Raw genomic sequence first — 72,089 nt, forward strand, 5'->3', positions numbered from 1 at the left:
CTTACATGTTTAAAAACAGTTCCATGTCATGTTGGATTAGACTATGGTAGAGGTACATGCTGTCCACTTACATGTTTAAAACAGTTCCATGTCATGTTGGATTAGACTATGGTAGAGGTACATGTTGTCCACTTACATGTTTAAAACAGTTCCATGTCATGTTGGATTTGACTATGGTAGAGGTACATGTTGTCCACTTACATGTTTAAAACAGTTCCATGTCATGTTGGATTAGACAATGACAGAAGTACATATGCTGGCCACTTACATGTTTAAAACAGTTCCATGTCATGTTGGATTTGACTATGGTAGAGGTACATGTTGTCCACTTACATGTTTAAAACAGTTCCATGTCATGCTGGATTAGACTATGGTAGAGGTACATGTTGTCCACTTACATGTTTAAAACAGTTCCATGTCATGTTGGATTAGACTATGGTAGAGGTACATGTTGTCCACTTAAATGTTTAAAACAGTTCCATGTCATGTTGGATTAGACTATGGTAGAGGTACATGCTGTCCACTTACATGTTTAAAACAGTTCCATGTCATGTTGGATTAGACTATGGTAGAGGTACATGTTGTCCACTTACATGTTTAAAACAGTTCCATGTCATGTTGGATTAGACTATAGTAGAGGTACATGTTGTCCACTTACATGTTTAAAACAGTTCCATGTCATGTTGGATTAGACTATGGTAGAGGTACATGTTGTCCACTTACATGTTTAAAACAGTTCCATGTCATGCTGGATTAGACTATAGTAGAGGTACATGTTGTCCACTTACATGTTTAAAACAGTTCCATGTCATGTTGGATTAGACTATGGTAGAGGTACATGTTGTCCACTTACATGTTTAAAACAGTTCCATGTCATGTTGGATTAGACTATGGTAGAGGTACATGTTGTCCACTTACATGTTTAAAACAGTTCCATGTCATGCTGGATTAGACTATAGTAGAGGTACATGTTGTCCACTTACATGTTTAAAACAGTTCCATGTCATGTTGGATTAGACTATAGTAGAGGTACATGTTGTCCACTTACATGTTTAAAACAGTTCCATGTCATGTTGGATTAGACTATAGTAGAGGTACATGTTGTCCACTTACATGTTTAAAACAGTTCCATGTCATGTTGGATTAGACTATAGTAGAGGTACATGCTGTCCACTTACATGTTTAAAACAGTTCCATGTCATGTTGGATTAGACTATGGTAGAGGTACATGTTGTCGACTTACATGTTTAAAACAGTTCCATGTCATGTTGGATTAGACTATAGTAGAGGTACATGTTGTCCACTTACATGTTTAAAACAGTTCCATGTCATGCTGGATTAGACTATAGTAGAGGTACATGTTGTCCACTTACATGTTTAAAACAGTTCCATGTCATGTTGGATTAGACTATAGTAGAGGTACATGTTGTCCACTTACATGTTTAAAACAGTTCCATGTCATGTTGGATTAGACTATGGTAGAGGTACATGTTGTCCACTTACATGTTTAAAACAGTTCCATGTCATGTTGGATTAGACTATAGTAGAGGTACATGTTGTCCACTTACATGTTTAAAACAGTTCCATGTCATGTTGGATTAGACTATAGTAGAGGTACATGTTGTCCACTTACATGTTTAAAACAGTTCCATGTCATGTTGGATTAGACTATAGTAGAGGTACATGTTGTCCACTGAAATGTTCAAAACAGTTCCATGTCATGTTGGATTAGACTATAGTAGAGGTACATGCTGTCCACTTACATGTTTAAAACAGTTCCATGTCATGTTGGATTAGACTATAGTAGAGGTACATGTTGTCCACTTACATGTTTAAAACAGTTCCATGTCATGTTGGATTAGACTATGAGTAGAAGTACATATGCTGTCCACTTACATGTTTAAAACAGTTCCATGTCATGTTGGATTAGACTATGGTAGAGGTACATGTTGTCCACTTACATGTTTAAAACAGTTCCATGTCATGTTGGATTAGACTATGGTAGAGGTACATGCTGTCCACTTACATGTTTAAAACAGTTCCATGTCATGTTGGATTAGACTATGGTAGAGGTACATGTTGTCCACTTACATGTTTAAAACAGTTCCATGTCATGCTGGATTAGACTATAGTAGAGGTACATGTTGTCCACTTACATGTTTAAAACAGTTCCATGTCATGTTGGATTAGACTATGGTAGAGGTACATGTTGTCCACTTACATGTTTAAAACAGTTCCATGTCATGTTGGATTAGACTATAGTAGAGGTACATGTTGTCCACTTACATGTTTAAAACAGTTCCATGTCATGCTGGATTAGACTATGGTAGAGGTATATGTTGTCCACTTACATGTTTAAAACAGTTCCATGTCATGTTGGATTAGACTATGGTAGAGGTACATGTTGTCCACTTACATGTTTAAAACAGTTCCATGTCATGTTGGATTAGACTATAGTAGAGGTACATGCTGTCCACTTACATGTTTAAAACAGTTCCATGTCATGTTGGATTAGACTATGGTAGAGGTACATGTTGTCCACTTACATGTTTAAAACAGTTCCATGTCATGTTGGATTAGACTATGGTAGAGGTACATGTTGTCCACTTACATGTTTAAAACAGTTCCATGTCATGCTGGATTAGACTATAGTAGAGGTACATGTTGTCCACTTACATGTTTAAAACAGTTCCATGTCATGTTGGATTAGACTATGGTAGAGGTACATGTTGTCCACTTACATGTTTAAAACAGTTCCATGTCATGCTGGATTAGACTATAGTAGAGGTATATGTTGTCCACTTACATGTTTAAAACAGTTCCATGTCATGTTGGATTAGACTATGGTAGAGGTACATGTTGTCCACTTACATGTTTAAAACAGTTCCATGCCATGTTGGATTAGACAATGACAGAAGTACATATGCTGGCCACTTACATGTTTAAAACAGTTCCATGTCATGTTGGATTTGACTATGGTAGAGGTACATGTTGTCCACTTACATGTTTAAAACAGTTCCATGTCATCATGCTGGATTAGACTATGGTAGAGGTACATGTTGTCCACTTACATGTTTAAAACAGTTCCATGTCATGTTGGATTAGACTATGGTAGAGGTACATGTTGTCCACTTACATGTTTAAAACAGTTCCATGTCATGTTGGATTAGACTATAGTAGAGGTACATGCTGTCCACTTACATGTTTAAAACAGTTCCATGTCATGTTGGATTAGACTATGGTAGAGGTACATGTTGTCCACTTACATGTTTAAAACAGTTCCATGTCATGCTGGATTAGACTATAGTAGAGGTACATGTTGTCCACTTACATGTTTAAAACAGTTCCATGTCATGTTGGATTAGACTATGGTAGAGGTACATGTTGTCCACTTACATGTTTAAAACAGTTCCATGTCATGTTGGATTAGACTATGGTAGAGGTACATGTTGTCCACTTACATGTTTAAAACAGTTCCATGTCATGCTGGATTAGACTATAGTAGAGGTATATGTTGTCCACTTACATGTTTAAAACAGTTCCATGTCATGTTGGATTAGACTATAGTAGAGGTACATGTTGTCCACTTACATGTTTAAAACAGTTCCATGTCATGTTGGATTAGACTATAGTAGAGGTACATGCTGTCCACTTACATGTTTAAAACAGTTCCATGTCATGTTGGATTAGACTATGGTAGAGGTACATGTTGTCCACTTACATGTTTAAAACAGTTCCATGTCATGTTGGATTAGACTATAGTAGAGGTACATGTTGTCCACTTACATGTTTAAAACAGTTCCATGTCATGCTGGATTAGACTATAGTAGAGGTATATGTTGTCCACTTACATGTTTAAAACAGTTCCATGTCATGTTGGATTAGACTATGGTAGAGGTACATGTTGTCCACTTACATGTTTAAAACAGTTCCATGTCATGTTGGATTAGACTATAGTAGAGGTACATGTTGTCCACTTACATGTTTAAAACAGTTCCATGTCATGTTGGATTAGACTATGGTAGAGGTACATGTTGTCGACTTACATGTTTAAAACAGTTCCATGCCATGCCGGATTAGACAATGACAGAAGTACATATGCTGTCCACTTACATGTTTAAAACAGTTCCATGTCATGTTGGATTAGACTATGGTAGAGGTACATGTTGTCCACTTACATGTTTAAAACAGTTCCATGTCATGTTGGATTAGACTATGGTAGAGGTACATGCTGTCCACTTACATGTTTAAAACAGTTCCATGTCATGCTGGATTAGACTATGGTAGAGGTACATGTTGTCCACTTACATGTTTAAAACAGTTCCATGTCATGCTGGATTAGACTATGGTAGAGGTACATGTTGTCCACTTACATGTTTAAAACAGTTCCATGTCATGTTGGATTAGACTATAGTAGAGGTACATGTTGTCCACTTACATGTTTAAAACAGTTCCATGTCATGTTGGATTAGACTATAGTAGAGGTACATGTTGTCCACTTACATGTTTAAAACAGTTCCATGTCATGCTGGATTAGACTATAGTAGAGGTATAAGTTGTCCACTGAAGTGTTTAAAACAGTTCCATGTCATGTTGGATTAGACTATGGTAGAGGTACATGTTGTCCACTTACATGTTTAAAACAGTTCCATGCCATGTTGGATTAGACTATGGTAGAGGTACATGTTGTCCACTTACATGTTTAAAACAGTTCCATGTCATGCTGGATTAGACTATGGTAGAGGTACATGTTGTCCACTTACATGTTTAAAACAGTTCCATGTCATGTTGGATTAGACTATGGTAGAGGTACATGTTGTCCACACTTACATGTTTAAAACAGTTCCATGTCATGTTGGATTAGACTATAGTAGAGGTACATGCTGTCCACTTACATGTTTAAAACAGTTCCATGTCATGTTGGATTAGACTATGGTAGAGGTACATGTTGTCCACTTACATGTTTAAAACAGTTCCATGTCATGTTGGATTAGACTATGGTAGAGGTACATGTTGTCCACTTACATGTTTAAAACAGTTCCATGTCATGCTGGATTAGACTATAGTAGAGGTACATGTTGTCCACTTACATGTTTAAAACAGTTCCATGTCATGTTGGATTAGACTATAGTAGAGGTACATGTTGTCCACTTACATGTTTAAAACAGTTCCATGTCATGTTGGATTAGACTATGGTAGAGGTACATGTTGTCCACTGTTTAAAACAGTTGTTTAAAACAGTTCCATGTCATGTTGGATTAGACTATGGTAGAGGTACATGTTGTCCACTTACATGTTTAAAACAGTTCCATGTCATGTTGGATTAGACTATGGTAGAGGTACATGCTGTCCACTTACATGTTTAAAACAGTTCCATGTCATGTTGGATTTGACTATGGTAGAGGTACATGTTGTCCACTGAACATGTTTAAAACAGTTCCATGTCATGCTGGATTAGACTATGGTAGAGGTACATGTTGTCCACTTACATGTTTAAAACAGTTCCATGTCATGTTGGATTAGACTATGGTAGAGGTACATGTTGTCCACTTACATGTTTAAAACAGTTCCATGTCATGTTGGATTAGACTATAGTAGAGGTACATGCTGTCCACTTACATGTTTAAAACAGTTCCATGTCATGTTGGATTAGACTATGGTAGAGGTACATGTTGTCCACTTACATGTTTAAAACAGTTCCATGTCATGCTGGATTAGACTATGGTAGAGGTACATGTTGTCCACTTACATGTTTAAAACAGTTCCATGTCATGTTGGATTAGACTATAGTAGAGGTACATGTTGTCCACTTACATGTTTAAAACAGTTCCATGTCATGTTGGATTTGACTATGGTAGAGGTACATGTTGTCCACTTACATGTTTAAAACAGTTCCATGTCATGCTGGATTAGACTATAGTAGAGGTACATATGTTGTCCACTTACATGTTTAAAACAGTTCCATGTCATGTTGGATTAGACTATGGTAGAGGTACATGTTGTCCACTACATGTTTAAAACAGTTCCATGTCATGTTGGATTAGACTATGGTAGAGGTACATGCTGTCCACTTACATGTTTAAAACAGTTCCATGTCATGTTGGATTAGACTATAGTAGAGGTACATGTTGTCCACTGAACATGTTTAAAACAGTTCCATGTCATGTTGGATTAGACTATGGTAGAGGTACATGTTGTCCACTTACATGTTTAAAACAGTTCCATGTCATGTTGGATTAGACTATAGTAGAGGTACATGCTGTCCACTTACATGTTTAAAACAGTTCCATGTCATGTTGGATTAGACTATGGTAGAGGTACATGTTGTCCACTTACATGTTTAAAACAGTTCCATGTCATGTTGGATTAGACTATGGTAGAGGTACATGTTGTCCACTTACATGTTTAAAACAGTTCCATGTCATGCTGGATTAGACTATAGTAGAGGTACATGTTGTCCACTTACATGTTTAAAACAGTTCCATGTCATGTTGGATTAGACTATAGTAGAGGTACATGTTGTCCACTTACATGTTTAAAACAGTTCCATGTCATGTTGGATTAGACTATGGTAGAGGTACATGTTGTCCACTTACATGTTTAAAACAGTTCCATGTCATGCTGGATTAGACTATGGTAGAGGTACATGTTGTCCACTTACATGTTTAAAACAGTTCCATGTCATGTTGGATTAGACTATGGTAGAGGTACATGTTGTCCACTTACATGTTTAAAACAGTTCCATGTCATGTTGGATTTGACTATGGTAGAGGTACATGCTGTCCACTTACATGTTTAAAACAGTTCCATGTCATGTTGGATTAGACTATGGTAGAGGTACATGTTGTCGACTTACATGTTTAAAACAGTTCCATGCCATGCCGGATTAGACAATGACAGAAGTACATATGCTGGCCACTTACATGTTTAAAACAGTTCCATGTCATGTTGGATTTGACTATGGTAGAGGTACATGCTGTCCACTTACATGTTTAAAACAGTTCCATGTCATGTTGGATTAGACTATAGTAGAGGTACATGTTGTCCACTTACATGTTTAAAACAGTTCCATGTCATGTTGGATTAGACTATGGTAGAGGTACATGTTGTCCACTTACATGTTTAAAACAGTTCCATGTCATGCTGGATTAGACTATAGTAGAGGTACATGTTGTCCACTTACATGTTTAAAACAGTTCCATGTCATGTTGGATTAGACTATGGTAGAGGTACATGTTGTCCACTTACATGTTTAAAACAGTTCCATGTCATGTTGGATTAGACTATGGTAGAGGTACATGTTGTCCACTTACATGTTTAAAACAGTTCCATGTCATGCTGGATTAGACTATGGTAGAGGTACATGTTGTCCACTTACATGTTTAAAACAGTTCCATGTCATGTTGGATTAGACTATAGTAGAGGTACATGTTGTCCACTTACATGTTTAAAACAGTTCCATGTCATGTTGGATTAGACTATGGTAGAGGTACATGCTGTCCACTTACATGTTTAAAACAGTTCCATGTCATGTTGGATTAGACTATGGTAGAGGTACATGTTGTCCACTTACATGTTTAAAACAGTTCCATGTCATGTTGGATTAGACTATGGTAGAGGTACATGTTGTCCACTTACATGTTTAAAACAGTTCCATGTCATGTTGGATTAGACTATGGTAGAGGTACATGTTGTCCACTTACATGTTTAAAACAGTTCCATGTCATGTTGGATTAGACTATGGTAGAGGTACATGTTGTCCACTTACATGTTTAAAACAGTTCCATGTCATGTTGGATTAGACTATAGTAGAGGTACATGTTGTCCACTTACATGTTTAAAACAGTTCCATGTCATGTTGGATTAGACTATGGTAGAGGTACATGTTGTCCACTTACATGTTTAAAACAGTTCCATGTCATGTTGGATTAGACTATGGTAGAGGTACATGTTGTCCACTTACATGTTTAAAACAGTTCCATGTCATGCTGGATTTAGACTATGGTAGAGGTACATGCTGTCCACTTACATGTTTAAAACAGTTCCATGTCATGTTGGATTAGACTATGGTAGAGGTACATGCTGTCCACTTACATGTTTAAAACAGTTCCATGTCATGTTGGATTAGACTATGGTAGAGGTACATGTTGTCCACTTACATGTTTAAAACAGTTCCATGTCATGTTGGATTAGACTATGGTAGAGGTACATGTTGTCCACTTACATGTTTAAAACAGTTCCATGTCATGTTGGATTTGACTATGGTAGAGGTACATGTTGTCCACTTACATGTTTAAAACAGTTCCATGTCATGCTGGATTAGACTATAGTAGAGGTACATGCTGTCCACTTACATGTTTAAAACAGTTCCATGTCATGTTGGATTAGACTATGGTAGAGGTACATGTTGTCCACTTACATGTTTAAAACAGTTCCATGTCATGTTGGATTAGACTATGGTAGAGGTACATGCTGTCCACTTACATGTTTAAAACAGTTCCATGTCATGCTGGATTAGACTATAGTAGAGGTACATGTTGTCCACTTACATGTTTAAAACAGTTCCATGTCATGTTGGATTAGACTATGGTAGAGGTACATGTTGTCCACTTACATGTTTAAAACAGTTCCATGTCATGTTGGATTTGACTATGGTAGAGGTACATGCTGTCCACTTACATGTTTAAAACAGTTCCATGTCATGTTGGATTTGACTATGGTAGAGGTACATGCTGTCCACTTACATGTTTAAAACAGTTCCATGTCATGCTGGATTTGACTATGGTAGAGGTACATGCTGTCCACTTACATGTTTAAAACAGTTCCATGTCATGCTGGATTTGACTATGGTAGAGGTACATGTTGTCCACTTACATGTTTAAAACAGTTCCATGTCATGTTGGATTAGACTATGGTAGAGGTACATGCTGTCCACTTACATGGTTAAAACAGTTCCATGTCATGTTGGATTTGACTATGGTAGAGGTACATGCTGTCCACTTACATGGTTAAAACAGTTCCATGTCATGTTGGATTTGACTATGGTAGAGGTACATGCTGTCCACTTACATGTTTAAAACAGTTCCATGTCATGTTGGATTAGACTATGGTAGAAGTACATGCTGTCCACTTACATGGTTAAAACAGTTCCATGTCATGTTGGATTTGACTATGGTAGAGGTACATGCTGTCCACTTACATGTTTAAAACAGTTCCATGTCATGCCGGATTAGACAATGACAGAAGTACATATGCTGGCCACTTACATGGTTAAAACAGTTCCATGTCATGTTGGATTTGACTATGGTAGAGGTACATGCTGTCCACTTACATGTTTAAAACAGTTCCATGTCATGTTGGATTAGACTATAGTAGAGGTACATGTTGTCCACTTACATGTTTAAAACAGTTCCATGTCATGTTGGATTTGACTATGGTAGAGGTACATGTTGTCGACTTACATGTTTAAAACAGTTCCATGTCATGTTGGATTAGACTATGGTAGAGGTACATGTTGTCCACTTACATGTTTAAAACAGTTCCATGTCATGTTGGATTAGACTATGGTAGAGGTACATGTTGTCCACTTACATGTTTAAAACAGTTCCATGTCATGCTGGATTAGACTATGGTAGAGGTACATGTTGTCCACTTACATGTTTAAAACAGTTCCATGTCATGTTGGATTAGACTATGGTAGAGGTACATGTTGTCCACTTACATGTTTAAAACAGTTCCATGTCATGTTGGATTAGACTATGGTAGAGGTACATGTTGTCCACTTACATGTTTAAAACAGTTCCATGTCATGCTGGATTAGACTATGGTAGAGGTACATGTTGTCCACTTACATGTTTAAAACAGTTCCATGTCATGCTGGATTAGACTATGGTAGAGGTACATGTTGTCCACTTACATGTTTAAAACAGTTCCATGTCATGTTGGATTTGACTATGGTAGAGGTACATGCTGTCCACTTACATGTTTAAAACAGTTCCATGTCATGTTGGATTTGACTATGGTAGAGGTACATGCTGTCCACTTACATGTTTAAAACAGTTCCATGTCATGCTGGATTTGACTATGGTAGAGGTACATGCTGTCCACTTACATGTTTAAAACAGTTCCATGTCATGCTGGATTTGACTATGGTAGAGGTACATGTTGTCCACTTACATGTTTAAAACAGTTCCATGTCATGCCGGATTAGACTATGGTAGAGGTACATGCTGTCCACTTACATGTTTAAAACAGTTCCATGTCATGTTGGATTTGACTATGGTAGAGGTACATGCTGTCCACTTACATGTTTAAAACAGTTCCATGTCATGTTGGATTTGACTATGGTAGAGGTACATGCTGTCCACTTACATGTTTAAAACAGTTCCATGTCATGCCGGATTAGACAATGACAGAAGTACATATGCTGGCCACTTACATGGTTAAAACAGTTCCATGTCATGTTGGATTTGACTATGGTAGAGGTACATGCTGTCCACTTACATGTTTAAAACAGTTCCATGTCATGCCGGATTAGACAATGACAGAAGTACATATGCTGGCCACTTACATGGTTAAAACAGTTCCATGTCATGTTGGATTTGACTATGGTAGAGGTACATGCTGTCCACTTACATGTTTAAAACAGTTCCATGTCATGTTGGATTAGACTATAGTAGAGGTACATGCTGTCCACTTACATGGTTAAAACAGTTCCATGTCATGTTGGATTTGACTATGGTAGAGGTACATGTTGTCCACTTACATGTTTAAAACAGTTCCATGTCATGTTGGATTAGACTATAGTAGAGGTACATGCTGTCCACTTACATGTTTAAAACAGTTCCATGTCATGTTGGATTTGACTATGGTAGAGGTACATGTTGTCCACTTACATGTTTAAAACAGTTCCATGTCATGCTGGATTAGACTATGGTAGAGGTACATGCTGTCCACTTACATGTTTAAAACAGTTCCATGTCATGTTGGATTTGACTATGGTAGAGGTACATGTTGTCCACTTACATGTTTAAAACACAGTTCCATGTCATGCTGGATTAGACTATAGTAGAGGTACATGCTGTCCACTGAAATGTTTAAAACAGTTCCATGTCATGCTGGATTAGACTATGGTAGAGGTACATGTTGTCCACTTACATGTTTAAAACAGTTCCATGTCATGCTGGATTAGACTATGGTAGAGGTACATGTTGTCCACTTACATGTTTAAAACAGTTCCATGTCATGTTGGATTTGACTATGGTAGAAGTACATGCTGTCCACTTACATGTTTAAAACAGTTCCATGTCATGTTGGATTTGACTATGGTAGAGGTACATGCTGTCCACTTACATGTTTAAAACAGTTCCATGTCATGCTGGATTTGACTATGGTAGAGGTACATGCTGTCCACTTACATGTTTAAAACAGTTCCATGTCATGCTGGATTTGACTATGGTAGAGGTACATGTTGTCCACTTACATGTTTAAAACAGTTCCATGTCATGCCGGATTAGACTATGGTAGAGGTACATGCTGTCCACTTACATGGTTAAAACAGTTCCATGTCATGTTAGATTTGACTATGGTAGAGGTACATGCTGTCCACTTACATGTTTAAAACAGTTCCATGTCATGTTGGATTTGACTATGGTAGAGGTACATGCTGTCCACTTACATGTTTAAAACAGTTCCATGTCATGCCGGATTAGACAATGACAGAAGTACATATGCTGGCCACTTACATGGTTAAAACAGTTCCATGTCATGTTGGATTTGACTATGGTAGAGGTACATGCTGTCCACTTACATGTTTAAAACAGTTCCATGTCATGTTGGATTAGACTATAGTAGAGGTACATGCTGTTCACTAACATGGTTAAAACAGTTCCATGTCATGTTGGATTTGACTATGGTAGAGGTACATGTTGTCCACTTACATGTTTAAAACAGTTCCATGCCATGCTGGATTAGACAATGACAGAAGTACATATGCTGGCCACTTACATGGTTAAAACAGTTCCATGTCATGTTGGATTTGACTATGGTAGAGGTACATGCTGTCCACTTACATGTTTAAAACAGTTCCATGTCATGTTGGATTTGACTATGGTAGAGGTACATGCTGTCCACTTACATGTTTAAAACAGTTCCATGTCATGTTGGATTAGACTATGGTAGAGGTACATGCTGTCCACTTACATGTTTAAAACAGTTCCATGTCATGTTGGATTTGACTATGGTAGAGGTACATGTTGTCCACTTACATGTTTAAAACAGTTCCATGTCATGCTGGATTAGACTATGGTAGAGGTACATGTTGTCCACTTACATGTTTAAAACAGTTCCATGTCATGCTGGATTAGACTATAGGAGAGGTACATGCTGTCCACTGAAAGTTTAAAACAGTTCCATGTCATGTTGGATTTGACTATGGTAGAGGTACATGTTGTCCACTTACATGTTTAAAACAGTTCCATGTCATGCTGGATTAGACTATAGTAGAGGTACATGCTGTCCACTGAAATGTTTAAAACAGTTCCATGTCATGCTGGATTAGACTATGGTAGAGGTACATGTTGTCCACTTACATGTTTAAAACAGTTCCATGTCATGTTGGATTAGACTATGGTAGAAGTACATGCTGTCCACTTACATGTTTAAAACAGTTCCATGTCATGTTGGATTTGACTATGGTAGAGGTACATGCTGTCCACTTACATGTTTAAAACAGTTCCATGTCATGTTGGATTTGACTATGGTAGAGGTACATGCTGTCCACTTACATGTTTAAAACAGTTCCATGTCATGCTGGATTAGACTATGGTAGAGGTACATGCTGTCCACTTACATGTTTAAAACAGTTCCATGTCATGTTGGATTTGACTATGGTAGAGGTACATGCTGTCCACTTACATGGTTAAAACAGTTCCATGTCATGTTGGATTTGACTATGGTAGAGGTACATGCTGTCCACTTACATGTTTAAAACAGTTCCATGCCATGCCGGATTAGACAATGACAGAAGTACATATGCTGGCCACTTACATGGTTAAAACAGTTCCATGTCATGTTGGATTTGACTATGGTAGAGGTACATGCTGTCCACTTACATGTTTAAAACAGTTCCATGTCATGCCGGATTAGACAATGACAGAAGTACATATGCTGGCCACTTACATGGTTAAAACAGTTCCATGTCATGTTGGATTTGACTATGGTAGAGGTACATGCTGTCCACTTACATGTTTAAAACAGTTCCATGTCATGTTGGATTAGACTATAGTAGAGGTACATGCTGTTCACTAACATGGTTAAAACAGTTCCATGTCATGTTGGATTTGACTATGGTAGAGGTACATGTTGTCGACTTACATGTTTAAAAGAGTTCCATGTCATGTTGGATTAGACTATAGTAGAGGTACATGCTGTTCACTAACATGGTTAAAACAGTTCCATGTCATGTTGGATTTGACTATGGTAGAGGTACATGTTGTCCACTTACATGTTTAAAACAGTTCCATGTCATGCTGGATTAGACTATGGTAGAGGTACATGTTGTCCACTTACAAGTTTAAAACAGTTCCATGTCATGTTGGATTTGACTATGGTAGAGGTACATGTTGTCCACTTACATGTTTAAAACAGTTCCATGTCATGCTGGATTAGACTATAGGAGAGGTACATGTTGTCCACTGAAATGTTTAAAACAGTTCCATGTCATGCTGGATTAGACTATGGTAGAGGTACATGTTGTCCACTTACATGTTTAAAACAGTTCCATGTCATGCTGGATTAGACTATGGTAGAGGTACATGTTGTCCACTTACATGTTTAAAACAGTTCCATGTCATGTTGGATTTGACTATGGTAGAAGTACATGCTGTCCACTTACATGTTTAAAACAGTTCCATGTCATGTTGGATTTGACTATGGTAGAGGTACATGCTGTCCACTTACATGTTTAAAACAGTTCCATGTCATGCTGGATTTGACTATGGTAGAGGTACATGCTGTCCACTTACATGTTTAAAACAGTTCCATGTCATGCTGGATTAGACTATGGTAGAGGTACATGTTGTCCACTTACATGGTTAAAACAGTTCCATGTCATGCCGGATTAGACTATGGTAGAGGTACATGCTGTCCACTTACATGGTTAAAACAGTTCCATGTCATGTTGGATTAGACTATGGTAGAGGTACATGCTGTCCACTTACATGGTTGTCCCACTTACATGTTTAAAACAGTTCCATGCCATGCCGGATTAGACAATGACAGAAGTACATATGCTGGCCACTTACATGGTTAAAACAGTTCCATGTCATGTTGGATTTGACTATGGTAGAGGTACATGCTGTCCACTTACATGTTTAAAACAGTTCCATGTCATGCCGGATTAGACAATGACAGAAGTACATATGCTGGCCACTTACATGGTTAAAACAGTTCCATGTCATGTTGGATTTGACTATGGTAGAGGTACATGCTGTCCACTTACATGTTTAAAACAGTTCCATGTCATGCCGGATTAGACAATGACAGAAGTACATATGCTGGCCACTTACATGGTTAAACCAGTCCCATACTGTTATAACCGGTTCGGTTTAGGGTTAGGTTTAGGAAATTGAAAGTGTTGCCTCCCGTTTTATTGCAGATGACTAGCACAGCCTGGAGCACTGTCAGTAAAAGGGGTGGCAACTCTTTCAATTTCCTGTTCACATTTGGATTAAACATGGGGATTTTATGTTCCTGCAAGTAAATAAAATATTGACAAGAGTTACATGACCCTGCTATGATAATTTCGATATGAATATGAAGACAAACTGCAGGATTTTTTACAAATAGGTGTTGTGATGCTATTTTTAGCAGGGGTGGCCTATCGAAGATGAATTGCACAATATAAAATGTTCAATATAATGTACGAATTTATTCAACATGGTGACATTTATAAAATATCTCAATAATCTTAAAAACCAAAAATTCTGCAACTCTCAATTATATTGTAAAATATACAAAACATATAATAAAACTACCGAGCAAAAGAAAGTTATTGTTGAAGTAATTGTATTTTTTTAAAAACAACACTTTTACAGGTTTGAACTCAAGCAGAAAACGTACGCAAAAATGGAGCATTGTCCCGATAGCAACGCAGCTTCGTACAAATCGTCCACTTGCAAAACATAATTTTGGACATTGGTCCAAATGCACGGGCATCATTTTTGGACAGAGGAAGCATGCAGTCGCCAAAAAAACACCCCGAATATGCCAAGACTAAGGCAAACGCATCGAGACAGGGCGATTGGTATGGCCAATATGGTGTTTCACAATGTCAGTTGGCAAGAACCTTCAGGGTTAGAGCCAGTCCACCGTCAGCACAATGACAAGACCATGCCTAAGACCGCCCAAGATCAGGAAGACCAAGAGTCACGGCACCGGCCCAAGACTATATCCGGCAGATCCATCTTTGGAACAGGTTTGTGACGGTGACAACACTATAACACGCCATCAGCAGACGAACTGCCTTCTGAAGACAATCTTACCGCTCCTTATGTGGATGTCAATATGATATGTACTGTCAGTATGACGTGTTCTGTCAATATGACGTGTACTGCCAATATCACGTGTTCTGTCAGTATGACTTGTACTGTCAGTATGATGTGTTCTGTCAATATGATGTGTACTGCCAATATCACGTGTTCTTTCAGTATGACTTGTACTGTCAGTATGACGTGTTCTGTCAATATGACGTGTACTGTCAGTATGACGTGTTCTGTCAATATGACGTGTACTGCCAATATCACGTGTTCTGTCAATATGACGTGTACTGCCAATATCACGTGTTCTGTCAGTATGACTTTTACTGCCAATATGACGTGTACTGTCAATATGACGTGTTCTATCAATATGACATGTACTGTCAATATGACGTGTACTGTCAATATGACGTGTACTGCCAATATGACGTGTTCAGTCAATATGACGTGTTTTGTCAATATGACATGTACTGTCTACATGGCAACATGTCTGATATGGCGTCATATTCACTGAAATACCGTTGTCATAATTGCCACCTATAACCTGTAGCCTGGTTGTGCTTTCTTCTCATACATCACAGTAGTTTAGCATGACACCACACAGTTAGGACTTGTTACACACGTAATAGGAAAATATACAAGTGTCATAAAATATTTCATCTTGGGCAAGCGGAGGATGCACAGATGACGAAACCTCTCGATACTGTTATTATTACGAATGTATTTCAAAACACATCCGACGTCCGTTAACGAAATGTGAAATAGATACGTTTTGAAATACACTCAGTGGAAAATACGAACAGTATCTACTGGAGCTGAATGTAGTCGGGTATCCATTACCAACTTATTAAACATATTATACACATTCAACGTTGAATCGATACGTTGTTGCTATACGTGAACACAAAAATCTTAGTCTGTGATAGGCACATTCTTGTAGAAGACAACCATATGTGATATACAGGGTATATGTGCCAATGTACATTTTCCACGCATACACAAGGCAGTCGTGTGTGTGTGTGAGAGAGAGAGAGAGAGAATGGCAATGATATATACAATGCGCGCATGTTAGTCATCAAGTCAATGAGTTAATCCGAGGACTACAACATGGAGGTCAGTACAAGTTTCATACCACAGCTAGGATATTCACATTGGAAGAATATTTGATCTGATTGCGATAGCCAAGGTAAGATGTTTTTAACAAGAAAAATGTCGCTGTGCTCCCGACTTTTATTTTGCAACTTACCCAATATCGATGAATGATACCACATTATACATATACCTAGCACAGGTGCCATCATGACACACCATACCTAGCACAGGTGTCATGAGGAGACACCATACCTAGCACAGGTGTCATGAGGAGACACCATACCTAGCACAGGTGTCATGAGGAGACACCATACCTAGCACAGGTGTCATGAGGAGACACCATACCTAGCACAGGTGTCATGAGGAGACACCATACCTAGCAAGGTGTCATGATGACACACCATACCTAGCACAGGTGTCATGATGACACACCATACCTAGCACGGGTGTCATAACGCACCATACCTAGCACGGGTGTCATAACGCACCATACCTAGCACAGGTGTCATGATAACGCATCATACCTATCACAGGCTTCCTGATGAGACAACATACCAAGCACAGTTGTCATGATGAGACAATATACCTAGTTCAAATGTCATGAGGAGACAACGTACCAGATAGAAGTGTCATGGGGTGGCCCAACATACCTGGATGAACGAATGATGACACAAAAGGCCTTTCCCGGCTTAAACGATGAAACACAAAGCTCAAAGTGATGACGTAATGTTGTTTTGTGTGGAGACTGTACATTCTCACACATATGAGCATCTTGACGTTGTGTTCCTTTACTGGGGTATTCAACACACTTCCGACACACAGAGTTAATAAGCCATAAACAAACAAAAATAACATTATTAAACCATAAACAAAAACAAACATATTGTTACTGTATAAGTAAGAAATTGAAGTAAACGCTATGTAGAATAAAGAAAATATATCACAACGTAGATGAAACACAAAAAATACGTCAGTTCACAGTGCTGCTGTCTCTGTATCACAAAGAAAGGTAATAGCATTTCTGGACTTGTACGTTATGTCAGATTATTGACGTGTATTTCTTCAACACTGAACAACCTCCTGGAATAATATGTTAGTAAACAAATGAGTATTAACAGCACAGATTGCTACGTTAGACTTGCAATCACCATAAGATGAAGCCTGCAGTATTTCCATGGTATGTATTCCGGTCATTTCGGGGCTTTGTGCCTATGCACAATAGCTGTGCTGTCACAGTTAAATACCCTAGTGTACCGACAACAGTTTGCAAGGTACTTGATCAATCAGACTCGAGATATTCTGGAATCATGTGCAAGTGGTTGCATCTGAATGTTCTCACCAGCAGGGTTACGCATTGGCGATACTTGGTGGCGGGATCGTCCACTGGATCTCAAGGAGTCCACACTTCCATGATGCGATCTACTAGAAAGTGGGGCCATGTGCTGGGGGTTGGTTCTCGGACGGGGTCTGTCTCTTGGCTGGTCCTCCGGACTAAGGTGTTGTTGATCTGGCAAAGGTGGCAGGGGAGGTCTTGTCTCGGCAGCTGACAGTTGGATGTAGGGGTTGGAGGGAGGCTGAGCACTGTGTTGCTGAAGGAGGTGTAGTCTTTGCACTTCAAGGGCGGTTAGTGCTGCTTGCTGTTCAAGAAGAGCCTGTTGATTGGCAAGACTTTGCAAGATGGATGGATTGGACGCCATTGCAGGCGAAGTGTGATGACTGAGCGGCCCCTGCGAAAAGGACGAGTTTGTGTCAATGACTGAATCACTCACTGGCGACAATGAGGACAAAGGCGAACCCATGAAGGTTTCAGGCAGATGGTGTAAGTCTGGATGATTCAGAACGGGACTCGTACTGTGTGGAGGCACATTTGAAGTCTGTCTGTTATCAATCATTTCTCGTTGAGTGTCAGTAAATCTGGGATTCTGATGAAACTGTAAGGTTGAAGGTCGTTGTTGCAGTACCTTTGGTAAAACTCCATTGGTGATATGTCCGTTTGCATGCACTCCATGTACACCTGGTAAGACTCTGTTTCGGATATCCGTCATCTCGACCTGATCACTGTGAGATGGAGATAAGGAAGTGCTTCTCTGGCGGGTGTCTGGGGTTTCAACTGGTCGCGACTGGCTAGAGCTGCTCGTGGAGTTCATGATCCCGGCGCTTGTGGAGGTTCCTCCACTGGCATTTCGCTGGGACGAGGTGTCGTCTGCTCGAAATGCTTGGTTCACGTGTCCTCCAGGCTCATTCAGACTGTCATGGCTGCCATTCACGAAATAGATATGGTTGGGAGTTGTTGGTGTCCTGCGATGTGGACTTGCGGCTGGGTTCTGGTACACTCTCCTCTCGGAAACCGTCTGGTAGATATGATCGTTGTTCACCGCTGCATATCTCTGTATATCTTTGCTCAAGCCTGGCAACATAGATGGGTATTTATAGAGCACACGAGATAGGACATTATTATATAGAAGACGTGAGTCAATGCATACTCTGAAATAGAACACATCAGTAAGACTCACACTATACAGGATACTAGAGTAAAGACATCACATAGAACACATCAGTAAGATCCACACTATACAGGATATTAGAGTAAAGACATCAGATAGAACACATCAGTAAGACCCACACTATACAGGATATTAGAGTGAAGACATCACATAGAACACATCAGTAAGACCCACACTATACAGGATATTAGAGTGAAGACATCACATAGAACACATCAGTAAGACCCACACTATACAGGATATTAGAGTGAAGACATCACATAGAACACATCAGTAAGACCCACACTATACAGGATACTAGAGTGAAGAAGACATCACATAGAACACATCAGTAAGACCCACACTATACAGGATATTAGAGTGAAGACATCACATAGAACACATCAGTAAGACCCACACTATACAGGATACTAGAGTGAAGACATCACATAGAACACATCAGTAAGACCCACACTATACAGGATATTAGAGTGAAGACATCACACAGAACACATCAGTAAGACCCACACTATACAGGATACTAGAGTAAAGACATCACATAGAACACATCAGTAAGACCCACACTATACAGGATACTAGAGTAAAGACATCACATAGAACACATCAGTAAGACCCACACTATACAGGATATTAGAGTGAAGACATCACATAGAACACATCAGTAAGACCCACACTATACAGGATATTAGAGTGAAGACATCACATAGAACACATCAGTAAGACCCACACTATACAGGATATTGAAGAGAACACATCAGAAGACATCAGATAGAACACATCAGTAAGATCCACACTATACAGGATATTAGAGTGAAGACATCACATAGAACACATCAGTAAGACCCACACTATACAGGATACTAGAGTGAAGACATCACATAGAACACATCAGTAAGACCCACACTATACAGGATATTAGAGTGAAGACATCAGATAGAACACATCAGTAAGACCCACACTATACAGGATATTAGAGTGAAGACATCACATAGAACACATCAGTAAGACCCACACTATACAGGATATTAGAGTGAAGACATCAGATAGAACACATCAGTAAGACCCACACTATACAGGATATTAGAGTGAAGACATCACATAGAACACATCAGTAAGACCCACACTATACAGGATATTAGAGTGAAGACATCACATAGAACACATCAGTAAGACCCACACTATACAGGATATTAGAGTGAAGACATCACATAGAACACATCAGTAAGACCCACACTATACAGGATACTAGAGTGAAGACATCACATAGAACACATCAGTAAGACCCACACTATACAGGATATTAGAGTGAAGACATCACATAGAACACATCAGTAAGACCCACACTATACAGGATATTAGAGTGAAGACATCACATAGAACACATCAGTAAGACCCACACTATACAGGATATTAGAGTGAAGACATCACATAGAACACATCAGTAAGACCCACACTATACAGGATATTAGAGTGAAGACATCACATAGAACACATCAGTAAGACCCACACTATACAGGATACTAGAGTGAAGACATCAGATAGAACACATCAGTAAGACCCACACTATACAGGATACTAGAGTAAAGACATCAGATAGAACACATCAGTAAGACCCACACTATACAGGATATGTATTTGTGACACTGATTGCAAATATTTACCTGTAACCTTGACCCTGAGGTATCTGTAAGCAATCAGCAGGGCAACCAGCAGGAGGATCAGAAACAACGCAAAAATGACAATGATGATTATGTCAGCCACCCTGAAAGTCGTGTCTGGACCATTTTGTGATTGCGGTACGAGCGTTGGTCCTGCAGTTGTCGGCCGCACACACGCTGAACACACACTCCCACTGCATTTAGCACTGATGACTGTGGGGTAACCGAGATGGTCGTAGAACTTTATCTTGTCTTTCTCGAGTCGCAGCCCACTCCCTCCATAAGATCCGACCTGGTGAGTATCACAAATTATAACGGCAATGGTCAAATTAACAAATGCTATTTTGGTCCTTAATATATTCATAGCTTTCGGTCGAGGGAGCCATGCCACAATCAATGGGGTAAACAAAGTCTCGACTAATGAAACACGAATACACATGTAGCATACACACATCATATCACACAACTTACATATGGATGACCAGTAAACCCACTTTATACAAGACAACTAAGTGTGTATATAAAGTGTGTATATTGGTCAGCTCTTTATAAGTCTTACAAAGAGCTGACCAATATACACACTTTATATCACACAACTTACATATAGCTGACCAGTAAACCCACTTTATACAAGACAACTTATAAAGAGCTGACCAATATACACACTTTATATCACACAACTTACATAGAGCTGACCAATATACACACTGTATATCACACAACTTACATAGAGCTGACCAATATACACACTTTATAATTAGGGTTAGTTTTAAGAGTTTCGGCTTCCGTCACATGAAGGGGTACAGCAGCGTTAGAACCCCGTGTTGTACTCGCCGTTTTCAGAACGTAACCAAAGCCAAAAGAACTAACTGATTCACAGCCAAAGATATCTCACGGTAGATGGGACGGAAGATGATCGATCGCTGATCGGAGACGCGACGTTTGGACGTGTCCAACTTCAATTACTATACTAAATATACAATGTTCCTTTGTATGATAATGAAATCATTACTGGATGACAATATACTGTATGCACATCCCATCTTTAATCTTTATAGTCCTAGTAACTAAGCTGAAACCTAACTGCATCATATGTTCCAAATATAAGTGTTTACATAAACAGCCGCTAGCTACAAAATCGAAAATTAGCTTCCACGGCCAAACGCTACTAGGACTACGTCTACAATGCCATGTAGGAAGTGGTCAAATGTAACCTATATTATACATGGAATGACACTGTCAGGCAGGGGGCGGTGGGGTAGCCTAGAGACTTCACGCAGAATACCCGTTTGTCGATTCCCCACATGGGTACAATGTGTGAAGCCTATGTCTGGTGTCCTCCGCCGTGATATTGCTGGAAAATTGCGTAAAACTCACTCACTGTCGGGCAGGAATCCGCTATGTTAAACATCATTCTTTTAACCAGCTTTGTCCAGTTTCTAAGTATGGTTTTTAGCTCGTTGGAAAATGTTCAGCTGTCGAAATGTTTCATTCCTCCTTGCAAATTTTAAAACGTGCCATACAAATGAGGGATTACTCTAAGCTGACACTTGACTCCTAAATTCTGACTTCCAAATCTAAATAGTACTTCCGCATCACTACTGGCATTAGAAAATAACATAGTCGTGACACCAAACTATTATCAAAACTCGAACCTCGACAGAATCTTCCCAGAAAGAATGTTTTACAACGCACAAATGTGACATATGAAACAACTAGGGCTAGGACGGGTCCAAGTTTTCTACCCGGGTACCCCATCCCCTATTACCCTATCCTACCCGAATACCCGTAATGTTAATTCCGGACATCAAATTTGCAAGAAATGGCAATATATTTTTCAGCTCGGAGGCTAAAATTTCGAAATTTCAATATCGTAATCATGTATTATATTTAAAAGAAGCGACTGTAAATTTTGTCTAAATCCTCAAAGACAATACAACCTTTTAATCATGAAATAATAACATATTACATAGTATAATCTATTAGTCACATGATCATAGTGAGTGAGTGAGTGAGTGAGTGAGTATGGTTTTACCCCGCTGTTAGCAATATTCCAGCAATATCACGGAGGGGGACACCAGAAATGGGCTTCACACATTGTACCCATGTGAGGAATCGAACACGGGTTTTCGGCGTGACGAGCGAACGCTTTAACCACTAGGCTACCCCACCGCTCCCACATGATCATAACTGGTCCGGGTACTGAGTCTGGTACCCGGGTTCAACTCATTACCCACCCGTCCTTGGTATCCGGGTTACCCGCACCACCCCTTGAAACAACCTGAATCTGCAATATATTAAGACAATAAAACTCCATGCATTTATTTACCTCAACATATGTCTGTTCACTGTCGTCCGCTTGTACATTGTAAATGGTGAACCCAATGACCCCATTCCCGTCTTTGTCAAACAACGGCTGCAGTTGTGACTGTGGGTTTTTCACTTCTCTGATTGTCTCCCAAACTCTAGTTCTGTATAGCGAATCGTAGTAGAAACGACATGGAAACACGTCCCCGTAGTCCCGACACAGTGTGGCCTTCACCTTGCTAACACCTATCCCGGCCGCATATGTGGCATACTGCACGTGTTTTACGCGCTGGTTGTCGAGATGATTTTTCATATTGTCGCTGGTAAGACTGTTGCTCCCCGGACACTCCTTTTCTTTGATGTTGTTGAAGCCACCACGAATGTTGCAACTGAACTGACTTTGCCAGAATTCCTTGAACCAGGGATTGTGCTGGTTGTTTCCGGGGGTTTTAGACAGCAGGGATTCAGAGAATCCAGGGAAAGGAGGTTCCAGCATCTGTTGTATCTTCAGCGTGATTGCTCCCCGTGTTGCCCTCTTCCCACTTTCCAGAATATACTGTTTGTTTCCCCAGTCTTCGCTGGCAACGACAACAAACTTTCCGTATTGTTCTTTGTCGTTGACCGCCTTCATGAAGTCCTTGAAACGAGTGTCAATACCAAAGAACACAACAATCTGGGCGTCTTCAATTAAGAGTTCATCCAGCACGTCTAAAACTTCCCGATCAACCCCGCTGCTTGAACTCTCACTGATATTCTTAGGGTTGGAGACGCATATTCCTGCCGCGAGAGCGTGTTTCTGGAACGCCAGCATTCCTTTTGTGCCATAGTTATTGCTAACGTACAGCAAACTGACGTACTCCCAGCCCATCTCAATAATGATCTGCACCATGGCCTTAGCTTGTTCCACGTCACTGGGAACTGTCCGTAGGAAGTTGGGGAAGTTAACCCTGTCATCCAGGTCGGGGCTGGAGGCTGCATAGGATAAGACTGGGATGTTTAGTCCATTGAAGAATCTAGCTAGAGGAATAGTTGAGTCACTGGACAAGGAGCCTATAACTGCCACCGTCTGGTTCAGTGGCACAAGATGCCCGAATCTCTGTGACGGTCCGTCAATGGAGGAGAAGTACTCGGATATAATGCTGGTCAGCCTGACAGAACTGTAACAGTCATCAAAGGCAACTGCACCAAATTTGAGGCCTGTTGTTTTCTTCATCTCCTCAACAGAATATAGGAACGCCTCGAGGGCAATTGTATCACTGGAGACACTCCGGAACTTCTCACACCTGAATGGGTTATCTGGGTCGGAACTGTGAATGGAGAATATCCCCACCAAATACACGTCTCCCTTCACATACACCATTGGCATGGTCCCAAATTCCACACATTGTTTGCAGTATCCTTCGCATATGGATCTCGGCAGAGAGGGGCTGGACATAATTTTATCTCCGTCTTTCATTACGATAGATGTGAGGTTTAATTCCAAACCCCTGGAAGAATAGTTCCCGACGTTTACAAACTGAAAAACACAACCATGAAGATGATATTACATTAGGTCACAACAATAGTGTGTAGCTATTGCAATAGGAGTGTTATTGTTATGCCACTATAACTTTTATGCAACAACGCCATTATTTAACCTTTGGCACAACGCCAGTATTTCACCCTTACCACAACGCCACTATATAACCTTTACCACAACGCCACTATTTCACCCTTACCACAACGCCACTATTTAACCTTTACCACAGCGTCACTATTTAACCTTTACCACAGCGCCACTATTTAATCTTTACCACAGCGCCACTATTTCACCCTTACCACAACGCCACTATTTAACCTTTACCACAGCGTCACTATTTAACCTTTACCACAGCGCCACTATTTAACCTTTACCACAGCGCCACTATTTAACCTTTACCACAGCACCACTATTTAACCCTTTACCACAGCGCCACTATTTAACCTTTACCACAACGCCACTATTTAACCTTTACCACAGCGCCACTATTTAACCTTTACCACTGCGCCACTATTTAACCTTTACCACAGCGCCACTATTTAACCTTTACCACAGCGCCACTATTTTACCTTTACCACAGCGCCACTATTTTACCTTTACCACAGCGCCACTATTTAACCTTTACCACAACGCCACTATTTATTTAACCTTTTACCACAGCCACTATTTAACCTTTACCACAGCGCCACTATTTAACCTTTACCACAGCACCACTATTTTACCTTTACCACAGCGCCACTATTTTACCTTTACCACAGCACCACTATTTAACCTTTACCACAGCGCCACTATTTTACCTTTACCACAGCGCCACTATTTCACCCTTACCACAACGCCACTATATAACCTTTACCACAGCACCACTATTTCACCCTTACCACAACGCCACTATTTAACCTTTACCACAGCGCCACTATTTTACCTTTACCACAGCGCCACTATTTAATCTTTACTCGAGGACACTATTTAATCTTTACCACAACGACGCTATGAAGCCACAACTACAGCGATTCTGTTAAGCATATACTACAATGCTACTATGAAGTATATATTGCCAGAAATCCTTTAAGATTAAATTACAGTGCTTCAACGCCGCTTTGAGCATACATTACAACACCAATATGAAGCCTTACCTACAACATCATTATGAATAAAATATTATAGCACTCTTTTACATTATGATGTTCCAAGACCACTATGAAGCCTATATTACAACAGCACTATGAAGCCTATATTACAACAGCACTATGAAGCCTATATTACAACAGCACTATGAAGCCTATATTACAACAGCACTATGAAGCCTATATTACAACAGCACTATGAAGCCTATATTACATCAGCACTATAAAGCCTATATTACAACACCACTATGAAGCCTATATTACATCAGCACTATAAAGCCTATATTACAACACCACTATAAAGCCTACAACACCATAAAGCCTATATTACAACACCACTATAAAGCCTATATTACATCAGCACTATAAAGCCTATATTACAACACCACTATGAAGCCTATATTACATCAGCACTATAAAGCCTATATTACAACACCACTATGAAGCCTATATTACAACACCACTATAAAGCCTATATTACATCAGCACTATAAAGCCTATATTACAACACCACTATGAAGCCTATATTACAACAGCACTATAAAGCCTATATTACAACACCACTATGAAGCCTATATTACAACAGCACTATAAAGCCTATATTACATCAGCACTATAAAGCCTATATTTACATCAACACCTATAAAGCCTATACAACACCACTATGAAGCCTACATTACATCAGCACTATAAAGCCTATATTACAACACCACTATGAAGCCTGTGTTACAACACAACTATGAAGCCTATATTACAACAGCACTATGAAGCCTATATTACAACAGCACTATAAAGCCTATATTACAACACCACTATGAAGCCTATATTACAACAGCACTATAAAGCCTATATTACATCAGCACTATAAAGCCTATATTACATCAGCACTATAAAGCCTATATTACATCAGCACTATAAAGCCTATATTACAACACCACTATGAAGCCTACATTACATCAGCACTATAAAGCCTATATTACAACACCACTATGAAGCCTGTGTTACAACACAACTATGAAGCCTATATTACATCAGCACTATAAAGCCTATATTACAACACCACTATGAAGCCTATATTACAACATCACTATAAAGCCTATATTACATCAGCACTATAAAGCCTATATTACAACAGCACTATAAAGCCTATATTACATCAGCACTATAAAGCCTATATTACAACACCACTATGAAGCCTATATTACAACACCACTATGAAGCCTGTATTACAACACCACTATGAAGCCTATATTACAACACCACTATGAAGCCTATATTACAACATCACTATAAAGCCTATATTACATCAGCACTATAAAGCCCATATTACAACAGCACTATAAAGCCTATATTACATCAGCACTATAAAGCCTATATTACAACACCACTATGAAGCCTATATTACAACACCACTATGAAGCCTATATTACAACACCACTATGAAGCCTATATTACAACACCACTATGAAGCCTATATTACAACACCACTATGAAGCCTATATTACAACACCACTATGAAGCCTGTAATACAACACCACTATGAAGCCTATATTACAACACCACTATGAAGCCTATATTACAACAGCACTATAAAGCCTATATTACATCAGCACTATGAAGCCTATATTACAACACCACTATGAAGCCTACATTACACCAGCACTATAAAGCCTATATTACAACACCACTATGAAGCCTGTGTTACAACACAACTATGAAGCCTATTTTACATCAGCACTATAAAGCCTATATTACAACACCACTATGAAGCCTATATTACAACACCACTATAAAGCCTATATTACATCAGCACTATAAAGCCTATATTACAACAGCACTATAAAGCCTATATTACATCAGCACTATAAAGCCTATATTACAACACCACTATGAAGCCTATATTACAATACCACTATAAAGCCTGTAATAGAACACCACTATGAAGCCTATATTACAACACCACTATGAAGCCTATATTACAACAGCACTATAAAGCCTATATTACATCAGCACTATAAAGCCTATATTACAACAGCACTATAAAGCCTATATTACATCAGCACTATAAAGCCTATATTACAACACCACTATGAAGCCTATATTACAACAGCACTATGAAGCCTATATTACAACACCACTATGAAGCCTATATTACAACACCACTATGAAGCCTATATTCCAACACCACTATGAAGCCTATATTACAACACCACTATGAAGCCTGTAATACAACACCACTATGAAGCCTATATTACAACACCACTATGAAGCCTATATTACAACAGCACTATAAAGCCTATATTACATCAGCACTATGAAGCCTATATTACGACACCACTATGAAGCCTATATTACATCAGCACTATAAAGCCTATATTACAACACCACTATGAAGCCTATATTACAACACCACTATGAAGCCTATATTACATCAGCACAATAAAGCCTATATTACAACACCACTATGAAGCCTGTGTTACAACACAACTATGAAGCCTATATTACAACAGCACTATGAAACCTATATTACAATAGCACTATAAAGCCTATATTACAACAACACTATGAAGCCTATATTACAATAGCACTATAAAGCCTATATTACAACACAACTATGAAGCCTATATTACAACACAACTATGAAGCCTATATTACAAAACCACTATGAAGCCTGTAATACAACACTACTATGAAGCCTATATTACAACAGCACTATGAAGCCTATATTACAACAACACTACGAAGCCTATATTACAACACCACTATGAAGCCTGTATTACAACACCACTATGAAGCCTATATTACAACACAACTATGAAGCCTATATTACAACAGCACTATGAAGCCTATATTACAACAGCACTATGAAGCCTGTGTTACAACACCACTATGAAGCCTATATTACAACACCACTATGAAGCCTATATTACATCAGCACTATAAAGCCTATATAACAACACCACTATGAAGCCTGTGTTACAACACAACTATGAAGGCTATATTACAACAGCACTATGAAGCCTATATTACACAGCACTATAAAGCCTATATTACAACAACACTACGAAGCCTATATTACAACACCACTATGAAGCCTGTATTACAACACAACTATGAAGCCTATATTACAACACAACTATGAAGCCTATATTACAAAACCACTATGAAGCCTGTAATACAACACTACTATGAAGCCTATATTACAACAGCACTATAAAGCCTATATTACAATAGCACTATAAAGCCTATATTACAACAACACTGCGAAGCCTATATTACAACAACACTATGAAGCCTATATTACAACACCACTATGAAGCCTATATTACATCAGCGCTGTGAAGCCTATATTACAACACCACTATGAAGCCTATTTTACAACACCACTATGAAGCCTATTTTACAACACCACTATAAAGCCTGTTACAACACCACTATAAAGCCTATATTACAACACAACTATAAAGCCTATGTTACAACACAACTATGAAGCCTATTTTACAACACCACTATGAAGCCTATATTACAACACCACTATGAAGCCTATATTACAACAGCACTATGAAGCCTATATTACAACACCACTATGAAGCCTATATTACAACACCACTATGAAGCCTATATTACAAAACCACTGTAATACAACACTACTATGAAGCCTATATTACAACACCACTGTGAAGCCTATGTTACAATAGCAACATGAAGCCTATATTACAACAGCACTATGAAGCATTTATTACAACAGCACTATGAAGCCTATATTACAACAGCACTATAAAGCCGATATTACATCAGCACTATCAAGCCTATATGACATCAGCACTATAAAGCCTATATTACAACAGCACTATAAAGCCTATATTACATCAGCACAATAAAGCCTATATTACAACAGCACTATAAAGCCTATATTACATCAGCACTATAAAGCCTATATTACAACACCACTATGAAGCCTGTGTTACAACACAACTATGAAGCCTATTTTACATCAGCACTATAAAGCCTATATTACATCAGCACTATAAAGCCTATATTACAAAACCACTATGGAGCCTGTGTTACTATGTACAATCAGAGACAGGTTACAATGCAAGAACAGTAAGTGGGGAATATACACCAGCGGGCTACACTTCATGTTGCCACTTGACGTGTACATATGTAACCTTTGTGATACTTGACAAGTACAAATGTAAACGTCTTGATATTTGACGAGTGCATAAGTAACAGTGTTAATAATTGAAGAATACATAGATAACCGTGTTAATACTTGACGAGTACATATGTAAGCTTTTGATACGTGGCGTATTGAGTAAAACGACAGCATTTTACCTGTTTGTCTGCCTTACATATGTAAGCTTGTTGATACGTGACGTATTGAGTAAAACGACAGCATTTTACCTGTTTGTCTGCCTTACATATGTAAGCTTGTTGATACGTGACGTATTGAGTAAAACGACAGCATGTTACCTGCTTGTCTGCCTTACATATGTAAGCTTGTTGATACGTGACGTATTAAGTAAAACGACAGCATGTTACCTACTTCTCTGCCTTACATATGTAAGTTTGTTGATACGTGACGTATTGAGTAAAACGACAGCATTTTACCTGTTTCTCTACCTTACATATGTAAGCTTGTTGATACGTGACGTATTGAGTAAAACGACAGCATTTTACCTGCTTGTCTGCCTTACATATGTAAGCTTGTTGATACGTGACGTATTGAGTAAAATGATAGCATGTTACCTGCTTGTCTGCCTTACATATGTTAGCTTGTTGATACGTGACGTATTGAGTAAAACGACAGCATGTTACCTACTTCTCTGCCTTACATATGTAAGTTTGTTGATACGTGACGTATTGAGTAAAACGACAGCATTTTACCTGCTTGTCTACCTTACATATGTAAGCTTGTTGATACGTGACGTATTGAGTAAAACGACAGCATTTTACCTGCTTGTCTGCCTTACATATGTAAGCTTTTGATACGTGACGTATTGAGTAAAATGATAGCATGTTACCTGCTTGTCTGCCTTACATATGTAAGCTTTTGATACGTGACGCATTGAGTAAAACGACAGCACGTTACCTGATTGCCTGCCGTGACAGCATTGACGTGATACAGCACAGTCTCGGGCCCTCGGAGGATGTCTCCAGTTTCTTTTTTGAAGGAAAAGTGACGTCGCTGAGCTGCATATTCGGGCGGGACAAACAAGTCCGGCAAAGCTGTGAAGTTGACATCTACCTTTTTCAAGTAACTTCCAAACCGATTTCCCTTGATTTCCTCTACTACTGCTGCACACAAGGGCTCAGAAGTGTCTTCACAGAGGTGAGAAATGGCGTTCTTTAAAGCAACAGCATATGCGTAAGTGGCATCGACTGTGGCTCCTACATAGTCTGACTGGGTCGCAAATAACTCGCCACTGTTTGCTTGGCGCCCATACTCCCTGAACAGAGGTGTAGAATCTTTAATTTTGGACCAGAAAACGTTTAATTCGTCAAATTCAACATGTGATGGCGACAGAGTCAACGTCCCTAATGTCACTCTATCGTTGCCATTAAAAACGTCGTACACTCTTCCCACGGAGTCCGACATCAACCAGTAGAAGCCTGTCATCTTCTCCTTGGCGTAGTACGTCATGATATCCTTGGCCCCGTCTCGCAAGCCGAAGTACACAACTGCCAGGTGCTTGTCTTCTGTTGCCTCTTTCACTTGCCGCAGCTCGGCAAACAGAGCCGGCCTGTCCACAATTGGGGGCACCTCCACAGACTTAATGAAACAGACTCCATTCTTTCTTCCCTCTGTCTTTAACAAGGTAGCAGCCGACCGACCATAAATGTCGTCACTGTGCACTAAAGCCACGTAGGTCCAGTCAAGCGTCTTGAGAATGTCCAATATCGGCTGACAACAACACAAGAAAAGTCACTGAAGCAATAGTTGAACAGACACCTCGCGGACAGTTTGTTGGATTGAGTTACCTCTTATCTGGGCTATGTTTGAAAGTCGATCTGATATATTCACTGTGTCTGGTTGTGCGAGTATCAATCTGATACTCTGTGTCTGGTTGTGTGAGTATCAATCTGATATACACTGTGTCTGGTTGTGTGAGTATCAATCTGATATACACTTTGTCTGGTTGTGTGAGTATCAATCTGATATACACTGTCTGGTTGTGTGGGTATCAATCTGATACACTATGTCTGGTTCTGTGGTTATCAATCTGATACACTGTCTGGTTGTGTGAGTATCAATCTGATATACACTGTGTCTGGTTGTGTGAGTATCAATCTGATATACACTGTGTCTGGTTGTGCGAGTATCAATCTGATATACACTGTGTCTGGTTGTGTGAGTATCAATCTGATATACACTGTGTCTGGTTGTGTGAGTATCATTCTCATATGCAATGTGTCTGGTAGTGTGAGTATCAATCTGATATACACTGTGTCTGGTTGTGTGAGTATCAATCTCATATACACTGTCTGGTTGTGCGAGTATCAATCTGATATGCACTGTGTCTGGTTGTGCGAGTATCAGACTCATATACACTGTGTCTGGTTGTGTGAGTATCAATCTGATATACACTGTGTCTGGTTGTGTGAGTATTAATCTGATATACACTGTCTGTCTGTGTCAGTATCAATGTGATATACACTGTATCTGGTTGTGTCAGTATCATTCTGATATACACTGTGTCTGGTTGTGTGAGTATCATTCTGATATACACTGTCTGGTTGTGTGAGTATCAATCTGATACACTGTGTCTGGTTGTGTGGGTATCAATCTGATATACACTGTATCTGTTTGTGTGAGTATCAATCTGATATACACTGTCTGGTTGTGTGAGTATTAATCTGATATACACTGTCTCTTTGTGTGAGTATCAATCTCATATACATTGTCTGGTTGTGTGAGTATCAATCTGTTATAAACTGTCTGGTTGTTTGAGTATCAATCTCATATACACTGTCTGTCTGTGTGAGTATCAATCTGATATGCACTGTCTGGTTGTGTTAGTATCAATCTCATTTACACTGTGTCTGGTTGTGTGAGTATCAATCTGATATAAACTCTCTGTCTGTGTCAGTATCAATCTCATGTACACTGTGTCTGGTTGTGTGAGTATCAATCTGATATACACTGTGTCTGGTGTGAATATCAATCTGATATACACTGTTTCATGTTGTGCGAGTATCAATCTGATATACACTGTGTCTTGTTTTGCGAGTATCAATCTCATATACACTGTCTGGTTGTGTGAGTATCAATCTGATATATACTCTCTGTCTGTGTGAGTATCAATCTGATATGCACTGTCTGGTTGTGTGGGTATCAATCTCATATACACTGTCTGCTTGTGTGAGTATCAATCTGATATACACTGTGTCTTGTTTTGCGAGTATCAATCTGATATACACTGTCTGGTTGTGTGAGTATCAATCTGATATGCACTGTCTGGTTGTGTCAGTATCAATCTGATATACACTCTCTGTCTGTGTCAGTATCAATCTCATGTACACTGTGTCTGGTTGTGTGAGTATCAATCTGATATACACTGTGTCTGGTGTGAATATCAATCTGATATACACTTTTTCATGTTGTGCGAGTATCAATCTGATATGCACTGTCTGGTTGTGTGAGTATCAATCTGATATACACTGTCTCTCTGTGTCAGTATCAATGTGATATACACTGTGTCTGGTTCTGTGCGTTTCAATCTGATATACACTGGGTATGGTTGTGTGAGATATACACATTGCCCGGTAGAGTTGTACCCCCTCTGGTCTGCACTATGTAACGTAATGCTACTCACCCTGATCTGCACTATGTAACGTAATGCTACTCACCCTGATCTGGCCTGTGTAAGGTAATGCTACCCACCCTGATCTGGACTGTGTAACGTAATGCTACCCACCCTGATCTGGACTGTGTAACGTAATGCTACTCACCCTGATCTTGACTGTGTAACGTAATGCTACTCACCCTGATCTGGACTGTGTAACGTAATGCTACTCACCCTGATCTGGACTGTGTAAGGTAATGCTACCCACCCTGATCTGGACTGTGTAACGTAATGCTACCCACCCTGATCTGGACTGTGTAACGTAATGCTACTCACCCTGATCTGGACTGTGTAACGTAATGCTACTCACCCTGATCTGGACTGTGTAACGTAATGCTACTCACCCTGATCTGGACTGTGTAACGTAATGCTACTCACCCTGATCTGGACTGTGTAACGTAATGCTACTCACCCTGATCTTGACTATGTAACGTAATGCTACCCACCCTGATCTTGATTGTGTAACGTAATGCTACTCACCCTGATCTGGACTGTGTAACGTAATGCTACCCACCCTGATCTTGACTATGTAACGTAATGCTACCCACCCTGATCTGGACTGTGTAACGTAATGCTACTCACCCTGATCTTGACTGTGTAACGTAATGCTACTCACCCTGATCTTGACTGTGTAACGTAATGCTACTCACCCTGATCTGGACTGTGTAACGTAATGCTACTCACCCTGATCTGGACTGTGTAACGTAATGCTACCCACCCTGATCTTGACTGTGTAACGTAATGCTACCCACCCTGACCTTGACTGTGTAACGTAATGCTACTCACCCTGATCTTGACTATGAAACGTAATGCTACCCACCCTGATCTTGACTATGTAACGTAATGCTACCCACCCTGATCTTGACTATGTAATGTAATGCTACTCACCCTAACCTTGACTGTGTAACGTAATGCTACTCACCCTGATCTTGACTGTGTAACGTAATGCTACTCACCCTGATCTGGACTGTGTAACGTAATGCTACTCACCCTGATCTTGACTGTGTAACGTAATGCTACTCACCCTGATCTGGACTGTGTAACGTGATGCTACTCACCCTGATCTGGACTGTGTAACGTAATGCTACTCACCCTGATCTGGACTGTGTAACGTAATGCTACCCACCCTGATCTTGACTGTGTAACGTAATGCTACTCACCCTGATCTTGACTGTGTAACGTAATGCTACTCACCCTGATCTTGACTGTGTAACGTGATGCTACTCACCCTGATCTGGACTGTGTAACGTAATGCTACTCACCCTGATTTGGACTGTGTAACGTAATGCTACTCACCCTGATCTGGACTGTGTAACGTAATGCTACCCACCCTGATCTTGACTGTGTAACGTAATGCTACTCACCCTGATCTTGACTGTGTAACGTAATGCTACCCACCCTGACCTTGACTGTGTAACGTAATGCTACTCACCCTGATCTTGACTATGTAACGTAATGCTACCCACCCTGATCTTGACTATGTAACGTAATGCTACCCACCCTGATCTTGACTATGTAACGTAATGCTACTCACCCTAATCTTGACTGTGTAACGTAATGCTACTCACCCTGATCTTGACTGTGTAACGTAATGCTACTCACCCTGATCTGGACTGTGTAACGTAATGCTACTCACCCTGATCTGGACTGTGTAACGTAATGCTACTCACCCTGATCTGGACTGTGTAACGTGATGTAACACCCTGATCTTGATGTAACGTAATGCTACTCACCCTGATCTTGACTGTGTAACGTAATGCTACTCACCCTGATCTGGACTGTGTAACGTAATGCTACTCACCCTGATCTGGACTGTGTAACGTAATGCTACTCACCCTGATCTTGACTGTGTAACGTAATGCTACCCACCCTGATCTTGACTGTGTAACGTAATGCTACTCACCCTGATCTGGACTGTGTAACATAATGCTACCCACCCTGATCTTGACTATGTAACGTAATGCTACTCACCCTGATCTGGACTGTGTAACGTAATGCTACTCACCCTGATCTTGACTGTGTAACGTAATGCTACTCACCCTGATCTGGACTGTGTAACGTAATGCTACTCACCCTGATCTTGACTGTGTAACGTAATGCTACTCACCCTGATCTTGAATGTGTAACGTGATGCTACTCACCCTGATCTTGACTGTGTAACGTAATGCTACTCACCCTGATTTGGACTGTGTAACGTAATGCTACTCACCCTGATCTGGACTGTGTAACGTAATGCTACCCACCCTGATCTTGACTGTGTAACGTAATGCTACTCACCCTGATCTGGACTGTGTAACGTAATGCTACCCACCCTGATCTTGACTGTGTAACGTAATGCTACTCACCCTGATCTGGACTGTGTAACGTAATGCTACCCACCCTGATCTTGACTATGTAACGTAATGCTACTCACCCTGATCTGGACTGTGTAACGTAATGCTACTCACCCTGATCTGGACTGTGTAACGTAATGCTACTCACCCTGATCTGGACTGTGTAACGTAATGCTACTCACCCTGATCTTGACTGTGTACCGCAATGCTACTCACCCTGATCTTGACTATGTAACGTAATGCTACTCACCCTGATCTGGACTGTGTAACGTAATGCTACCCACCCTGATCTTGACTGTGTAACGTAATGCTACTCACCCTGATCTTGACTGTGTAACGTAATGCTACCCACCCTGATCTTGACTGTGTAACGTAATGCTACTCACCCTGATCTGGACTGTGTAACGTAATGCTACCCACCCTGATCTTGACTATGTAACGTAATGCTACTCACCCTGATCTGGACTGTGTAACGTAATGCTACTCACCCTGATCTGGACTGTGTAACGTAATGCTACTCACCCTGATCTGGACTGTGTAACGTAATGCTACTCACCCTGATCTTGACTGTGTACCGCAATGCTACTCACCCTGATCTTGACTGTGTAACGTAATGCTACTCACCCTGATCTGGACTGTGTAACGTAATGCTACCCACCCTGATCTGGACTTAGTAACGTAATGCTACTCACCCTGATCTGGACTGTGTCCGGTAGTGCTGTACGGTAGAAGTTTGTGTAGTTGAGTGTGAGATCAGCTGCTGTTGCCGACGGACTGATCATTGGTATTCCGGAATCATTAAGAATCTTGGCTGCCTCCAGCGCCGTAACGCTTCGAGAGGGTCCGATAATTCCTGTCACAATATAACGCAAGAGAGATGGTTGTAAGCAGTAATTAAGAAACACGGCTTATGGGGCTTCTGAAGGCATCATGTGCTACTTCCTCCATTACACTTTATTCAAAATGACTTTCCAGAAACATTATGGTGTACATTCAGTAGAAAAATGTACAGTAATTTTTCAGATCGCTTGTCAACATGTTGCGAGGTACTCTCTTTCTCACTTCCTTACAAAATGGCCCTATTGAAAAGTGTATGAGTGGACGATGTCACCAATTAAGGAGGACATGATTGCCGTTTTGGCAGACTTCTGGAGCCCTTATGAAGAGGAGAGTACAAGGCATTTAATGACGTGAGAGGGTAGTGAATTATTGGATAGGGCAGTGAAGGATGTGAAAGGATAGTGAAGGACTTGATAGTGCCGAGAAGGATGCCAGAGGATACTAAACGATAAACAGAATCAGGAGAAAGAGGAGGTGTCAGTGAAGGTTGTGAGAGAACAGTTAATGATTTCATAGCACAGTAAAGGATGTGATAGGATAGTGAATAATGTGAGAGAACAGTGAATGATTTCATGACACAGTGAAGGATGTGAGAGGACAGAGAAGGATGTGAGAAGACAGTGAAAAATCTGATTGGATCAGGTTAGATCAGATGGGACAGTAAAGAATGTGAGAGGATAGTCAAGGATGCAGGTGAATAGTGAGAGATGTGAGAGAACAGTCAAGGATGAAGGAGAATAGTGAGAGATGTGAGAGAACAGTCAAGGATGCAGGAGAATAGTGAGAGAACAGTCAAGGATGCAGGAGAGATGTGAGAGAACAGTCAAGGATGTAAGAGAATAGTGAGAGATGTGGGAGAACAGACAAGGATTAGGAGGACAGTGGATGATGTGAGGGAATTGTGGGGGATATGGGAGGACATTGATGATATTGCCTTTGCAGTTCCATTGTAGTGATGTGTTAACGGCGTGGAAATTAGAATATAAATGTTAATTATATCACATTACTTTATTGCTTGGTTTCACAATGGCTTTTCCACGTTTATATTTATAGACTTTATATCTATGGAATTGGCTCGTAGCTGAAGATTTACCTAGGTGGACAGATGGATCGTCCTTGGTACAGTTGATAATGCCTGAGAGCGATGGGCTGATAACATCAAGAGCGTTGTGGACCACATACAGAGGATTCTGGCAGTCGTCGTAGAGCTTCACGTCTGGAAGTGACGAATGACCGTTGCAATGAAATCGTCTTACACGGGAATCCTGAGCCACCGATTTTGTAATTGTGAACAGAAACTGTTTGAGTTGAACAAAAGCAATTAACAGCATCCGTTGGACGAATTCCGTCATTTTGTAAGTGTACCTGTGGCAAGCCGTTCTAATATTCATCACGAATTTACTGATTGTTTCTTGTATATGGTATATATGTGTATGTGTGTGTGTGTGTGTGTGTGTGTGATATATATATATATATCTGTATACTTACGTGTGTGGTAAACTTTAACTGGGTGGTGAACAAATTCAAGATACCTATATTATATACTCTAAGACAAAGGTTATTGTGATTGACTTGAAGTTAGATATGTGAATTAACAACTGGTATTTTTGTGATAAGATTGCAAGAGAATCATTCAACAATAGGATTGAAAATGACGCATTTTACTTTTCCACCATGAGCATTGATGCATATTTGACAGCTGCGCCTCATACAGCCAATCAAACGTCTCAAGAAGTCTAGTGGAATGGCATTTCCATATCTGTGGAAGCACTTGGCAGAGTCCCAGAATTGTTCGATAGGGGACAGATATTGGGGTTTAGCGGGCCAGTGAAGGACGTAACTTTGTGCTGCGCCAAGAACTGCTGAACCACCCTGGCGACATTAGGTCTGGCGTTGTTCTGGGCCATTCTGATGGAGAAACGTAATGATGACGACTGGATTAACAATATCGTCTCTGTACGTGATACCCGTTAAATTTCCATTGATGACAAGCTAAGGTGGACGTCCAGCACTCGTTATCCCACCCCAAACCATCACTCCACCGCCGCCAAAACGGTCGGCCTCAACGACTCAGTTCCTAACATAACGCTCACCACGTCGCCGGTAAACTCTGGTTCGGTCATCAGCGCGGTGCAAGAGGAATCTAGACTGAATGAAGAGAACATGTCACCACTCACGTGCTCTTCAGTGACATTCCAGTGACTCGCCATCTTTCATTTTCAGTTAGCCGTGGCATAGAGAAAAGCAAGCAGATTCTTCCAAATTTGTGTTTTTAGGACCCGTCGACGTCTAAACAATGATTTGGGTGACATGATTCGAGATTTAGAGCCACACTTTTTAAAGGGCACGTTTTATGCTTTTATTCCCACGGACTTCTTGAAAAGACGAAAAGCGCACACAAAGTAAAAACTACCAACAGGAAATTGTTTGGGTTATGGATTAGGTGTATTAGAAAGAATATTAAAATGCGTTATACAAATGTTCTCATTTATACAAACAAATGTGTTGATCACACTAACTCTTGCCTTTGAGTATATTTAAATATATTAATAGTCTGTTCAAGATGTCAACAAATAATATGACATCGTAAATTAATTTCTGATATTCAGAATGGTATCAGAAAATGCATCAAGGGAATAGTTCGTGATATCTCTAAATGTGTTTAAATTTCAATAACTCAGTTATCACATAGTCCATAATCATATTTGAAAGTAGCTAAAGATAACATATTCAATTCAAGATGTCCTGAAATGGTCAATACATACCCACAAACACATTAAAAAACATCAATTATTCATTTTAGATATATTTTATTCAATTAGATATTTCCTACTGCCTTCAGTATGTTCGGTGTAACTATCCCATGCGTGGACTGAAAAACCACGAATCTTCACTACACTGAGAAAACACGATCCTACAAGTACACAGTTGTAAACAATACTTCACAACACAAGCAAAACACGATCCTACAAGTACACAGTTGAAAACAATTCTTCACAACACAAGCAAAACACGATCCTACAAGTACACAGTTGAAAACAATACTTCACAACACAAGCAAAACACGATCCTACAAGTACACAGTTGAAAACAATCCTTCACAACACAAGCAAAACACGATCCTACAAGTACACAGTTGAAAACAATACTTCACAACACAAGCAAAACACGATCCTACAAGTACACAGTTGAAAACAATACTTCACAACACAAGCAAAACACGATCCTACAAGTACACAGTTGAAAACAATACTTCACAACACAAGCAAAACACGATCCTACAAGTACACAGTTGAAAACAATACTTCACAACACAAGCAAAACACGATCCTACAAGTACACAGTTGAAACAATCCTTCACAACACAAGCAAAACATGATCCTACAAGTACACAGTTGAAAACAATACTTCACAACACAAGCAAAACATGATCCTACAAGTACACAGTTGAAAACAATACTTCACAACACAAGCAAAACACGATCCTACAAGTACACAGTTGAAAACAATACTTCACAACACAAGCAAAACACGATCCTACAAGTACACAGTTGAAACAATCCTTCACAACACAAGCAAAACACGATCCTACAAGTACACATTTGAAAACAATCCTTCACAACACAAGCAAAACACGATCCTACAAGTACACAGTTGAAAACAATCCTTCACAACACAAGCAAAACACGATAAACAGTGGACAAAGGGATGCCTGTTCTACTTGAAATCACTTTAGCTGATCTGATGTCCTTGTTATAATACTCTAAGATCAACTTCCTCTTCTCTAAATCATCCATACTGAGAATCACTGAAAATGTCGTCTGCTAGCAAGTAAACAAAGGGGGATAACTCTTCACAAACTAATGAAAAAGGATTAACGGAGAAATCCAATTAAACATGTTCCAAAAATTCTCAATAATTTCTGCTCATAGTACAGAATGTGTGATACCTGTATATTGTAGTGTTAAAGGCATGTAGAATGTATGATAAATTTATATCGTGTGACTGTGTGACACATGTATATTGTTATGTTTAGAACATGTAGAATGCTGTAGAATGTATACTGTAATTTTAAGAATATGTAGAATGTGGGATACCTGTACACTGTAATGTTAAGAGCACGTAGATTGTGCGATACATCTATACTGTAATGTTAACGACATGCAGAATGTGTGATACCTGCATATTGTAATGTTAACGACTTGTAGAATGTGTGATACATCTATACTGTAATGTTAACGACATGCAGAATGTGTGATACCTGTATATTGTAATGTTAACGACTTGTAGAATGTGTGATGCATCTATACTGTAATGTGAACGACTTGTAGAATGTGTGATACCTGCATATTGTAATGTTAACGACTTGTAGAATGTGTGATACCTGCATATTGTAATGTTAACGACTTGTAGAATGTGTGATACTTGAATATTGTAATGTTAAAGGCATGTGAAATGTGTGATACCTGAATATTGTAATGTTAAAGACATGTGAAATGTGTGATACCTGTATATTGTAATGTTGAAGGCATGTGAAATGTGTGGACCTGTATATTGTAATTTTAAAGGCAAGTGAAATGTGTGATACCTGTATATTGTAATGTTAAAGGCATGTGAAATGTGTGATACCTGTATATTGTAATGGTAAAGGCATGTAAAATTTGTGATACCTGTATATTGTAATTTTAAAGGCATGTGAAATGTGTGATACCTGTATATTGTAATGCTAAAGGCATGTGAAATGTGTGATACCTGTATATTGTAATGTTGAAGGCATGTGAAATGTGTGATACCTGTATATTGTAATGTTAACGACTTGTAGAATGTGTGATACATGTACCTGTATATTGTAATGTTATGGCATGTGAAATGTGTGATACCTGCATATTGTAATGTTAAAGGCATGTGAAATGTGTGATACCTGTATATTATAATGTCAAAGGCATGTGAAATGTGTGATACCTGTATATTGTAATGTTGAAGGCATGTGAAATGTGTGATACCTGTATATTGTAATGGTAAAGGCATGTAAAATTTGTGATACCTGTATATTGTAATTTTAAAGGCATGTGAAATGTGTGATACCTGTATATTGTAATGCTAAAGGCATGTGAAATGTGTGATACCTGTATATTGTAATGTTGAAGGCATGTGAAATGTGTGATACCTGTATATTGTAATGTTAACGACTTGTAGAATGTGTGATACATGTACCTGTATATTGTAATGTTATGGCATGTGAAATGTGTGATACCTGCATATTGTAATGTTAAAGGCATGTGAAATGTGTGATACCTGTATATTATAATGTCAAAGGCATGTGAAATGTGTGATACCTGTATATTGTAATGTTGAAGGCATGTGAAATGTGTGATACCTGTATATTGTAATGGTAAAGGCATGTGAAATGTGTGATACCTGTATATTGTAATGTTGAAGGCATGTGAAATGTGTGATACCTGTATATTGTAATGTTAACGACTTGTAGAATGTGTGATACATGTACCTGTATATTGTAATGTTATGGCATGTGAAATGTGTGATACCTGCATATTGTAATGTTAAAGGCATGTGAAATGTGTGATACCTGTATATTATAATGTCAAAGGCATGTGAAATGTGTGATACCTGTATATTGTAATGTTGAAGGCATGTGAAATGTGTGATACCTGTATATTGTAATGGTAAAGGCATGTGAAATGTGTGATACCTGTATATTGTAATGTTGAAGGCATGTGAAATGTGTGATACCTGTATATTGTAATGTAAACGACTTGTAGAATGTGTGATACCTGCATATTGTAATGTTAAGAACATGTAGAATGTGTGATACCTGTTTATTCTAATTTTTAAGGCATTTAAAATGTTGGATACCTGTACATTTTAATGTTAAGAACATGTAGAAGTCCTGTATATTGTTATCTTAAAGGCATGCATAATGTGTAATTCCTGTATATTGTAATGTTGAGCACGTGTGGAATCTGTGATACCTGTATATTTTAATGTTAAGAGCATGTAGAATGTGTGATACCTGTATATTGTAATGTTAAGAACACATATGATGTGTGATAAGTGTATATTGTAATGTTGAAGGCATGTGAAATGTGTGATACCTGTGTATTGTTTTATTAAGAACATGTAGATTGTGTGATAACTGTATCTTGTAATGTTGAGCACCTGTAGACTGTGTGATACCTGTATATTGTAATGTTGAAGACATGTGAAATGTGTGATACCTGTGTATTGTTTTATTAAGAACATGTGAAATGTGTGATACCTGTATATTGTAATTTTAAAGGCAAGTGAAATGTGTGATACCTGTATATTGTAATGTAAAAGGCATGTAGAATGTGTAATTCCTGTATATTATACTGTTAACTGCATGTAAAATGGGTGATACATGTATATTATAATGTTAAAAGCATGTAGAATGTGCGATTCCTGTAAATCATGTGTTACTACGTTGAGTGCGAGATGCATGTTTCCCATATTCCCAGAGAGTGATATCTGTCTACCAGTGCTTGAATGTAAGATCACATCAATTCCAGGAGTGAGTACGATTATTGACCTATAGGGTACCAATATACATATGCTCTGATCGATCTCTTGTTTCAGTGAGTCACCTCGACCTAAGTGTTGTTTGTGAGTCGCCATGTTCTGTTTTCCGCGATAACTTCCTGCTACTAAACAAGGTATATGGACGCCATCAGGAGCTGCCTGCCACCTGCCTTGTCCCTCTGGCCAGAGAGACGCAGTGTCGGCTGAGTGGTGTCAGGGGAGCGGCTCTTACCTGAGACAGGCCAACACGTCACACCGGTCTGATGTTACCTGAGACAGACCACATCGTGGTGTGGCCCGTGTTGTTGTCTATACGTGACACGCATGGCTGCTCGCCAGTGCGACTTGCTAATAACCACGCAAATACCTCCCTGAACATGTCAACATGTGTACATTCCGAGTTGTATCCTATATGAATAAACCTTGTTACAATAGTGTCTGGTGATCACAAGTAACAATGGCAGCTTACCAAACATGATTCCAGGAATAAATCCCTTGTTGAGTTTGTCGATGACCCAGCCGACTGCCACGTATGTCTGCAGAGCATGTCGTGATATGTCGCCACACATTCCGTTCTGGCTCTCCCTCAGGCTGATGAAGAGGGATAGTCTTACCTGGGATGTGTTGGATGTCCACGACGGAGCTTGTACATAACAGTAGTCTGCGCCGTAAGTCATCGACACCATGCAACACATTACCCCAGCGAACACACCCGACACACTTTCCAACATCTGTTTCATCCTGGTAATTGTATAAATCTCCAACTCAGGGCGGTGTCGTTGGATATACTTCTTTCTCGACCAAAACACCCATTTTCACAACTCCGCACCCGTGTCGCGCGTCCTATGTAATCAGGTAAACATCTACCTGAGGTGACCTAGATATAAAGAGCCCTCTAGCGGCCAGGTACAGCAACAATACACATTCAGCTAGTGGAGTCAGTGGAGCGCGTCTTGTCGGCATGTATACGGACACCAACACGTTTTTCGTGACATTTGTTTGCATGTCACCGGTTTACTGGTTTCCCGAGTATACCGGGACATCTTGTGCTACTTTTAAGCAGACTCAGCCTGTGAGTCACAAACCTGGTGTTGTGGAGCTAGAACGAGGAGATCGATTAACTTATACTAGATACGTAGTATAGGTAAGACTATCTGCGTAAACAGGTGTGCCATATTTATTCAACTTATTAGCAATTTCGATTGAACTTCACTTTTCCCCATGGTTAAAATGACATTGGTCAGTGTCTTCAGTTTGCTGTGACCCACTGCTCATTACTGGATGCAGTACGTAGGTATAGAGTCTTGTTATATATATATATCCGTATAGTTGGAGTATAGTCCTGAAAAACTATTCATAGGTTATGTGCTGGCGATAAGGTGCCTGACTCTGAGGGTGTGGGTTCGAATCCCGGATGGGACTCAACCTACCAAAAAGTACTAGAATCTGTACTTTACTAAGAAAGTGTAATACTAAATATAACATATGTTATATTCATTGATTCATGATACAGCCTGATACTAATCCGTACAGTCGGATACAACATATAACTAAATATAACATATGTTATATTCATTGATTCATGATACAGCCTGATACTAATCCGTACAGTCGGATCATAGTGTAACAATACAATTCATATTGTCGAGATATTCTTATAATGCAATTCATAGAATCGTGTTAAGTCTTATAAAACAATCTGTATAGTTGGATTAAAGTCTTTGAAAACAATTCATAGATTCGTGTTAAGTCTTATAAAACAATCTGTATTGTTGGATTAAAGTCTTATAAAACAAACTGTATAGTCGGATTATAGTCTAACAATACAATTCATAGAATCGGGATACAATCTCGTAATACAATCCATCTAGTCGAGATTATAGAATATTCAAAACAAATCATAGATACATGATACAGGCCTGGGATACAATCTGTGTTAATGTAGAAGAGTTTAGTGCTGATGTGTGTGTGTGCGTTAAGTCAACTTAGAAGAGTTTAGTGTTGATGCATGTGTGTTAAGTGAATGTAGAAGAGTTTAGTGCTGATACATGTGTGTTAAGTCAATGTAGAAGAGTTTAGTGCTGATACATGTGTGTTAAGTGAATGTAGAAGAGTTTAGTGGTGATACATGTGTGTTAAGTCAATGTAGAAGAGTTTAGTGCTGATACATGAGTGTTAAGTGAATGTAGAAGAGTTTAGTGCTGATGTGTGTGTGTGCGTTCAGTCAATTTAGAAGAGTTTAGTGCTGATACATTTGTGTTAAGTGAATGTAGAAGAGTTTAGTGCTGATGTGTGTGTGTGCGTTCAGTCAACTTAGAAGAGTTTAGTGTTGATGCATGTGTGTTAAGTGAATGTAGAAGAGTTTAGTGCTGATGTGTGTGTGTGCGTTCAGTCAACTTAGAAGAGTTTAGTGTTGATGCATGTGTGTTAAGTGAATGTAGAAGAGTTTAGTGCTGATACATGAGTGTTAAGTGAATGTAGAAGAGTTTAGTGCTGATACATGAGTGTTAAGTGAATGTGGAAGAGTTTAGTGGTGATACATGTGTGTTAAGTCAATGTAGAAGAGTTTAGTGTTGATACATGTGTGTTAAGTGAATGTAGAAGAGTTTAGTGTTGATACATGAGTGTTAAGTGAATGTAGAAGAGTTTAGTGGTGATACATATGTGTTAAGTCAATGTAGAAGAGTTTAGTGCTGATACATGAGTGTTAAGTGAATGTAGAAGAGTTTAGTGGTGATACATGTGTGTTAAGTGAATGTAGAAGAGTTTAGTGGTGATACATGTGTGTTAAGTGAATGTAGAAGAGTTTAGTGCTGATACATGAGTGTTAAGTGAATGTAGAAGAGTTTAGTGCTGATACATGAGTGTTAAGTGAATGTGGAAGAGTTTAGTGGTGATACATGTGTGTTAAGTGAATGTAGAAGAGTTTAGTGGTGATACATGTGTGTTAAGTGAATGTGGAAGAGTTTAGTGTTGATACATGTGTGTTAAGTGAATGTAGAAGAGTTTAGTGCTGATACATTTGTGTTAAGTGAATGTAGAAGAGTTTAGTGCTGATACATGAGTGTTAAGTGAATGTAGAAGAGTTTAGTGGTGATACATGTGTGTTAAGTGAATGTAGAAGAGTTTAGTGGTGATACATGTGTGTTAAGTGAATGTAGAAGAGTTTAGTGGTGATACATGTGTGTTAAGTGAATGTAGAAGAGTTTAGTGCTGATACATGTGTGTTAAGTCAATGTAGAAGAGTTTAGTGGTGATACATGTGTGTTAAGTGAATGTAGAAGAGTTTAGTGGTGATACATGTGTGTTAAGTGAATGTAGAAGAGTTTAGTGCTGATACATGTGTGTTAAGTGAATGTAGAAGAATTTAGTGCAGATGCATGTGTGGTAAGTCAGTTTAGAACTGTATAGTTCTAGGGCCCGATTGATAAGTTTGAGGAGTGAAGATGTAGCCGCAGAATCATTTTATTTCCACGTTGTGCATCACTGTGACATGTTACTCCTGCTCTACTTCACACAATAGGGCTGCTTGGCACGTGAAGGATATAGCCAACTGATTCATAGCCTGTTGGGAAACATCCGACATGTAGTCAAGAGCTAACGGTACTGAAGAACGTGACCAGAGCCTTGGTAATAACCGACATGTAGTCAAGAGCTAACGGTACTGAAGAACGTGACCAGAGCCTTGGTAATAACCGACATGTAGTCCAGAGCTAACGGTACTGAAGAACGTGACCAGAGCCTTGGTAATAACCGACATGTAGTCCAGAGCTAACGGTACTGAAGAACGTGACCAGAGCCTTGGTAATAACCGACATGTTGTCCAGAGCTAACGGTACTGAAGAACGTGAACAGAGCCTTGGTAATAACCGACATGTAGTCCAGAGCTAACGGTACTGAAGAACGTGAACAGAGCCTTGGTAATAACCGACATGTAGTCCAGAGCTAACGGTACTGAAGAACGTGACCAGAGCCTTGGTAATAACCGTTACTTTCCATATATGAACAGACTCCAGAAACATGGTGTAGAAGCAGCACATATGATAGCAAGCTAGGAGTGGGACATAATGTCGCCACACCCAACGTTATGTTCACACCCAAATATGATCTGCCAAAGGAATTTCAAGTGCAAACGTTTCCATTCGAATTTGGAAGAACAACTTGATGAAAAACCTCTTTATCAGAACAGGCGACCAGTTCGCTCACTTGAATACTGACACAATTCAAGAAAATAATTCAAGTGCAAACAAATTGTAATCATTTTCAGACTTTGCTTGGCCACAGTTTCCATGCTTTCCAAAGTGCTAAGCTCATGACAAACAATATGATCAACCAATGCTTTGTGTCTATCATGCTTAAAGGCCTTGTGCTTATCAAATTGAAAAGCTCAGTGTCTACCATGTGTCCATGCTTTGTGTCTATCATGCTTAAAGGCCTTGTGCTTATCATATTGAAAAGCTCAGTGTCTACCATGTGTCCATGCTTTGTGTCTATCATGCTTAAAGGCCTTGTGCTTATCATGTTGAAATGCTCAGTGTCTACCATGTGTCCATGCTTTGTGTCTATCATGCTTAAAGGCCTTGTGCTTATCATGTTGAAATGCTCAGTGTCTACCATGTGTCCATGCTTTGTGTCTATCATGCTTAAAGGCCTTGTGCTTATCATGTTGAAATGCTCAGTGTCTACCATGTGTCCATGCTTTGTGTCTATCATGCTTAAAGGCCTTGTGCTTATCATGTTGAAATGCTCAGTGTCTACCATGTGTCCATGCTTTGTGTCTATCATGCTTAAAGGCCTTGTGCTTATCATGTTGAAATGCTCAGTGTCTACCATGTGTCCATGCTTTGTGTCTATCATGCTTAAAGGCCTTGTGCTTATCATGTTGAAATGCTCAGTGTCTACCATGTGTCCATGCTTTGTGTCTATCATGCTTAAAGGCCTTGTGCTTATCATGTTGAAATGCTCAGTGTCTACCATGTGTCCATGCTTTGTGTCTATCATGCTTAAAGGCCTTGTGCTTATCATGTTGAAATGCTCAGTGTCTACCATGTGTACAGGACTTGTGTTTTCCATGGTATATATCTCACCGTTCTGCATGGACACGTTGATTCGCTGTCCCCCTAGGGAGGTGATCATGTCGTTCTGGTGCGGGGACTCAGGGGCGCGGATGCCGTTCAGGATGTGGTACATCATTGTACCTGAAAATACCATCGATACTGTGCCTGATATGGCCGTTGGTTATGCAGATGTGTATAAATACCATTTGAAAAACATTCAGTTAGTATTCAGCAAGGCGGGAGGGTTTTGTGCAACAGCAAACAAAGAGATGTACGCCTTCTTCAGAAAATTGGCGTGATTGTCCAGGTTGTTCCTGTAGGCCATCGGGAGCTTGCTGAACGCTGTATTGGTCGGAGCGAGGAGGGTCACTTGAGGTCCTACCGGAAGACAAATGATACATTATGTATTTACGGAAGAGATATGTTCAGCAACACGTGTTTCTCTTTGTCTTTCAACACGGAAAGGGCTTCTTTCTGTCAAAGTAAAGTTGGTGTGTCCGTTCTACCAGAATATGTTAAATTAATGTGGCTTATGCTAACGATTACACCAGTATTCATTCAGAACAGCTAAATATTGATGAGAAAAATGTCTAAACGGTGGCAAAATGTCTGCAAGACGTAAGCATTTTACTTATTCTCGAGCTCGCTCCAGACTCCAGTTTTCATCAAGTCCGTTTTCAGGGTGTTGAACTGGCCATAGCCCTGGCTCAGAACATGACTGATACTACCATGCGTCATGTTGCCATAAGTACCGTTGCCATGTGTACCGTTGCCATGAGTACCGTTGCCATGTGTTATGTTCCCATGCTGAGTACAGTTGAAGCCCCAGATTCCGTCGGGGCAAAGTGTGCTGTTGCCATGAGTACCGTTGCCATGTGTACCGTTGCTATGGTAAGTACAGTTGACACCCCAGGTTCCGTTGGGACAAAATGTGCCGTTGCCATGTGTACCATTCCCATGGAAGGTACAGTTTCTACCCCAGGTTCCGTTGACGCAGAATATACCATCGGCATGCACGATTGGGTGATTGACATTGTTGGTGTTGTATGTGAAGTTCCCATGGGTACCGTTGCCATTGTTGGTACAATTTCTACCCCAAGGACCGTTGACGCAGAATATACCATTGGCATGCACGATTGGGTGATTGACATTGTTGGTGTTGTATGTGAAGTTCCCATGGGTACCGTTGCCATTGTTGGTACAATTTCTACCCCAAGTACCGTTGACGCAGAATATACCATTGGCATGTACGATTGGGTGATTGACTTTGTTGGTGTTGTATGTGAAGTTCCCATGGGTACCGTTGCGATTGTTGTTTAATCGGTAGTCCTGATCCCTGTAGTTTGACCTTGCTCACAAGGAAGACGAAGCCGTTCGAGGCTCTCTTGTTGAATCCAGTTATATTCACACCGTTCAAAAGCACTGACTGCCCAAACAGAAACGAACAGACTCACTAAAGCCAAGGACTAAATCTACTCCATACAAATGCTATCTACCACCGTGTATATTTGATATTAGATCTCGCATATAGTCCTACATTGATTATGTTTTAACTAGCATATACCCTCTTCCTATATGAAAACACACCCTATCCTGTCACAATCATCTAGCATACACCTTCCCTGCACACTGTCAAGAGTAGGTTCTATCTAGCATACACCTTCCCTGCACACTGTCAAGAGTAGGTTCTATCTAGCATACACCTTCCCTGCACACTGCCAGGATTAGGTTCTATCTAGCATACACCTTCCCTGCACACTGTCAGGAGTAGGTTCCATCTAGCATACACCTTCCCTGCACACTGTCAGGAGTGGGTTCTATCTAGCATACACCTTCCCTGCACACTGTCAGGAATAGGTTCTATCTAGCTTACACCTTCCCTGCACACTGTCAGGAATAGGTTCTATCTAGCATACACCTTCCCTGCACACTGTCAGGAGTAGGTTCTATCTAGCATACACCTTCCCTGCACACTGTCAGGATTAGGTTCTATCTAGCTTACACCTTCCCTGCACACTGTCAGGAATAGGTTCTATCTAGCATACACCTTCCCTGCACACTGTCAGGAGTAGGTTCCATCTAGCATACACCTTCCCTGCACACTGTCGGGAGTAGGTTCTATCTAGCATACACCTTCCCTGCACACTGTCAGGAATAGGTTCTATCTAGCTTACACCTTCCCTGCACACTGTCAGGAATAGGTTCTATCTAGCATACACCTTCCCTGCACACTGTCAGGAGTAGGTTCTATCTAGCTTACACCGTCCCTGCACACTGTCGGGAGTAGGTTCTATCTAGCATATACCTTCCCTGCACACTGTCAGGAGTAGGTTCTATCTAGCTTACACCTTCCCTGCACACTGTCAGGAGTAGGTTCTATCTAGCATACACCTTCCCTGCACACTGCCAGGATTAGGTTCTATCTAGCATACACCGTTCCTGCATTCTGTCAGGAGTAGGTTCTATCTAGCTTACACCTTCCCTGCACACTGCCAGGATTAGGTTCTATCTAGCATACACCGTTCCTGCATTCTGTCAGGAGTAGGTTCTTTCCTCACACCTTGTCCTTTCGTTAACCTTGATCCTACGTTCGTTGAAGTACAGGAATCAACCAAACAGTATCCGTCGTTCCTGTTTACCTTGGTCTTAGTGTCAAAGGTACATGAATTCAGAGGTCGGCGTCTGTCGTCTCTGTTTACCTTGGTCTTAGTGTCAAAGGTACATGAATTCAGAGGTCGGCGTCTGTCGTCTCTGTTTACCTTGGTCTTAGTGTCAAAGGTACATGAATTCAGAGGTCGGCGTCTGTCGTCTCTGTTTACCTTGGTCCTAGTGTCAAAGGTACATGAATTCAGAGGTCGGCGTCTGTCGTCTCTGTTTACCTTGGTCTTAGTGTCAAAGCCACATGAATTCAGAGGTCGGCGTCTGTCGTCTCTGTTTACCTTGGTCATAGTGTCAAAGGTACATGAATTCAGAGGTCGGCGTCTGTCGTCTCTGTTTACCTTGGTCTTAGTGTCAAAGGTACATGAATTCAGAGGTCGGCGTCTGTCGTCTCTGTTTACCTTGGTCTTAGTGTCAAAGGTACATGAATTCAGAGGTCGGCGTCTGTCGTCTCTGTTTACCTTGGTCTTAGTGTCAAAGGTACATGAATTCAGAGGTCGGCGTCTGTCGTCTCTGTTTACCTTGGTCTTAGTGTCAAAGGTACATGAATTCAGAGGTCGGCGTCTGTCGTCTCTGTTTACCTTGGTCATAGTGTCAAAGGTACATGAATTCAGAGGTCGGCGTCTGTCGTCTCTGTTTACCTTGGTCTTAGTGTCAAAGGTACATGAATTCAGAGGTCGGCGTCTGTCGTCTCTGTTTACCTTGGTCTTAGTGTCAAAGGTACATGAATTCAGAGGTCGGCGTCTGTTGTCTCTGTTTACCTTGGTCTTAGTGTCAAAGGTAGGTACATGAATTCAGAGGTCGGCGTCTGTCGTCTCTGTTTACCTTGGTCTTAGTGTCAAAGGTACATGAATTCAGAGGTCGGCGTCTGTCGTCTCTGTTTACCTTGTCTTAGTGTCAAAGGTCATGAATTAGTGTCAAAGGTACATGAATTCAGAGGTCGGCGTCTGTCGTCTCTGTTTACCTTGGTCTTTGTCAAAGGTCTGAATTCAGAGTGTCTGTCGTCTCTGGTACATGAATTCAGAGGTCGGCGTCTGTCGTCTCTGTTTACCTTGGTCTTAGTGTCAAAGGTACATGAATTCAGAGGTCGGCGTCTGTCGTCTCTGTTTACCTTGGTCCTAGTGTCAAAGGTACATGAATTCAGAGGTCGGCGTCTGTCGTCTCTGTTTACCTTGGTCCTAGTGTCAAAGGTACATGAATTCAGAGGTCAGTGTCTGTCGTTGCTGCTTGTCGTGGTTGTAGTGTCGTAAATGTACATGTACCTACACAATATTATATGTCGTTCTTCTATACCTTGGTCTTAGTGTGGTTGAAGTAAAGGAATCTTCCCGACAGTGCCTGTAGTTTCTTGTTTCGGATCATCTCTGATCTGTTGTATGTTCCGTTGACTGAGTGGAAGAGAATGAGCTGAGTCAGCAGTGTTTTGTTGCCGGTGATGTTTCTACACAGACCATGGAAGGCTTTATTGTCGGGCACAAACAGGGTGAAGTTCCCAGCTGAAACAACAAGTAAGTGCATAGTTTCATATTCAACTCTCTTGTGTTCTCAAAGAAATATATTCACTCCGAATACCCAGGTTCGATTCAACACATGGGCACAATGGATACGAAACCATTTCTGATGTCCTTCGAGGTCCTATTGTTGGAATATTGCATATTGCATCATCACTCACTTGAGGCTTTGGATGTTGACCCGTAATCCAACAACATCTGGTGTATGGTTTCTCCTAATATATACTCATGCCAATAATGGTTGTCACCCCCTCTCCACCCCAACCCCAACACACACACACACCACCCCACCCACACACACACACACCACCCCACACCCCTCTCCAATTAACAAACTTGAAGGGGGTTACAACCATTATTGGCATGAGTATATTAGCCGATTATACCGCTAAAGTTGTGAAGGTTGTCATTTCTCTTGCCACACAGTCTTTAGAACAGTTGTGAGCACTCTGAATCTGTAACCATATATCTAAATGGGAGTGTTTCGCTGGCTTCCTTTATCGGTGCTTTGTGGTGAGTGTCCGCTCCCTTGTCTTCGCCTTCGAAATAAGACGCCGGTGTTCCTGATGCTATGCACTGTGTCTGATAAATCTGCAATACAAACTACTATTTCGTCATTTCCTTACTTATAATTGGAGTAGAATGTATACAGACCTCTCAAAATTAGTTTGGGGTCTAATGTGTGTGTGTGTGTGTGTGTGTGTGTGTGTGTGTGTGTGTGTGTGTGTGTGTGTGTGTGTGTGTGTGTGTGTGTGTGTGTGTGTGTGTGTGTGTGTGTGTATAAATATATATATATACACAGAGAGAGAGAGAGTTACAGGAACAGCTGGAAGGCTCAGTCAATTAATCGAGCAAATAGCCTTGTTACGATGACATAAAATGTTAAGTTCGAGAAATGATACTCCGAAACCCTAACCAAAACCTGCTTCTGAAAATAGAATATATTATCATTATTACTCAATATGTGGTTTAACAATATATGACGTTAGATTAGTCATTATAACATTAGATTAGTCATATTACTCTGTTATAGAGTTGACACAATATGTGGTATAATATTAGATTAGTCATATTACTCTGTTATAGAGTTTACAGAATATGTGGTATAATATTAGATTAGTCATATTACTCTGTTATAGAGTTTACAGAATATGTAGTATAATATTAGATTAGTCATATTACTCTGTTATAGAGTTTACAGAATATGTGGTATAACATTAGATTAGTCATATTACTCTGTTATAGAGTTTACTCAATATGTGGTATAACATTAGATTAGTCATATTACTCTGTTATAGAGTTTACAGAATATGTGGTATAATATTAGATTAGTCATATTACTCTGTTATAGAGTTTACTCAATATGTGGTATAACATTAGATTAGTCATATTACTCTGTTATAGAGTTTACAGAATATGTGGTATAACATTAGATTAGTCATATTACTCTGTTATAGAGTTTACTCAATATGTGGTATAACATTAGATTAGTCATATTACTCTGTTATAGAGTTTGCAGAATATGTGGTATAATATTAGATTAGTCATATTACTCTGTTATAGAGTTTACAGAATATGTGGTATAACATTAGATTAGTCATATTACTCTGTTATAGAGTTTACAGAATATGTGGTATAATATTAGATTAGTCATATTACTCTGTTATAGAGTTTACTCAATATGTGGTATAACATTAGATTAGTCATATTACTCTGTTATAGAGTTTACTCAATATGTGGTATAACATTAGATTAGTCATATTACTCTGTTATAGAGTTTGCAGAATATGTGGTATAATATTAGATTAGTCATATTACTCTGTTATAGAGTTTACAGAATATGTGGTATAACATTAGATTAGTCATATTACTCTGTTATAGAGTTTACAGAATATGTGGTATAACATTAGATTAGTCATATTACTCTGTTATAGAGTTTACTCAATATGTGGTATAACATTAGATTAGTCATATTACTCTGTTATAGAGTTTACTCAATATGTGGTATAACATTAGATTAGTCATATTACTCTGTTATAGAGTTTACAGAATATGTGGTATAACATTAGATTAGTCATATTACTCTGTTATAGAGTTTACTCAATATGTGGTATAATATTAGATTAGTCATATTACTCTGTTATAGAGTTTACTCAATATGTGGTATAACATTAGATTAGTCATATAACTCTGTTATAGAGTTTACTCAATATGTGGTATAACGTTAGATTAGTCAAATTACTCTGTTATAGAGTTTACAGAATATGTGGTATAATATTAGATTAGTCATATTACTCTGTTATAGAGTTTACTCAATATGTGGTATAACATTAGATTAGTCATATTACTCTGTTATAGAGTTTACACAATATGTGGTATAACATTAGATTAGTCATATTACTCTGTTATCAGTTCCTACGGGTCTCCTAAATACTTCATAGTCACACTATATCTAGAGGTTTAGTGCTTAATTACAGTCAGACACCATAACAGTGTTCCTAGCTAGGTCACAATGGTACTACAGAGGCTTCGTGTAAAGATACAGTCAGATACCGTGACAGAAGTAGCAATGACGTGTGATGACAAGAAGTAGCCGTGAAGTGTGATTACAAGAAGTAGCCATGAAGTGTGATGGCAAGAAGCAGCCATGAAGTGTGCTGACAAGAAGTAGCCATGAAGTGTGATGACAAGAAGTAGCCATGAAGTGTGATGACAAGAAGTAGCCATGAAGTGTGATGACAAGAAGTAGCCATGAAGTGAGCTGACAAGAAGCAGCAATGAAGTGTGCTGACAAGAAGTAGCCATGAAGTGTGATGACAAGAAATAGCCATGAAGTGTGATGACAAGAAGTAACAATGACGTGTGATTACAAGAAGTAGCCATGAAGTGTGCTGACAAGAAGCAGCAATGAAGTGTGATGACAAGAAGTAGCCATGAAGTGTGATGACAAGAAGTAGCCATGAAGTGTGATGACAAGAAGTAGTACAATGACAAGAAGTAGCCATGATGTGTGATGACAAGAAGTAGCCATGACGTGTGATGACAAGAAGTAGCCATGAAGTGTGATCAAAAGAAGTAGTAATGAAGTGTGATCAAAAGAAGTAGTAATGAAGTGTGATGACAAGAAGTAATAATGAAGTGTGCTGAAAAGAAGTAGCAATGACGTTTGCTGACAAGAAGTAGCCATGAAGTGTGGTGGCAAGAAGTAGTACAATGACGTGTGATGACAAGAAGCAGCAATGAAGTGTGCTGACAAGAAGTAGCCATGAAGTGTGATGACAAGAAATAGCCATGAAGTGTGCTGACAAGAAGTAGCAATGACGTGTGATTTCAAGAAGTAGCCATGAAGTGTGCTGACAAGAAGCAGCAATGAAGTGATGACAAGAAGTAGCCATGAATGAAGTGTGATAGACAATGACGTTTGCTGAAGCACAAGAAGTGTGATGACCATGAAGTGTGATGACAAGAAATAGCCATGAAGTGTGCTGACAAGAAGTAGATGACGTGATTTAGATAATGCAATGAACGTGATGACAAGAAGTGATCAAGAAGTAGTAATGAAATCAAAAGAAGTAATGTGATGACAAGAAGTAGTGTGCTGAAAAGAATGATGAGTGTGCTGAAAAGTGTGGTGAAAAGAAGTAGCAATGACGTTTTGCTGACAAGAAGTAGCCATGAAGTGTGGTGGCAAGAAGCTGACAAGCGAAGTACAATGACGTGTGATGACAAGAAGCTGGACAAGAAGCAGCAATGACAAGTGTAGCTGACAAGAAGTAGTATTAAATGACGTTTGCTGACAAGATGAAGTGTGCTGACAAGAAGTAGCCATGAAGTGTTATGACAAGAAATAGCCATGAAGTGTGCTGACAAGAAGTAGCAATGACGTGTGATTTCAAGAAGTAGCCATGAAGTGTGCTGACAAGAAGCAGCAATGAAGTGTGATGACAAGAAGTAGCCATGAAGTGTGGTGGCAAGAAGTAGTACAATGACGTTTGCTGACAAGAAGTAGCCATGAAGTGTGATGACAAGAAGTAGTACAATGACAAGAAGTAGCCATGATGTGTGATGACAAGAAGTAGCCATGACGTGTGATGACAAGAAGTAGCCATGAAGTGTGATCAAAAGAAGTAGTAATGAAGTGTGATGACAAGAAGTAATAATGAAGTGTGCTGAAAAGAAGTAGCAATGACGTTTGCTGACAAGAAGTAGCCATGAAGTGTGGTGGCAAGAAGTAGTACAATGACGTGTGCTGACAAGAAATATTACAATGACGTGTGCTGACAAGAAGTAGTACAATGACGTGTGCTGACAAGAAGTAGTACAATGACGTGTGCTGACAAGAAGTAGTACACTGACGTGTGATGACAAGAAGTAGTACAATGACGTGTGCTGACAAGAAGTTGACAATGACGTGTGATGACAAGAAGTAGTACAATGACGTGTGCTGACAAGAAGTAGCAATGTGATCACAAGAAGTAGTGATGTAATGTCAGTGATACAGACACCTGCGTACACAGAGAAATAAGATATGCCAAGACAAAAGAAATATCCTAAAGTTTCCTGATGTTTTTATTAATGCACAAATGCCAACGTACGTACATAGTTACTTATATACAATCAATTCGCTCTGTCAAACGAGCATCTTATATACCATCCGCCATAACAACGCTGACGCCAGTCGACGTTGGACAACGCACGCGTCAGCATACCGTCCACCTCGCCGCCTATACACCCTTGCCCTGCCATCTGAGCTGTCCTGATGAAATCTCGACTCGTCAGTGAACAAAACACCATCCCAATCCTGTCTCATGTGTCGTAGATGATGTCTGCACCAAGCAATAATAATAATAATACTTTATTTGCCCGACAAAGGAATTCTTTCCTGTCGGTGACGTTGGAGCAAAGTTGGACGTATTGCAGGCCGTCGGGGCCGGATGTTGTGCTCCATCAGCTGGTTCCGTGCAGTCCGGGAACTGATTGGGCTTAAGCCAGGAATGGTCTGAGCAGTCAAGCTGGTAGTCTAGAATCGATTCCTTAGATGGGTCAGCAGAATGGGTTGTCTTGCTGACGTGAGGGAAATCTCTTGTGTTCCCATTTTGTTGAAAACGTCTCCATAGAGATGAGATCGTGTTTAGTTGAACACCAAAATGTCTGGTCACTTCATTTTGGGCCATTCCAGTCTCCAGCATACCCACTGCGCGGAGACGCTGATTTTCTGTAAGCCGTGGCATGACTTACGCGAGGATTAGACATTGACATGTTTTCCACAACATTCAGAAACTAGAGAATGATCAATCGTTCTTCAATTTTTGATATCAGGGCCTCTTTCCTCAAAGCCATCGTAGTGCTATGACTATCGTAAGTGTATGTTAAAGTATGGGAGTTACGATCATCTTAGCTCTATGACTGTCGAAAGTGTATGTTAAAGTATGGGAGTTACGATCATCTTAGCGCTTCGATCGTTTTGAAGAACGAGGCCCAGGTGTGCGAACTTCAGGTGTCAAAAAGCATTCAAAACGTGGAAAAGTCCACTGTGCACAAAGTGCTCGTGTCACGCGCTGTACGTGACATCAAATTTCATGCAAAGTTTTTTGCTAAATGTTTATTTAGGGTTATTTTTATAACTTTCAAATCACTTTTATTTTATGCAATGTTATGTTATGCACAGTTACTTCTTTCCGATAGTATATGTTTGCGATTACCTGGAATGACTCATATTGTCGCAAACATTAAACGAAAATGTTCACTATTCGCAAACACAATCATGCCATTATAGATAATTACGAGCATTTACCACTCGTGTTAATCAATTGTTTCCTTGTTTCTCGCTATTTATTTGATCTATGTGTCAAATGCAAGTGAAATCCCCTCCCGTGTTACACAGTTGGGTCCCTGGTTGGGCACTGGGTCCTATGCGTGTTTACAGGGATTAAGCGGTAATATTCAGGAAAAACGTCACCAGGATTCGCTTCCTGAAACAACTATCTTCAAATGTATGTACGGGAAATCCTGATCACGAAACCTTGTTTGTGTTTATCAGCTTAGATTCGCCCAGAAAGAACGAATTGCTGGCCGCTATCGCAATGACGAAAAAAGGTCCATACCGACCCGTCTTCTAAATCGATAAATCGATTCATATGATTTGTAAAGTATAAGTACTCGTATTTCAAAGCAAGTGTCCCCGGAAGTGAATCATGTCGTATTTGTCGAGGGGTCAGGACACATGCACTTTGCTGAAGCACACGACAGATTTGTATCGGGGATTTCAATCACTGTAGGACAGAGTTCTGTACAGCGATAAGTCAGAATTTAAATTGTTTAACAGAAATTGTTTCTTCTCAACGCTTTTGAGATTTGGGATTTGGATGAGCTACGAGAATCGGAGTAAGCACTTAGATGTGATTCCAAGACTCGGTATATAAAGGTAGGAAATATATTTAGAATAATCATTTTTATGCGATTAACACATGTTAGATACATGCATTTTAGAATTCTGGGGCAACTTGTACCATACAAGATAAGGTGACATGGGAAAAGGACCTAATGGACCTGGTTATGACATGAAATACTGTTACAAAACTGTTTATGCAAAATGTTACAGCGGTCAGAAGGACTGGTAATTTCTAACTGAAATTGAACGACTGAAACATTTAAAGTTAAATGCCATTTGAAGTAAGGTTTATGCTTAAACTATTCATCTCAGTCCTGGAATCAACATAAGCAAGTGTGAATAGCATCTCCTCCCATCATCATGATCATACTATACGTTTCTAGTTTCCAACAATCAATGCATGAGTGTATCACTCACTGCTAAAGTCTCGGTGACACTGAACAAAGCAGATCTGAATTCAAGTCTAATACCAGTAACTTCGTAATCCTTGTTGTCATTACTGTCAGTTTCATGTAATTGACATCCAATGATCGAGGGGAAAAATAACAGCGCCTTGAGCATGCACTAGTGTGTGGATATGTGCGCTATATAAATACCCTGCACTAGTGTGTGGATATGTGCGCTATATAAATACCCTGCACTAGTGTGTGGATATGTGCGCTATATAAATACCCTGCACTAGTGTGTGGATATGTGCGCTATATAAATATCCCTGCACTAGTGTGTGGATATGTGCGCTATATAAATACCCTGCACTAGTGTGTGGATATGTGCGCTATATAAATACCCTGCACTAGTGTGTGGATATGTGACCTATATAAATACCCTGCACTAGTGTGTGGATATGTGCGCTATATAAATACCCTGCACTAGTGTGTGGATATGCGCGCTATATAAAATACCCTGCACTAGTGTGTGTGGATATGTGCGCTATATAAATACCCTGCACCAGTGTGTGGATATGTGCGCTATATAAATTTCCTACACTAGTGTGTGGATATGTGCGCTATATAAATACCCCTGCACTAGTGTGTGGATATGTGACCTATATAAATACCCTGTACCAGTGTGTGGATATGTGCGCTATATAAGATACCCTGCACTAGTGTGTGGATATGTGCGCTATATAAAATACCCTGCACTAGTGTGTGGATATGTGCGCTATATAAATACCCTGCACTAGTGTGTGGATATGTGACCTATATAAATACCCTGCACTAGTGTGTGGATATGTGCGCTATATAGATACCCTGCACTAGTGTGTGGATATGTGACCTATATAAATACCCTGCACTAGTGTGTGGATATGTGCGCTATATAAATACCCTGCACTAGTGTGTGGATATGTGCGCTATATAAATACCCTGCACTAGTGTGTGTGGATATGTGCGCTATATAAATACCCTGCACTAGTGTGTGGATATGTGCGCTATATAAATACCCTGCACTAGTGTGTGGATATGTGCGCTATATAAATACCCTGCACTAGTGTGTGGATATGTGCGCTATATAAATACCCTGCACTAGTGTGTGGATATGTGCGCTATATAGATACCCTGCACTAGTGTGTGGATATGTGCGCTATATAAATACCCTGCACTAGTGTGTGGATATGTGCGCTATATAAATACCCTGCACTAGTGTGTGAATATGTGCGCTATAAAAATACCCTGCACTAGTGTGTGGAAATATGCGCTATATAAATACCCTGCACTAGTGTGTGGATATGTGCGCTATATAAATACCCTGCACTAGTGTGTGGATATGTGCGCTATATAAATACCCTGCACTAGTGTGTGGATATGTGCGCTATATAAATACCCTGCACTAGTGTGTGGATATGTGCGTTATATAGATACCCCTGCACTAGTGTGTGGATATGTGCGCTATATAAATACCCTGCACTAGTGTGTGGATATGTGCGTTATATAGATACCCTGCACTAGTGTGTGGATATGCGCGCTATATAAATACCCTGCACTAGTGTGTGGATATGTGCGCTATATAAATACCCTCGCACTAGTGTGTGGATATGTGCGCTATATAAATACCCCCTGCACTAGTGTGGATATGTGCGCTATATAGATACCCTGCACTAGTGTGTGGATATGTGCGCCATATAGATACCCTGCACTAGTGTGTGGATATGTGCGCTATATAGATACCCTGCACTAGTGTGGATATGTGCGCTATATAAATATCCTGCACTAGTGTGGATATGTGCGCTATATAAATCTTCCTACACTAGTGTGTGGATATGTGCGCTATATAAATACTCCTGCACTAGTGTGTGGATATGTGCGCTATATAAATACCCTGCACTAGTGTGTGGATATGTGCGCTATATAAATACCCTGCACTAGTGTGTGGATATGTGCGCCATATAAATACCACTGGAAAAAATGCATGTTTCCAAGCTTGGAAATGTCTTGAAAGATGATGTTTCCAAGACATTTCCAATCTTGAAAGATGATGTTTCCAAGACATATCCAAAATGGATACATGAGATATCCATACGTTTCCAATTATTGGATATGTGCACAAGGGGAGATAACTGGTGGGTGATGGTAAATGTACGCCGAAAGACCTGACCCCTCGTTACTTGATGAGCGAATCAAGGCCGTAGATTAACCAATTAACAACTTGATAGTCATTAAAATCAAGGCTGTTTGTAGCCTTTATGACTATACTGGTCGGACCACTGAATAATATCACGCTACAAAATGAACTTGAACAGCAACATATCTTCAGGTTATCATTTGCGCCTCTAAAACATTGAATGAAATAATTACTATTTAGCGATGAAATGGATCAGAGAACATTATAATGGCATAAATGAGGGCTTTAATGACTCATGTAATGGTGAAATTAAAAATTATATAATCACTATGACATTGTTAGTTTACTCCATGGCCAGACACATCAACCTGGTACCGGTAGATTTATATGTATTACGTAAACATTCAGCATTTCTTAGTACCTGAGATAAGATTACACAAATTTTCAGTGAGACGTTTAATCTCAGATCATTTTGTTAGGTAGCATTCACTAAAGTAAAACTTCAATAGATCGGTCATTGGCACACTGAAGCAGATTTCATTTATACCGCATTAAACAGTATGGGGATACATAAGGCATCATACCACGTATGTGGTAAATAATACCTGATTATTGCATACATTTCGATGTACATCTTTCAGCATAAACAAGTTGGTTCAACTTGGTTGTATGTTGATTAATTTCCACTTTATATGTCCACAAGGGAGATAAACCGATGGGTGATGGTAAATGTACGCCCAACGACCTTATCAAGGCTGTTAAGATTCACCAATTAACAAGGCCTGCTGTCTTGTTAATTAGCAAGGAACAGTTAAAACAGCCTCTGGAAGGATAAACCCAGTTCCCAGTTTATATGCCTCTTACAACTTCAACTTCTTTATTCTCATAAAACCACCATCCGGTGGTACAAGAGCATTTAACTATACAATATTTACAAATGTGTATACATATGGACATGCGTCATGATGATGAGTTATTTATGTAAACAATTTATACAAATGAGAGATAAAAAAAGCGATAGACAGTTGCTAAGTTTAAAATTGACAGGTGATATGACCTTGCTAATAGTTGCTTAGCTTGCTTAGCTTTGATTTTTTCTGTAAGAATCTAGTGACGCATTTAAAAGATAATGAAATTCGTCACCAACTAAGTTTGCAATTACATAGTCCTACCATAATCTTTCTTCTCTCGGTATGTCTCTGCCATCTGCCAGTTTCGATTGTAAGATTTAAATTTGAGGTTCTAAACTTCAAAAAATAGGGTCATGTACATAGATTTTGGAAATAGAAGGTATTTTTCAAAAGACAGTGGGTTTTAAATATTGAATATAGAAACCCCTTAGGGCTGGAACGTTTATCTTCTTGCCATCTTAGGATAACTTGATCTGTTAAAATTCGCTTTGCTTTCTAAACGAGGGACATCCGCATTTGGTTTTGTGATAAGGTTTTAGTTTCTATGTATGTGTGAACGAGGAACCTGGCATTTTAACCGACTGAACTTAAAGGTCACATGCAACAAAAATCGAACATAATTAAAAACACAGTTTCTACCTTTATTCATGATATATATGCAAAATGCATTGCTGCTTAAGAAAAATAAATAAACAAATTATAAGCCCATAATCGCAAATCAAAAGTGCAATATTTTATAATTTCGGTTTACTTCTCTCGAAAACGTAGCAGTCAGTGATAGCCGGGATACTGAACTCCAGTCTGAGCTTGTGCAAAGTGTGCACTCCAACTGTAACAGGAGGATGATTTTATTGGCTCATTTTAATTCGGGCTTCTATGGCCCGATACGCGTTAAGGTCTCAAATCTGCATGTGGTCAGTGATTGAAGATGTGTGTATTGCATTATTGTCATTAGCAGACATTGGTAAGCAGGCAGGCAGACATATAGGTGTTAATGCAAGAACAGACCCATTGAGGTTTTGTTTTGCAATCAGTATGTTATATTTTATGTAACGAGTACATTATTTGCGCTTCTTTTATTGTAGGCCTACATATAATCAGGATATATGTATCTTATTTCAAGCTCCGCGAACTCCTATTCACTGCGCATGCGTTATGAGAGCAGCGCAGCTGTTGAAAACCAGTTTTCCCCAGCTCGGGGAAATTCAGTGAATCGTTTGAACTCCGATTTCGCGGGCTTTTTTTAATCGCGTTTTTTTAACAACCTTTATAAGAGTTGAATTTGCATTTTTATGATTTGTTTCGGTAACTCCATACCAAAAGGTATCAGAATCTGCAAAGTTGTAATTTTACGTTTGCATGTGACCTTTTAACATTGTTCCATGGTCATTACTGCAATATTGGCGCAATGGTAGTATACAGGAGTTTGTTTCAACTTTTGATAGCCCCATTATTATGCAAATAAAATTATCAAAAATGAATAAAATAATGCCATGCTCCTCTCAGAGGGAGGGAACATAGTTTATATAATGATTCTTATATTTCCTTGTCAAAACAGAATTCACAAATCACTGGAGGATATTTTGTGCGGGTTTCCAGTGCATAATTTATATATATCATCCAACCTGATGAAGTAATTAAACAGCAGGCCGGTGGTAACCATAATGACTATATTGTTGGACCATTTGAAGAATGGATTGGAATAGTAACACTTCCATGTTATCATTTGGAGCTTCAAAACATTGGATGAAAGAAAACTATTTAGGATGAAATAGATCAGATCATTATAATGGCATTATATATGCCATTAAAAGCGTCATTTATGCCATAATAATGATCTGATCTATTTCATCCTATATAATATATATATTATAGAAGATATATTATACTACTTATATTATACACCAGCCACCAGACACGTCAACTTAATTAATTATTGCTGGAACATTGTTAAAAGCGACGTAAACTTTCTCTCCATAATTTATCTAAAAACATTCCAGCTACTCAGTGTTGACCCATGACAGATCATTTAATCATTTCTTGGGATGTTTGGTTTTGGGACAGTGTGGTCCACGGACACGCCTTGCCTTTGGGATGGCCCCTTGACCTTGCAACTGTTGAAAAGTTTCATCAGCAAGCCTCTTTGCTGCACATCAGTCAGTGCTCCGTGACTCGACCTTCGGTCGCACACAGGAATATCTGAAGCCACCTTCGTCAATATCACTTTCTTCCGATGACTTGAGTTGAACATTCTTCAAAGCCTCTTCATACTTGAGTCTTTTTTGTGGCTGGGGAGGTCAGCTTTTCGAATACCCCTTCACTCTGTTACGACTCTTCTGAGAGAAAACAAACCAATATGCTCATACTTATATTTCCATATAGGTAAAGTGGAGTGTAAAACCAACGTGATAATTTGAATTAATGGCTATTCTGATAATCTTATAGTCAAGTAATATCGATAGTTGCATGTTTAGTGGATTTTGAACACAGTTAATAGTTAATATTTATTGGACATGTTCAGCCCTCTAACAAAACTCACCGTTTAACAATACACAATCCCTTTGTTAATTGATAAGTGAGTCATTTCAGTTAAAAGATTCACTAATTGACAAGGCCTAATCTCTTGCTGAGTGATGAGTGGAGTCATGTTTGTGTTATTAGTTCATAATCAACTAACATGTTAATTGATGGAGTGAGTCAAGTCCAGTTAAGACTTGCTTGTTGTGTTTTTATTTCTACTTACCGTAGATTTTCTGAAGTATTTTCTCAATGTCATCATTCCGTTTTGTTCGGCTGCCACATTTCTGTCTTGAGGCCCTTTCCTTCTCTTGTCTGTAGACATCTTCTTTCATAGCAACTGAACAAAAAAAATGCAATGCAGCCAGTGGCAGAAAACGCATGAATATTAAGCATATCTAACGGTAAGTCATCACAAAATACAATGGTTAAATAAAATCGCCCATGAACATAACAGGTTTCCTTTTTGTACTACGCAACAAAAAATCACTTTCGGAAAGTCAAGAAATGAGTATTATCATTACATTACAGTGGGTCTTGCTTACTTATGGATGTGCAGTGACGCATGTAAATGCATCATTAACTTGATTAAGAACCGTATAGCAACCGGGTGCAATACCTTGAAATTCAAGGGCGCGGAAATAGCAAGGGAGTGCTGTCTTAGCAAAGTCTCAAGCTTTACAGTCCACAACTTCCTTTGTTCTGCTCTTGCTTCCAACCTGAATTTAAAGTTCTAAATTTATTATCTCTTGTACATGTTAGTTATCACTCAAGAGTCAAGATTGGTCGTAATTCTACCTGAGAGTTGTATTTGTTGAACGGTTTAATGCATTTCGAAACTCTTGAATTTAGTGTATATATATATATATATATATAGTATATTCATACTTGTATTGTGGATTTAGAGCTATCCCTCCAGCAGTCTCTGCATTCTGAAGTGTCTGCTTTACAGTTGCCTGTAAAAGATTTATGGGAAAAAATACAACATTCCGATAAATATGACTTTGCGTGTCAGCGGCACGATATGGCTGCAACATTGCCGATGCGACAGTAAAATATTAACTCACTCCAAGTGTGTCAAGGAACACTGAATCGTCTAAAAATCATTACCAAAAGTTACTGAAATGGCAGCAGAAATACCTTTGCATGGTTAGTTGCTTTCTGTTTGTTTCCAGTCACTGGTTCTTGACTATCCCTTCCTCTCTGCAGTCTCTCCAGTTGTTTTTTACATCTGCAATCTGCAAATGGAAATTACTGGAAAATGACATACTCTCTTGCAGAGTATTATCCCTTTGTTTTGGATACAACTAAGGTACATTTTCCAAAACTGCCCCCCATCGTTCACACCTTGATTACTTCTTTAAAGAAAGCGGCATTTTAGAAGCTGGTATGATGAGGGATCAAAAGAACTTTATGGATATGACAACAGCTTCTTTTGTTGCAGTGGATTGACGTTTCGGTGTAGATTCTAACACCGTTATCAAGCAAATGATGCAATACCGTGGCGCACAAGGAGAATTATATACATGACGGGTATGTGTTTATACAGTGAGAGAGGCTGATGTGCAGTGTGTTGACATGGGGCTTGCTGTGATAGGAGATGATTGAAGCCAGTGGAGGAAGGTGGATTTATTCTTGAGTGGAGGCTTGATTAGTTGATCGTAAGTCGTAGGGATGTAATAACCTTGATCTCTGTTGATTAGTTGATTATTTAAGTAATAGACAGGTGGCCTCTCCTGGAAGCTTCGTCTTCAAGTGGAGACATACACTCAGATAATGTACAAGTGTATAACCGCAAGTGTATAACCGCAAAAGAAAAACAAATAATAACTCTCTCATTTGCGACATCTCGTCTCAGGGCACCAATAATAGCAATCCATACTTTGTCCCTCCATCAGCTTCCATCCTCCGTTCCATTATCTGTAGAATATCTTCCGTGCGGTAGTTTCTCTGAAACTGCAAGTACAATTCAAAGTTATTTGCTGAAGAACTGCCTTGTCGTCCTGATGTCATATACTACCCATCAAAAGCTTCTAGGACTCAAATGAAAGCACTCACTGTATGATATATGAATATATGGATTTACATCAAAGATGAATTTCTCTCCAATAACTTTTGGGGAACCAACTTTGCAAGGCCTTATGCAGGATGAATCTCTGCACGAGGATCATGCATCAAAATAACTGAAAATCGTGGGGTGCAAATATCGTGCATGAGGAACAGCTGCGTTTTGGTGCAAGAAGTTTTGTTAAAAATTCACATGCATCCAAAAATCAAACATACCGAACCCAAAATAGAGCGGGTGTGATTGCACTCATGTGTAACGGGGTCGTTTTATTGGTTCATTAGGCTGGATGCACCTATCTCGGTTTCCATTTATGGCGTAATAAGCCCGACAGGGTGTTAAGTTCAAATTGCATGCTGTCAGTGACGATTGAAATTGTGTGTGTTGCATATTGTCGTGAGCAGACAGGCAGAGCAGATTGAGTCTTTGGTTTGCTTACCACAATCCAACATGTTTTTGTTTATGCAACGAGGATATTATTTACTTGTTTGTATATATATATAATCCTGATATGCATCGATGTTTCAAGCTCCATGAACCTGCCTGACCGTGCTTACGCGTTATGAGCTGCTAGCTGTTGAAAGCACTTTGTTCTTTAGCGCTAGTGGAAATTTAGTGAATCGTTTGAACTCCGACTTAGCTGGCTTTTTCATCGCATTTTTCCAACTTTATGAGTTGAATTTGCATTTTGATGACTTGTTTCCCAGTAATTCCAAAGGCATCAGAATCTGCAAAGTTGTATTTACATGTTGCATGTGACCTTCAAGAATTTCACGGAGTTTTTCTTCGTTTCTTGGAAATCTTGACGAAATAACTTCTTTTCGGCATTTACAAATTTGTTTTACGATACTTCAGTTCATGTAGTAAACCGTACCTTCTAAAACGTGGAATATTTCTTGCAAACTCTTATATCAGGATGAGTTGACTGTAGTGCGTCGCTATTTTTGTTATATTGCCAAGCACTTCCCGTAAAAGATGATAAGATAAAGTATATTGTTACATTAGTAACTAATTCTTGTATATAATCCTGCTATATATAAAACGCTACTTACAGCATCTCTTGTCAAGGTTAAACTGATGATCGTCTTCAGTTTCAAGGCAGTCTGTAATTAGAAACATTAGCCTGTGACACATGCAAACATCAAATGCATAACCACTGTACAGCTTTCACGTTATATTACAATTACTGGAACTACATTCAGAGGGAACACCCATTTGGAGAACATCGGAGAGAAAGTACCTGATAACAGGAATGAAGCTGCTGCATTTGCACAGGCCGCTGCCGTAGGAGTAGACGTGAAGACGGCACCGCTGCTCGCTGTTGTCTGATTTTTCATTCTTGTCGCTCGCGGACGTGATTGAGTGACCGGATTTCGGCACCGAAATTCAGTTGCATTCTTATGCCAACATTTTGAAACCATGATAATGAGAATAAACAATGGATATTGGTCATACCTTCACAGAGTTTTTTCTTTCATCGACTCAGATAGAAAAAAAGTGAACACGTTTGCTGTTGTCTGGACAGAGAAGCCAGAATATATGCTTCCCTTTATTTCAGGACACACAGATTATCATTAGTTGAGATAGAGAATGAGGCTTGATTTCACTGACGAGTAAAAGTACAGTAAGTAAATACATGGTAGAAGCAGCGATTTGACCATGTTAAGAATATGCAGTTGTGACACCGTAATTACCTGGTTGCCTTTGGCAGAGTCTGTCAAAATTAGTTTGGTCTGTTGTGTCTATTTGTATTCACTCCCTGGAACACAAAACATAGCATACAAGATAATGTATATTGCCTCCGATTCAAAAATTAGATAGGACATATTTTGAAATACGTCAATTCGACATACAGATTTTTTGGTTTACCGTTCCTGGCCACTGTACAGTCCTTACACAGAAAAAATAGCCGGTGTTAATTAGGGAGTATATTCCAACCTGCCATCTGGTGACAAGCCCTCCCCAGGGAGAACTTTTATGACATCCATTAAAGGTTTGAAATGTTTTCAATTAGTTTTGTCTGTTACTTTTTGTTTTCAAATTGTGATTCAATATACTGCTAAATAGTCATTATTTGGTATGGTAGTCTTGAGTGTAACATTTCTCAACAACTGTACTGTTGAAGGAGCACATTGCATCATCAGGATTGCCCTTACTGATATCTTGTGTAATCAATAATATATACTTACCTGAGCTGATAGCGTCTTCTAAAGCAGATATCGCTGACAGACATTCTGGACGGCTTCGTAGATGTAAAATCCTCAAATTCTACGATAGCACAAAATTCAAGTATATTGATGTGCGATAATGGACTGTGCATTTTCCTATCGAATTGTTCATATATATATTCAGAACTATGAGTTCATCCTACCACATATGAGTTGCTCCCTCCCATCTGCAGCTTCTCCAACTTTCTGCTGGTTTCATCTTACTTGAATAACCTGTTACTGTATTTCGAAACAGTCCGATGTCACTAATTAAAACCCTCTTCTCATGATTCTTAAATTTATTAGCATACACACCTTGTGAACGCATCTCAAATCTTAACAGAATGTCCCTACTGTATTTGCTTGGAAGAAATACAATGGGCAGTGCATACAACAATTTTGTGGAGCAAGTAAAGAAATATATGTCATACAAATGGTATCGTTGTTTGCCAGTCAGGCACATGCTGTTTTATTTAAAGAGGGGTATAATCATGGATTATGAGGAAGCGGTCCATCATTTGCTTGTCTGATTGTTTATACCAATATCCTTTGCACGGTCACAACTGAGGGAATGTTGTTTTGTTTAGTAATTATATTGCAGTTCTCCATACAACCCAAACATCTCCATGTATTCATAGGGGTGGGCTTTTGTTCGTTTCGTTTTTATTATTATTCATAAAAGTATGAATTTGAACAATTTTTACACTTTTATATGAACACCGGTCCCACACAATTTGTAATACATAATTCAATTGAAGCATGTGGCGTCATATGAACTATCAATATGAATGGCATATCAAATACAACAATCATTAAATAGAAACGTAAAATACAGAGTTTCACTTTTGGATGTCCGATACGCTATATCTGACTTCTAACTTCTAATAACAAGCCACAGGGACATTGATTATTGTGACATACACAGTTATGTATATGTATGTTTTTATGTATTATTAGTAATTTATCGATTTTATGCATGTTTTAACATAAAGGACAAATGATGAGTCCACTTGTGACAGTGGTGGCTTGGACATCTCTCTTTCACTCCGGTGTCCTCTCCGCTAAAGTCAGATTCTTGTAAAACTGGTCTCATAGCTCTGTTTCAACATAAAGCTCAATTTGTGGTGATTCGTGAAAATTTCGATTAAAGTTATATGTATCATTTTGGTTTTTGCTTATGTTATGCTTATCTTCCAAATGTATGCCTGTCGCTGTGGAATCATCTAGGACTTTGTGTCCTTTCTGTTTCTAGTGGAAACTAATTTGATATATAAAATGAAACATATAACATGATTCTTGTAAATGGTCAGCATTAATTTAGTTACACTGTGGATTTATTAAAAAAGGAAATTCATTTGAGCATTTGCCAAACCTCGCATCTTTGACAACACAACAAATCTACTGTTAAAGCATGAATTTTCGTAATTATTAATCTCGTTGCATAACACTGCTAATTTGAACACAAAATGTTTGCGACAGGTGTTAATTGGAGAATGTACACTCATTTCCCTGTTTGTAAAAGCACCGTAATGAGATTAGGGGTTATTACCTTCCCAAAGTTCTATGATAAAAAAGGCTAGGTGTGTGCCGAACAGGCATGATTTGAGCGAAATCTGATGTTTCATGACATAATATATCGCAGGCTGCCACCATGAACCTTTTCATATTAAGCCAGAGGAGTTTCGCTTCACTGCCTCAACAATCTGGAGCCCCTCACTGATTGCCTGGCTCCGCTGGTGAGACTTTTCACTAGTGCCCTACACTTAGGGATTTTCAAACAGGAAACTGTCTAGTCATTCAAACAAGTCTTGATTTGTTCAACTGTGTCAAAGGTATATATGGAAAGTGATAGTATGCGTGCTGTCATATATTGCAACGTTATATGTAATTTCCATTGCATTCCTGTAGACCTTTTTTTATGAATCGAACATTTATGTGTGTAACAACATTTGCGTGTATTTCTTTGTATGTGCGACACGAGACATTACATAAACAAACTGTCTCTCTCTTTGCGTGAGGTTTACAAAACATCTATTAATATTTTGCCATATCTCATGAGGTACCACATGAATATGAAGTAAGATGCAGCCTGGTATTCATACTTTGTCACTTTGTTTCATCAATTGCAACCATATATTACCATGCATATACATTTTCCTTTGTCTTGACTTGATATGGGTGTCCTCTCACTCTAGCTTTGCATTCGCAAAACCAAGCCAGAGTGGGTTTGTATTGACTGAGTTAGAGTTCTTGATAACACTTCGTCCATAAGGAGTTATAGCTTCGCTTTAAATAAAATGCCCAGCAAGATATTTGTGGTTCATGAAATGTGTTTCATGGAGACACACTGATGCCATTGATGCTCAGTATGGCATACCCAGATGATGCTGCGTACTTTGTAATCGTGTTAATCGCATAAATGCTATTTTGTCTGGAGACACATAAATATATATGCTGTGTCCAAATTCCGACTTTTTACAATTATTACAAAACGCACACCTCGCATATTTCTTTAATCTTGTCACACTGGTGATATAATATAGACTATAGCCCTGAACAAAGGCTCACGCTTCGGTGAAGAAAAAGCACTACCTGGCTCGCATCTCACTCCAGCCTAGTGCAATGTTGTTTTAACAAGACTTTGTGCGGACTTGGCTATTGTGAGGAACGCTTCTTTGATACAGCGTCAGTGTGATGGGATTGATCACGTTCCTGAAAGACTCCTTACTATCCCAATTGCTTCATTACAGTGGTATTGATCATTTGTTGGCGTATGACCAATCGTTTTATGATATACCCGCCAAGTATAGGGCTGACAGTATTGCGCATGGACGTACTCCAAATTTTAAGGAAACATTTGGTGACTCCAGCAGAATGAATTGTGAGATTGCCAGC

General features: G+C 39.4%; 1 protein-coding gene across 2 annotated transcripts; it reads right to left on the bottom strand.

Moving 5' to 3' along the window:
* Positions 1-14,914: 14,914 nt before the first annotated feature.
* LOC124275718 lies at positions 14,915-44,197 on the bottom strand. Of its 2 annotated transcripts, XM_046711359.1 has the most exons (8): positions 43,788-44,197; positions 37,854-37,976; positions 36,613-36,773; positions 30,833-31,645; positions 23,120-24,613; positions 20,794-21,082; positions 18,590-19,035; positions 14,915-18,355 (listed from the first exon to the last, which is right to left on the bottom strand). In XM_046711359.1, exons 1-8 carry the CDS (start codon positions 44,056-44,058, stop codon positions 17,912-17,914), a joined length of 4,041 nt encoding a protein of 1,346 aa, XP_046567315.1. In that variant the 5' UTR covers positions 44,059-44,197; the 3' UTR covers positions 14,915-17,911. The 2 variants fall into 2 exon arrangements, with proteins under 2 accessions (XP_046567315.1, XP_046567314.1); XM_046711358.1 differs by having other exon boundaries at positions 14,915-19,035.
* Between the last annotated feature and the right edge of the window lie 27,892 nt (positions 44,198-72,089).

The sequence above is a fragment of the Haliotis rubra genome, unplaced genomic scaffold, assembly GCF_003918875.1.
Source record: "Haliotis rubra isolate DU_JTF1 unplaced genomic scaffold, ASM391887v1 Scf2012, whole genome shotgun sequence".
In the NCBI taxonomy this organism is placed as follows: domain Eukaryota; kingdom Metazoa; phylum Mollusca; class Gastropoda; order Lepetellida; family Haliotidae; genus Haliotis; species Haliotis rubra.

Excerpts from the sequence above, each read along its gene's own strand:
- LOC124275718 (XM_046711358.1), bottom strand. The coding sequence starts at position 44,058 with ATGAAACAGATGTTGGAAAGTGTGTCGGGTGTGTTCGCTGGGGTAATG. Across the intron at positions 36,774-37,853 it reads CGATCCATCTGTCCACCTAG|GAATTATCGGACCCTCTCGA; the intron begins GTAAATCTTCAG and ends ATATTGTGACAG. Across the intron at positions 21,083-23,119 it reads GTGAACAGACATATGTTGAG|GTCGGATCTTATGGAGGGAG; the intron begins GTAAATAAATGC and ends GATACTCACCAG.